This window comes from Erinaceus europaeus, chromosome 5 (assembly GCF_950295315.1).
Source record: "Erinaceus europaeus chromosome 5, mEriEur2.1, whole genome shotgun sequence".
NCBI classification, from domain to species: domain Eukaryota; kingdom Metazoa; phylum Chordata; class Mammalia; order Eulipotyphla; family Erinaceidae; genus Erinaceus; species Erinaceus europaeus.
In genome coordinates this window covers 14,652,510-14,722,933 of record NC_080166.1, presented here as the reverse complement: position 1 = coordinate 14,722,933, position 70,424 = coordinate 14,652,510, and the positions used below count along the sequence as shown (strand labels likewise).

Below are 70,424 nucleotides of genomic sequence, written 5' to 3'. Positions count from 1 at the left end.
CTCTTCTTACTGGCTTAATTTATTTAATTTTTTATTAGTGATTTAATCTTGATTTATAAAATTGTAAGGTAACAGGCATAATTCCACACTGTTCCCACCACCAGAGTTCTGTGTCCCCATTCCCTGCACTGGAAACTGCACTAGTTCTCCCAAGATTACAGGTATGGGTTGACTAATATATATATATATATATATGCATACGTCTTTTCTATGGTCCTGCTTTTTCCTTTCTAAGTCACACCTACTACTTCTGAGTGTCCTTCCCTTGGTTTTCTACTTCTCTCTCTGGGTCCTGATGGCATTGGAGTTCAGAGTCCTCTAGTCATCTTTTCCTAACACTTACCCCTCTGGGAGTATGGACCAAAATTATTTATAGGGAGCAGAAGGTGGAAGGTCTGGCTTCTGTAATTTCTTCTCTGCTGGACATGGATGGTAGCAGGTCAATCCATACTCCCAGCCCGCCTCTCTCTTTCCCCGGTGTTCTTACTTCCTTAAAGAGGGCAAGGCTAGCAGGATTTGATTCCCTAGAACTACCCTCTGTCCCCAGACTCAGTTTGAGCATACTGACTGCCTGGCTTAGCCTCAACCCAATTTGTCCTTCTCTGACTTTCCCTTCCCCCAAGGCCATGTCAGACACTCCAAACACTGTCATTTTAGAGTCCAGTTTTAGTAGATGCCACATAAATGGAATGCAAACCCAGGAAATGGGGATTTCATCCCCAAAACTATAAGAAACTTGATTTTGCCAACATCCCAAGTGAGCTTAGAAATAGAATCTTAGAGAGCAGATTCTAGAGAAGAGACTTCTAGGGGGGGCTGGAGGGGAGAGGCAGTGGTGCATCAGGCAAAGTGCACACATTATTTCCTGCTAGGACATGGGTTCAAGTCCAAAGTCCCCACCTGCAGGGGGGAAGCTTCATGAATGATCAATCAATGCTACAATTCTCTCTCTCTCTCTCTCTCTCTCTCTCTCTCTCTCTCTTCCTCCCCTCTCCCTCTCTTCCCCTACCTCCTGTATCTCTCTTATCTCTGTCTCTATATTTAAAAAAAAGGCCACTAGGAATGGTGGATTCATCTTGCAGGCACAGAGGCCCTGTGATAACCCTGGTGGCAATACATAAGTTAATTAATTTAAAAAACACCACATAGTCCTGCCATGAAGCTGACCTTAATACCAGCCTTCTGTGTTGCTAGAGTAGGAACTCAGCCAAGTCTCCCCAGACTTCTGTGAATTAATACACTGGATTAACAAATGGGTGTTGTTTTTACGCCACTAAGTTTGCATTAATTTGTTGCACTAGCGGGAGGGGGTGACTCACCCACTTACACACAGTGTTCACAGTGTCTGTCATCAGGGTTGTTTCAGTTGGGTTCACCCGACTGAACCGCTTGTCACAGGATTCAAACTGCAGTGTTGTTTCCTCTTGTGTCACTGACCTTTTTTGTCTTTTGTGTGGCAGTGTTGTGCTGCTTGGGTTTTTGTCTTTACTTTCTATCTCTCTCTCTCTCTCTCTCTCTCCTTCTGCTGGTACAGCATCCATTAATTAGCAACAGACACTGACTTGGGGTCACTTTTCGTTGTGTTATCAGCTGCACTGTTTGCTGTGTTATCTCTGGAGGCCGGCCATTTCCCCTGTCTGGTTCCAGCTTCTCCCTGTCGTCTTGGCCTATGTTGAGAGTAACCATTTCAACCAAACCGCCATCTCTCAGATCAACCGAATCGCCGACAAATTCGTTTCCCTTCCCATTTGTTGACTGTCAAACTCTCTTTGGCTTTTCTGTTCCCTAGGCTGCAGCATCCACAACTGAAAGACTAACTTTCTTTGAACTTTGGATTCTGACAGTCGTTATGTCTATAGCACACACCTTGCTTCTGGATCACTGGTGGCAAATAGAAACATCGGGGCGAAGGCCAGGTGGTAGCATAGCTAGTAAACTGCACATATTACTATATGCAGGGACATGGACTCAAGCACCAGGTCCCCACCTGCAGGGGGAAGCTTCACATACAATGAAGCAGTGCTGCCGGTGTCTCTCTTTCTCTCTCTTTTTTGATCTCCCCTTCCCTCTTTTTCTATCTTCCCCTTATAACAGGTGTTCCACCACCTGGCCCCTTTCCCCTTCCCTCTCAAACTCTTTCTTTTTCTATAAAAAAAAAAAAAAAAAAGCCACCACGAGTAGTGGATTTGTTGTGCAGTCACTGAGTCCAAGAAACAACCCTGATAGCAATTTTAAAAAAGGGGGAGAGGAAGAAAAGAGAGAAGGAGAATGAGAAGGAGGAGGAGGAAGAAGGAGAAGAAGGAGGGAAAGGAAAGAAAAAGAAGGAAGAATGAGAAGGATAAGGAGGAGGAGGAGAGGAAGAAGGAGAATCGCACACCCCTTGCAGAAATTTCTACCTCAGCAGAAATCGGGCAACACCTTTTGTCTCTGGAAGTTGTCTCCATGGTTCTCTGCACCTAACTTTAGCCTCCCATCACCACTGTGTTAAGTAGAAGAGTCTCAAAGTGTGCCGGCAGTGTGGTCTCATTCTTCAGAATGACGGCACTTGACCAAGGACTGATGGATCCCTGGTAATCCAGCAGATATGCCTCTCCCAGGAATGAAGGATGAAGATGACACAGTTACTGGCTGAGAAGTTGTGTCTCTTCACTCCACAGAAGAATTTGCTCTGCCTCCACCCTCTGCCTCACTCAGCCTTCATCTATCCACCCCAGCAAGACTCTCAAAGAATCTAGAGGGATCTCGATGGGGACCCTGTTACAACTATGACATTCTGTGTGTCCTGCATTGAAACAGAACAGCCGACACTTTCTCAAAGGCACTATCCAGGAAAATCAATAGTGTTGAATTTGCTTTGTCAGTTTATCTCTCCCATCAAGCAGAGTCCACCCTTCTCTTGCCACTAGACTAGAAGTGCGAACGGTGATTATATCACACAGAAATCCGGGAGGGACTCAGAGTTGGCAGTGAATAAGCAGTTTAATGTGAACCTGTTCGAGCAGTTCACATTTGCTTGTTGGAGACTAGAACCAGGCAGGGGAGGAGGGAATACTTTTTCAAATTATGGCCAAGGGGCAGAGGGAGATAGCATAATGGATATGGAAACAGACTTTCATGCCTGAGGCTCTGAGGTCCCAGGTTCAATCCCCAGCACTACCATCAGCCAGAGCCGAGCAGGGCTCTGTTCTCTGTTTCTGTCTCTCTCATGAAAATGAAAATAAAAATTTTAGGTGGAGGAGATAGCATAATGGTGATGCAAACAGATTCTCATTCCTGAGGATCCAAGGTCCAATGTTCAAAAGCTGAGCAGTGCTCTGGGGGAAAAAAAAGAACAAAATATGACCAGCATTGAAGCTCTCGACAATGGGGAAAAGGTTTCTTATATAAGACAGATGAGCTGACAACCTGTTTTTGTAATCTACCTGAAATTTGACTATTTTGTTTGTTTGTTTACATACATATAACTACTAAATCTACCCAAACACTTAGAAGGGGAACAAGGTTTTCAGGAATAGACATTCTCCACCTTTCCACAAACACAGTGTGACGATGCGAGCAAGCCTTCTCATTTCTCTGGCTCAGTAGCCTTCCTCCTGTTTTGATGTTGCACAGTGACACCGGAGAGACACTCCCTGGAATTGTTGTCCCAATAACTCAATACTTCGGTCTGTCCAGGAACCCGGTTGAGGGGCCAGAGGGACAAGAAGGAAGGGGCTGTGACCACAAGGTGGCAGTAGCACACACAAGCTTGATCCCAGGGTGACTTTGCCAAGTTCCATGCAGAACAATGACAGGACATGATGAGACTGCAAAGATTACTGCACAGGGGTTAGGGAGTTGGCGGAGTGGGGGTTCCGGAAAGGGTCCAGGAAGAAGCAGAGAAGATCCTGTGATATCTACTCAGCTACTCATGCAGGGAGGCGGCAGGAGCTGAAGGGTGTGGACCTAGCTAGGGCCAACCTTCTTGCCACCCACCCCACCATCGGATCATCAGTCCTTGGGTCCAGCCCTGCATCAGGTCAGGTCAGGTCAGTCCGCCTGGTTACAAGCCAGATATCCCTTTGTTCTTCTGCCAGGGTCTGCAGCCTCTGCTATTCCAGGCTGGATTTGCAAATGCTTCCTTTCCTGTACTACAGCAGTCCAGGAAAAACCTTTCCCCTAGCAGTGTCTTCTTCCTTCAAAGTTATTGGTGCTCCCATAAAGAATTTCAGTCCATACTCCCAGGGGGGGAGGGGGGGTGTCAGAGGAAGGTAACGAGAGAGCTCTGAACTCCAATTCTATCAGGACCTGGAGAGAGAAGGAGGAGGAAAAGGAAGGACATTCAGAAATAGTAATAGGTGTAGGTGTGTTAGAAAGGAAAAGAGGGGGGCAATTAGCACAGCGGGTTAACTGCACATGGTGCAAAATGCAAGGACAGGCTAAGGATCCCGGTTTGAATCCCTGGTTCCTCACCCACCTGCAGGGGGTGGGGGTTGCTTCACAGGCAGTGAAGCAGGTCGGCAGGTGTTTGCCTTTCTCTCCTCCTCTCTGTCTTCCCCTCCTCTCTCGATTTCAAATCCAGCAGAAGCAAACAAACTGTAAGACTTGTGAGAACTTTGGTGGTTATGTTTGGGAGGTGGGAGAGTGGGATACAGAGCTTTGGTGGTGGGTGTGGTGTGGAAACATACATTGTAATCTTACAATCTTGTAGCAGTATTAATTTAAAAATTATATTAAAAAGTTTTGAACCTGTGTTCTTGATACTGCATTCTCATAAACTCTTTACCTTATTCAAGTAAAATGGGGGCTACATACACGATTTCAGGTTGATAGAACTTGAAATAGCCTCTTTTTTATTTATTTTTTTAAAAAGGAGACATTGGGGAGTCGGGCGGTAGCGCAGCGGGTTAAGCGCAGGTGGCGCAAAGCGCAAGGACCGGCATAAGGATCCCGGTTCGAACCCCGGCTCCCCACCTGCAGGGGAGTCGCTTCACAGGCGGTGAAGCAGGTCTGCAGGTGTCTGTCTTTCTCTCCTCCTCTCTGTCTTCCCCTCCTCTCTCCATTTCTCTCTGTCCTATCCAACAACGACAACAACAATAATAACTACAACAATAAAACAACAAGGGCAACAAAAGGAAATAAATAAATAAAATAAATATTTTTAAAAAAGGAGACATTGACAAAACCATAGGATAAGAGGGGTACAACTCCAGACAGTTCCCACCACCAGGACTCTGTAGCCCATCCCCTCCCCTGATAGCTTTCCTATTCTTTATCCCTCTGGGAGTATGGACCCAAGGTCATTGTGGGGTGCAGAAGGTGGAAGGTCTGGCTTCTGTAATTGCTTCCCCACTGAACACGGGCATTGACTGGTCGATCCGAATATAACCCACAATCCTCTAAGACTAGGGGCCTCAGATCAAAAAGAAGACTGGGTGTGTGCAGTGCTTCACATAACTTTGCTTTCTCTGCTGGGTGATTTCTGTCCCCCATGGGTAGAATCAATACATTCATTTATCTGTTCAGTTATTTATTCCTTTGTTGTTATTGCTGAAGTCTTTTGAAAGCATGTGCTAATAAAAATGGAAGAATACTTGGATGTTGGAAGACCAAACTAATGATTTCCTCTCTTTTCATTAAGGTCCCTTGTTCCTATCACACCCAGGAAGCCTGACCTCTTGCACTGCACTTTGCAGAAACCAGATACTTCTTTCGCACTGACCTAGCAGACCTCACAAAGAGAGGCCAGCCTCTGACTTCCTCCAGGCTCATTAAGCCAGTGGCTGCACCAGGGCCCCCCAAGCAGGATGCTGTCTGTATCTGCCGGGACGTCTCTGGGTGTCGAAGAAATCTATTCAAAGGCCCTTGATGGGCTTATTTCCCTGCACTCTCGCCGACCCAGGAAATGGCTCTTCTCTGAAGGGTCAGATCAGATATGCTCTGGCCTCTGATGTCTTTACCTTCTTCCGCCGTGAATAATTGATCAAAAGAGCAGTCTTAAATTCTCAACGATACAAATATGGGATGAATTATTAACAAGAGCTTCCCCAACTTAATCATCTTCCCCTTCCACTCTGACTCCAGCCTCTGAGCCCCTCTTAACATGACTCAGTAAGATGAAGTCTCTGTTCTGGGCTTTTCCACCCAAGGGTGTTTCTCTCCTTTCCGTATCTGTAAAGGGAAAAAGTCGAGTTGAATGACTGTATGGCCTGTCAGCTCAGACCACCTCCCCTTTGTATGCCAAGATTCAGGAGAGGGCTGGGCAGTGGTACGACTGGCAAAGCACACAAGTTATTATGAACAAAGACCCAGGTTCAAGCCCACTGTCCCTACCTGCAGGAGGAGAAGCTTAGTGAATGACAGTGCAGTGATGTAGGTATCTATCTCTCTTTCCCCCACTCTCTTCCTATCTCTCACGCCATTTCTGTTTCTATCATAATTAAAAATAAATTAATTATAAAGGAGGAAAAAAAGGATGCCAGTAGCAGTGGATCAGTCATGTAGGTACTGAGCCCCAGGGATAACTAAGATGGAAAAAAAATAAAAGCCAGGGGCCAGGCGGTAGCACAACAGGTTAAGTCCACATGGCGCAAAGCACAAGGACGGGTGTCAGGACCCAGGTCCGAAACCCCGGCTCCCCACATGCAGGGGGGGTCGCTTCATAGGTGGTGAAGCAGGTCTGCAGGTGTCTGTCTTTCTCTCCCCCTCTCTGTCTTCCCCTCCTTTCTCCATTTCTCTCTGTCCTAGCCAACAACAACAGACATAACAACAATAACAAGGGTGTCAACAAGGGTAACAATTTTAGAAAATTCTGCATGATCCAGCAATTTCACTACTAGGCAGATACCCAAAAGATATAATAACCCTGATTTGAGGGGACATATGCACCCCCATGTTCATCACAGCTTTATTCACAATAGCAACAAAAACTGGAAACAACCAAAATGTCCTTCAAGAGATGACTGGATAAAAAGTTTTAGGACATCTACTCAACAAAGTATTATGCAGCAATAAAAAGGAATTATGTTGTGCCCTTTGATATAAAGTGGATGGAATTGGAGATTATTCTTACTAAAGTAAGTAAGGAGATGAAGGACACTTACAAAATGATCTCACTCCTATGCAGATATAGACAACTGAATATACAAATGTGAAAAAAAAAAACAAAATGTCAGCCTATTTGCAACACGTGGGAGGGAGGGGGCCAGCAGTGGCGCACCAGGTTAAGCCCACAAAGCACCAAGTGCAAGGACCTGTGCTAGGGCCTGTTTCGATCCTCACCTCCATCCCCACCTTGGCGGGAGTGGTCGCTTCACAGGCGGTGAAGCAGGTCTACAGGTGTCTGTCTTTCTCTCCCCCTCTCTATCTTCCCCTCCTCTCTCTATTTTTCTTTGTCTTACTAATAAAATGAGGGTGAGGGGGATTCAGTGGATTCATAGTGCAGGCACTGAGCCCCAGCAATAACCCCAAGGCAAAAATAAAGATCGTGGGAGAATTACAGTGGTTATCTATGGGGGTGGGGGTGGGGGTGGGGATGGGGATGGGGACGCAGACATTTGATGACAGGAGTGGTGAAAATAAAATGAAGTAAAATAAAAATTTTCTTAAAGAAACTATTTTCGGGAGTCGGGCGGTAGCACAGCGGGATAAGTGCATGTGGCGCAAAGTGCAAGGACCAAGGATCCCAGTTCAAGACCATGGCTTCCCACCTGCAGGGGTGTCACTTCACAAGCAGTGAAGGAGGAGGGGAGAGGAGAGGGAGTGAGAAGAAGGCAGAGAGCAGAGTCAAGCGATGACCTATGTCTGGTAGAAGCAGACAAGGTCAGTGAAGCTCAGGAAGGGACAGTCATGCATTTCCTTTCTCCACTTCCCCTGCCCCCTGGCCCAAACTGGCTCCCCTGACACACTGTGCGCCATGGGTCCTGTGTGCCCACAGTCAGCCCTGCTGCTGCTGAGTGTCTGACTGGCATCCTCTGAGGGCTGTGCAGTCTCATAGGACACAGCGCCTTAGGGGCGGGCTGGTGTCTGGGACCTTTCAGCCATGGCTCTGAAGCTTGGAATCTGTCAAAGAGAGTAGAGGAACAGGGACAGGGGGATGGATGGAGGAGGTGGTGCAGAGAGCAAGAAAGAACCAAGCACTTGGCTCCTGACAGAGGACCTAGTGGGGGTTGTATTGTTATATGGAAAACTGAGAAATGTTATGCATGTACAAACTATTGTATTTACTATTGAATGTAAAACATTAATTCCCCAATAAAGAAATTAGAAAGAAGAAGAAAAAGAAGAAGAAGAAAAAGAAGAAGAAGAAGAAGAAGAAGGAGGAGGAGGAGGAGGAAGAGGAGGAGGAGGAGGAGGAGGAGGAGAACCAAGCACTTGGCTCCTATTGCATCTGCATCTAACTCAGTCCCTGTCTCCCCGGGAAATCCAGACTTGGACCTGGAGGAGGCAGTGACGTCAGACTTGAGGAATTTTTTTTTTCCAGAGGATGAAGAGCAGTCCACAAACATTATGCTGACAGGCTAATTAATTTCTCCCGTTTGCCAGGATAGCATCTTGTAAAACAGAAGATGTATTAGATGCCTTTGGAAAAATACTACCTCTGCTATAGACAAGTTCCCACAAAGGGTGTCTTATGGGAGGGAAGTGAGTGACTACGAGGTTGTGGATTTGACACTGACCTGTGAGACTGGTCAGCAGCAGGGCCCAGGGCAATAAAGGAAGAAGACATGGTTAGTGCCCTTGAAGTCTTGCTGGAGGAGAGGGATATTAGTCTGCTTGGCTACAAACAAGCAACTCTGGCTGTCACTAACAGAAACAAAAACAAAAACAAAATTTTCAAAGAAGCTTACTGTGCAGGACTCGGGCGGTAGCACAGCAGGTTAAGCGCACATGGCGCGAAGTGCAAGGACCGGAGTAAGGATCCCAGTTCAAGCCTCCAGCTCCCCACCTGCAGGGGAGTCACTTCAAGGCAGTGAAGCAGGTCTGCAGGTGTCTGTCTTTCTCTCCTCCTCTCTGTCTTCCCCTCCTCTCTCCATTTCTCTCTGTCCTGTCCAACAACAACAACAATAATAACTACAACAATAAAACAATAAAAGGGAATAAATAAATAACTATTTTTAAAAGAAGTTTAATATATATATATATCCAGGGGCTGGCAAGATAGTATAATGGTTATGTAAAGAGAATCTCATGCCCAAGGTACCAAAGGCCCTAGGTTCAATCTCTGACACCACCAAGCTGAGCAGTGCTTTGGTTAAAAAAAATAATAAATCACCAGGATAGCTGGAGACTCAGTGAAATTAAGAGCTGATGCCCATTACCCAGTGTTAGGTGGAGAATCAAGCTGGTCAGACTGGTGTTGAGGCAGGATGCCACTGGCCACAGTCGCTAGCACCCCTTACTGGCCACTGGTTGATTCTCACCGTTGCTTTTTGTCTCCTAAAAGTCAAAGTCCCCAATTTAATCTATGGAGTAGATACTGGGATTTCATCAGATTAACACAGTGGGGAGGGGGGAGGTATCCATTCAGTAGAGAGAAAATAGGTGCTTCCAGATGAAATACTTTTAAAAGGATACATTTACAAAATAATTGGGTGGTTGTCCTCCTCTTACTGTACTAAGCAAGTAAGGCTGAGGTTCCAGATTTAGTCTCCATATTATCATAAGCCAGAGCTGAGAAGATATTTCTCCATCTCCCTCTCTCTCTCTTTCTCCCTCCCTCCCTCTCTCTCTCATTAAAATAAATAGAGGACTTCCAGAGTAGGAGCCATTTAAGACCACTCCCCTCATAAACTAGAAAAAGCAATAAAATAATCACCTGAAAACTCAACAAAATACAACTGGGATTTCTTCATAAACTCATCAAGCCACAGGTGAATGAAATGGGAGGAAAAAAAGGGGGGGTAAAGGAAAGATTCTCAGAACTCTTTTTTGTTTTGTTTTGCTTTTAATTTTTTTAAATATTTATTTATTCCCTTTTTGTTGCCCTTGTTTTACTGTTGTAGTTATTAATGTTGTCGCTGTTGGATAGGACAGAGAGTAATAGAGAGAGGAGGGGGAAGACAATAGGGGTAGAGAAAGACAGACACCTGCAGACCTGCTTCACTGCTCCTGAAGTGGACTTGTGCACCCCAAAGTCTGTGCTGCTGGGGCTCGGGCTGCAGGTGTGAGGTCTCCATTGAGAGGCTGTTCCTACCCACTTCTGAGAATGCTGACTGGTGCCACACCTGTGGAAAACACCGTGGAGATTCCTTCCAAAAATAAAAATGGAAACTCCTTATGATCTTACATCACACCTAGGCATATGTCCAAAGGATATGAAAACACAAATTCAGAAGGATATTAACATCTTTGTGTGCATAACTGCATTATGTTAACTCTTTACTTTAAAATCAAATTTGGGGCCAGCCTGCACCCAGTAGAGTGCAGTCATTACCATGCTTGAGGACCTGAGTTCAAACCCCTATCCCCACCTGCAGGAGGGAAGCTTCACAAGTAGCGAAGCACGGCTGCGGATGTCTCTCTTTCTCTCTCCCACTCGTCTCCTCCTCCCCTCTTGATTTCTTTGTCTCTATAAAAAAGAAGAAGGAGAAGGGGAAGGAGAAGGGGAAGGGGAAGGGGAAGGAGAAGGGGAAGGGGAAGGGGAAAGGGGAAGGGGAAAGGGGAAGGGGAAGGGGAAGGAGAAGGGGAAAGAGAAGGGGAAGGAGAAGGGGAAATGGAAGGGGAAGGAGAAGGGGAAGGAGAAGGGGAAGGAGAAGGGGAAGGAGAAGGGGAAGGAGAAGGGGAAAGGGAAGGGGAAGGGGAAAGAGAAGGGGAAAGGGAAGGGGAAGGGGAAGGAGAAGGGGAAGGAGAAGGGGAAAGGGAAGGGGAAGGGGAAGGAGAAGGGGAAAGGGAAGGGGAAGGGGAAGGGGAAGGAGAAGGGGAAGGAGAAGGGGAAAGGGAAGGGGAAGGGGAAGGAGAAGGGGAAAGGGAAGGGGAAGGGGAAGGGGAAGGAGAAGGGGAAGGAGAAGGGGAAAGGGAAGGGGAAGGGGAAGGAGAAGGGGAAGGAGAAGGGGAAAGGGAAGGGGAAGGGGAAGGAGAAGGGGAAGGAGAAGGGGAAAGGGAAGGGGAAGGGGAAGGGGAAGGGGAGAGGGGAAGGGGAAAGGAGAAGGGGAAGGGGAAGGAGAAGGGGAAGGGGAAGGGGAAGGGGAAGGAGAAGGGGAAGGAGAAGGGGAAGGAGAAGGGGAAAGGGAAGGGGAAGGGGAAGGGGAAGGGGAGAGGGGAAGGGGAAAGGAGAAGGGGAAGGGGAAGGAGAAAGGAAAAGGGAAAGGGAAGGAGAAGGAGAAGGAGAAAAAGAAGGAAGGTCACTGGAAGAGGTGGATTCGTCATGAAGGTACCAAGTCCCAGCAATAACCCTAACAGCAAATAATAAGTAAACAGATAACAGGATTGGGAGGCTGCACACTCAGGAAAGCTCACACAGTACAAAGCACAAGGACCTGAATTCTAGTCCCCAATCCTGACCTGCTCATGAAGCAAGTCTGCAGATGTCTAGCTTCCTCCCTGTCGCTCCACCTCCCCCTTCTCTCTCAGTTTCTCTCTGTCCTAGCCAATAAAATGGAAATAAATAAAAAAAAAAAAAGGACACCAGGAGCAATGGATTCATCATGCCAGCACCAAACCCCAGTGATAACCCTGGGGGCAAAAAACAAAACATATAATGATTAATTAAAGATAAGTAAAAGGGAGTCAGTCGGGCAGTAGCCCAGTGGGTTAAGTGCACATGGCATGAAGTGCAAGGACTGGTGTAAGGATCCCAGTTCGAGCCCCCGGCTCCCCACCTGCAGGGGAGTCGCTTCACAGGCGGTGAAGCAGGTCTGCAGGTGTCTGTCTTTCTCTCCCCTCTCTCTGTCTTCCCCTCCTCTCTCCATTTCTCTCTGTCCTATCCAACAACAAGGGCATCAATAACAACAATAATAACTACAACAATAAAAAATTAAAAAACTACAAGGGCAACAAAAGGGAAACTAAGTAAAAAATAAATAAAAAGATAAGTAAAAAAAACATGAACGTATCAGTTTGTAATCAGTTTGTAGAACTGCTGGAGCTCAGCTTCACACATCAGGATGTGTATACGCCTCCACCACACCCACCACCCAAGTTCAGCGCAGGCACATTCTCAATGGAGCCTCGCCCCCCTTCGTCCCCCATGAGGAAGACTTTTTTCTGATTGATTGAGATCAGTGCCCATCACCGTCCTGGCCACACGTTGATGCCTTGTAGATGTATCTGGTTAATTAATATACATCTCTCATGCCAATTACAGTCACTTCTATATGGCAAGATCTATGTTAGAGATCTAGAAAATAGCTTTCCCTTTCTTATTTGATAAGACAGAAAGAAATGGAGAGGGGAGAGGAGACAGAGGGAGAAAGAGACACACCTGCAACAATGCTTCACGAGGTAACATGTATGTTCAACTGTGTGCACCCCCACCTGGCCCTACACCATCCAATTCAAAAGAGAGAAATCAAGACTCCGTGAGATAGCACAGTGCTAGTTACACAGGACTTGCCTGCCAGAGGTCCTTGTCCTCAAACCCTAGTTATTAATCGGTTCATTAATTAATTTATTTATTAAAAGAAACTATACAGCTCACAATTTTGGATTCAAGATCACAGGTATGGGTCCAGTGGTGGCTCACCTGGTTGAGCACACGTTACCGTGTTCAAGGATCCTGAGTTCCAAGTCCCTAGTCCCCACCTGCAGGGGAAATTTTTCATGGCCACTGGGGTTATGCTGTACATCTCTCTCTTGTCTCTTTCTCCTTCTTGCTGTTATTATGTCTTTCTCTCTCTATGTCTCTCTGTACCATAAAAATGATAGAAAAAGTGGGGCCAGGCAGTGAAGCATCTTGTTAAGTGCTCTCATTACAGTGCACAAGGACCCAGGTTCAAGCCCCTGGTACCTACCTGCGGGGGGTGGGGGGGCTTCATGAGTGGTGAAGCAGTACTGCAGGCGTCTCTCTGTCTCTCTCTCTCTCTAGCTCCCCCTCCCTCCTCAATTTCTCTCTGTCTCTAATAAAAAGAAATAAATAAATACAAAAAGAAATAGAGTAAGGAAGGAAAGAAGGGGGAAAAGAAAGAGAAAAAGATTTTTAAAAATGAAGGAAGGAAAGAAGGGGGAAAAGAAAGAGAGAGAGAGAGATTTAAAAAAAAAGGAAGGAAGGAAGGAAGGAAGGAAGGAAGGAAGGGAAAAAAAAACATGGCCTGACCATCAAGATCTGTGGAATTTTGTATAGCACCAAGCCCTAGCAATAACCCTGGTGGTAGAAAATTAAAATAAAATAAATAAATCACAAGAACCTACTTATAAAAGCATAAACTATTACTCATGCAGTCTCTATTTCCAAGACATGAAAGTCAAAGGCAGGAAAACTCTGCCAAGTGTTTAATTCGCTGATTCCCTCAAGTGAACGTGTAACACAAAGGTTAGGGGAGCATTACTGCAGCCAACGAGTGGAAGCAGCCTAAATGCCCATCAACTGGTGACTGGCTAAAGAAGTTATGGCATATATACTCCTTGGAATATTACTCTGTGATAAAAAAGATGATGTTGTGTCCTTAGGGACAAAATGGATGGAACTGGAGGTGATTATGCTTAGTGAAATAGATGATGCGAAGAGCAAGGACCGGCGTAAGGATCCCGGTTCGAGCCCCCCGACTCCTCACCTGCAGGGGAGTTGCTTCACAGGTGGTGAAGCAGGTCTGCAGGTGTCTGTCTTTCTCTCCCACTTTCTGTCTTCCCTCCTCTCTCCATTTCTCTCTGTCCTATCTAACAATGACATCATCAACAACAACAATAACTACAACAATAAAAACAACAAGAGCAACAAAAGGAAATAAATATTTTTTAAAAAGAAAGAAAAGAGAAAGGGGGAAGAGAGAGTTGCAACACTCCTTCGCCACTCATGAAGTTCCCTCCCCCCCCTGCAGGTGGGGAGCAGGGGCTTGAACCTGGGTCCTTATACGTGGTAACATGTGCCACATGCATTTAACCAGATGTACCACCACCCAATCCTCAATAATAAGATCTTGATTTTTTTTAGTTTTTTTTTTAATATTTATTTTATTTATGTATTCCCTTTTGTTGCCCTTGTTGTTTTTTATTGCTGTAGTTATTATTGTTGTTGTCGTTGTTGGATAGGACAGAGAGAAATGGAGAGAGGAGGGGAAGACAGAGAGGAGGAGAGAAAGATAGACACCGGCAGACCTGCTTCACCACCTGTGAAGCGACTCCCCTGCAGGTGGGGAGCCGGGGTTCGAACTGGGATCCTTATGCCGGTCCTTGTATTTTGCGCCACCTGCGCTTCACCCGCTGCGCTACAGCCCGACTCCCCGGATCTTGATTTTTTTTAAAAATATTTTTGTCTATTTATTTTTGGACAGAGACAGAAGGAAATTGAGAAGAGGGGGGAGGTAGAGAGGGAGAGAGACAGAGAGACACCTGCAGCCCTGCTTCACCACTTATGAAGCTTTCCCCCTGCAGGTGGGGACCAGGGCCTTGAATCCGGGTGCTTGCACAATGTAATGTGAGCACTTAATCAGGTGCACCATTGCCTGGCCCCTGGATTTTGATTTTGTTTATTATTTAGGAAGCAACATTGGTTTGCAAGACTTACATTGGTTTAAAAGTACGTTTTAACACCTTTTCAGAAATATGTTCCCACATCAAATGTAATATCAATATCCCAACTACTAAGTCCAAGAATCTTTTAAAAATCTTTTTATATTGCCATCAGGTTTATAGCTGGGTCTCAGTGCCTATGTGACGGAATCCACTGCTCTTAGCAGCCATTTTTCTTCTTTCCTTTTCTTTTTTATTTGCTAGGGCAGAGAGAAATTGAGAGAAGAGGGGGAGATTGAAAGAGAACGAGAGACACCTGCAACACTGCTTAGCTGTATGTGAAGCTTCCTCAGGTAGGTGAAGACTGGGAGTATTTATTTATTTATTTTATTTATACAATGAAAACACTGACAAGACCATAGGATAAGAGAGGTACAATTTCTACCACCAGAATCTGTATCCCATCCCCTCCCCTGATAGCTTTCCTATTCTTTAACCCCCTAGGAGTATGAACCCCAGGTCAACAACATGGGGTGCATAAAGTGGGAGGTCTGGCTTCTGTAATTGCTTCCCTGCTGAACATGGGCGTTGACAGGTAGATCCATACTCCCAAAGACTGGGAGTTTGAACTGGATTCTTGCACGTGGAAATGTGTGAGTTCAACTGGCTGCCTAACCACCCAGCCCCGAATGTGTATTTTTTTAATAGCTTTCCTTTCATCTTGCACCACAGTCATCCTGGGAGTGACTAGGAAGGACAGGAGTTGAACAGTTTGTTACCCAGGAATATTCTGGATTGCACAGTTGGGTTTTGTATACAATCACTCATTGAGAGCTGATGGCAAATTTGTGGGTAGCATGGCAGAGAAGACAGAGCTTCCTTGCCAAGATGTTAACTGAGCTTACCCCTGTCAGACTCATCGTCCTATGAACATAGACATACAACTCAAACCATAAAGCCATCACTGCAAAGTAAATAATGCCTGACTCATGCCCATATAGAGAATGAAATTGATGATTTTCACTCAATTGATTAGATTAGCTGGTATGAACTTTACAATTCATGAAGTCGGTTGTGTTATGAAGTGTATTGCTAATGTGTTTTAGAAAAATGAAGGAGTTAGCTGGCAGTGTAGTACAGATATTGCTACTCTGTCTTTTTCTTGCGTCTGTCTTGCAAGATAAGTAGTTGGAGGCCCACCATCCCTTAGTATTACAATTTCTATTTACATCCTCCAAGTCTACCATTCACTATCCCAGATCACCCTGTGTTAGCAGTGAAGAAGTGTTACGTCCTAATCAGGAGTAATTTTATGAACTGCGGTGAAGCACTGAGCCAGCAATCTCTGAATGAGAATACAAATGCAAAGTAGCCAAGTAAGGTGTCTGTCTCCTGATAGGGAGAGAGGGAGACGTCCTTATTATTTCTGCTCAGTGATGGACATTGCTATTACCCAGATGCATACCAAGGAACAGCCAGGAAAGTGGACTTGCTTTGCTAGAAATTAATGTCCATGGTGACCTGGAGTGTTAATTTGCTACCAGTGCAGCTGTCTGAACGTTATCATATCATTTCATAGACAAGTGATTCATTCTAGAAGAGAAAGAAAGGGAAGGGGTGTGTGTGTGTGGGGGGGAGAAACAAAGCCTCTGCGGTTAGCTATCACACATCTGCAATCTGTTTCCTTCTCCCCCACTCCATCTGCAGGCATCCCAGCCTGTCTTGATAACACTACGGGGACACAAAAGCCCAGCTCTTATTTACTGAGACGCTTTCTCTTGTGCAAGCACAACAAGGTCTGCTATCACTTAGAGCGAGTGCCTCCAATGTGCCGATAACTTGTGTCTTCTAAAGATCTTGAAATGAAACAAGCAGACAGGAGGCCAGGGTGAATCGGAAGGCACCAAGCCCTAGTGATAACCCTGGAAGCAATATCTATATTTATTTATTTATTTGTTTGTTTATTTATTGGATAGAGACAGCCAGAAATCAAGAGGGAAAGGGGTGATAGAGATGGAAAGACACCTGCAGCCCTGCTTCACCATGCACAATGCTTCTCCCCACTGGGTGGGGGCTTGAACTTAGGTCCTTGGGCATTGTAACATGTGCACTCAACCAGGTACGCCACCACCTGGCCCCATAATAGTGTTTCTTAAAAGAACAATACTTTCAGTGCACAGACCATGGAAATTTTTCTAAAGAGCAGCAGGTGATCTACCCCACACTAGAGAAACCATGTCACACAAATATGTTATTCTTACTATTTGACAAACCATCACAGAAAAAAAAAATCACAGATACAGCCAAATAGAAAAGCATTGGGAACACACTTCAATTACTGTGTGCAAAGGGATTATGAGCCATGAACATGATTTGTATATGGCTGACATCAAGAGTATCCAGGCAGGCTCAAGCTCACAAGGAATTGTGGGTATAGAAGGTTACATCAACGAGTGTCTGGCAGAAGTTGTTCTCGCTTGCCCCTCACAGGCTGTCTTCACCTTCTTCTCTCCTGTTTTTTTTTCCTGGGTAGATGAAGCCATTTCCCTAGGGCCTGCACAATCCTTCAGGATCGTGGTCCACACCACATAGCTAGCTGCTCTTCCCCTCTTTACCCATTTTGCTGCCATGATGTTTAGGGACCAACATAAACACACATTATAATAAACTTCTCATTTAATAACCCCACAGCAAAAGCTGCCAATAGTTTTTATTTAATTACTATAAAAAGGAAAAGGTTTATTAGTGAAAAGGTAAACTACAGGTTGGGAGACAGATATAGAGCACAGGCTATAGGTTTCATTAAAGAAGAAATAAGATGTGGTTTTACAACAAGTAGAGGTAGGGTGATACAATAGTCTATACACATTGAGGAGTTTTCTGGGGAAAAAAAATACGGACATTTGTGGGGAGGGAGGCAGTGTGTATAAGAAAGAAACTTATAGTTGAACCTGAAGTCCCTGTGCAGAAAGTAGTGAAGAACCCTCTGCAGGGGGATATTATAGCTTTGGGAGGACCCATGCACTGAACACTTCCGCTCAGCAGTTTTTATCAGTAAGATTCTGACTTGAACTCATCAAAACCAAAAGAACTAAGCAGGATGCTATCTCTAGAAAAGGTAGTCACGTTCTACATTCTTGATCTTAGATCAATTCGATTTTTTCTTATCAAAATAGTTTATCTCAGCTTTACTGAAAAAAAAAAAGAGGTATAAAATTGCCAAAAGTCTTGATGATTTGATTACAGAGGAATAGAAAAAAGTAAAAGGTGGTCAATCATTCAAGACAAAGAGAAGAAAAGGATTTGTATCAAATTATGTTCTTAGATAACCCAAGTATGTACAGTAGGGAAAATGAATTTAGACTTTGTAGTGCTGTCCTTTCTAATTTATTTATTTATTATTGGATAGAGACAGAGAGAATTTGAGAAGAGAGGGGAAGAGAGAGAGAAACAGAGACCTGAAGCTGTACTTCACCATTCATGAAGATTTCAGCCTGTGGGTGGGGCCAGGGGCTTGAACCCAAGTCCTTGTGCACTGTAATGTGTGTGTCTAACCAGGTGTGCCACTACCTGGCGCCCAGTGCTGTCCTTTCTGAGGCAGAGAACAGATATTCAGGGGTAGAATCAGACCCTTTAAAGTTCTTGCTGAGTCATTCCTTACTTGGCTACAGGTGTAAGTAAAAATAAAGCAAATGGAAACATCAAGTCCAAGAACTTGCTGCATCCTAAACCAATTATCCAAATGACTGAGAGAGCTGCAGCATTTCTAACCTTGTTTTAGCATCAGATTTGCCCCACCACCAATCTGATGATTCAGGGGCATGTGACCTAATCCATAATCTAATAGCAGTGTAGTCACTGGGTGGACGTGAACATAGAGGTCAGACATCACTTCACTGGTGCAGCAGTATAACCTCAAAAACATTTGGAACATTTGAATGAGATGAATTCAAATATGAACCAGTCCAAATAAAACAAGCCTAACCCAAAGCTCACCAAAGCACATAATAATTACAATATCAAGGGTTGGAGACCAGGCGGTAGCACAGTGGGTTAAGCACAAATGGCATGAAGCGCAAGGGCCGTTGTAAGGATCCCGGTTCGAGCCCCCAGCTCCCCACCTGCAGGGGGGTTGCTTCACAAGCAGTGAGGCAGGTCTGCAGGTGTCTGTCTTTCTCTCCCCCTCTCTGCCTTTCCCTCTTCTTTCCATTTCTCTCTGTCCTATCCAACAACAATGACAGCAGTAACAACAACAAGGACAACAAAAATGGGGAAAATGGCCTCCATGAGCAGTGGATTCATAGTGCAGATGGTGCAGGCACTGAGCCCCAGCGATAACCCTAGAGACAAAAAAAAAAAAAAAAAAAAGGATCAGAAGAAAATAAAGAATTTTAAAAGCAGCTAGAGAAAAATCGGAGAATCACTACAAAAGTATTTGCATGACTATTATCAGTTTTCTCAACAGAAACTCTAATAGTCAAAAACAACTGACATGACATATTCACTTTCTAGCTGAAAAGACTTAAATCCACTATTATCCTAACAAGTCTGGGTACCATTCAGGTTTGAAGGAGTGGCCATCCATGAGCTTCTCAGACAGACAACAGTTAAGGTGGTGGTGCACCCGGTTGAGTTTACATGTTACCATGAACTGGGTTCAAGCCCCTGCTCCCCACCTGCAGGGGGGACACTTCATGATTGGTGAAGCAGGTATGAAGGTGTCTTTCTCTCTCCCTCTCTCCCTCTCCCTCTCTTCTCAATTTCTCTCTGTCTTTATCTAATAAAAATAGAGAGAAGGGAAGGGAAAAGAAGGGAAGGGGAGGGGAGGGGAGGGGAGGGGACAGAAAGGGAGGGGAGGGGGAGGGGAGGAAAAAATAATGGCCATAGGGAGTAGTGAATTCATAGTGCCAGCACAGAGCCCCAGCGATGACCCTGATAGAAAGAAAGAAAGAAAGAAAGGAAGGAAGGAAGAAAGGAAGGAAGGAAGGAAGCAGGCAGGCAGGCAGAAAGGGGGTAGGCAGAAAGAGAGAGAGAGAGAGAGGCAGGCAGAAACAGAGAAAGAAAAAGAAAGGCAGAAAGAGAAAGAAAGGAAGCAAGGAAGGAAGGAAGGGAGGGAGGGAGGGAGGGAGGGAGGGAGGAAGGAAGGAAGGAAGGAAGGAAAGAAGGATGGATGAGGGAGGAGGGAGGAGGGAGGAGGGAGGAAGGGAGAATGGAAAGCTCCCACTCAGTCACCATTGTAATGAGCACTGTGGAGATGTCAGGACCTGGTGCTGGAAGGTCGGAAGGGGAGGCAGCCCTGCCAAGGACTCTTACGGAAGCAGCTATTGGCTCTCATGCCTGAGGCTCCCAGTTTTAATCTCCCACACCACCATAAACCAGAGCTGAGCAGTGCCTCTTTAAAAAAAAAAAAATAGGGAGTCAGGCAGTAGCACAGCAGGTTAAGCCACATGGTGCAAAGCACAAGGACCAGCGTAAGGATCCCAGTTCGAGCCCCCGTTCCCCACCTGCAGGGGGGTCGCTTCACAGGCGGTGAAGCAGGTCTGCAGGTGTCTATCTTTCTCTCCCCCCTCTCTGTCTTCCCCTCCTCTCTCAATAGCTCTCTGTCCTATCCAACAGCAAATAGCAATAATAATAACAACAGCACAATAAGGGTAACAAAATAGAATCTAGGAGTAGATTCACAGTGCAGGCACTGAGCCCCAGAGATAACCCTGGAGGCAAATATATATATATATGCGATAAAAATAAAAATGTGTGTCTCTCTATTTGTGTCTGCCCTGTCAATTTCTCTTTGTCATATCAAAGAAAACAAAAGGAAAATTTGAAGGAAGAGAAGGGCAGACCTTCGTTTCTGATCACTAAGACATGCTGATTTACATATTAAATGCTGATTTAATTGTTCGATGATGGCTTGCATATTGCATGATGATGTACACACACACACACACACACACACACACACACAGACCTTTCAAGGGCAATTTGTCATTCAGAGTGAGGAGAACCGGCCAAAGCAGTCAAGTTTCCACAGTGTGACATTTCAAAATTAAATTTAAATTAAAAAAAATAAACATAATAAAATGAAATTAAGAATTCATTTATATATTATATATAATTTAGGATAGACAGAAATTGAGAGGGAGAGAGACAGAGAGATACCTGCAGCATTGCTTCACCACTCATGAAACTTCCCCCCTGCTGGTGGGGACCAGGGGCTTGAACCCAGGTCCTTATGCCTTGTAATATGTCCGCTCTACCAAATGCACCACCTCCCAGTCCCCAATAATTCTCTTTTAAAATATGATACTTAAATGAAAACAATCCTGGAAGAAAGAAAGAGAGAGAGGAAGGAAGGAAGGAAGGAAGGAAGGAGGGAGGGAGGGAGGGAGGGAGGGAGGGAGGGAGGGAGGGAGGGAGGAGGGAGGGAGGAAGGAAGGGTTGTGCTTATCACCTTCTTTTAAATCCCAAATGCCACCCTGAATTCCACCAGTCTGACAAGAGGAAGTGCAGACTCTCAAGGCAATCAAAACACCACAGAAAAAACCCAGACAGCATCCTAAGCTAGAAGGCTCTGGTTTTGAAAGAGTTACATGACAGCCCCATCTTTGACACGTCCAGCTGAATCCTTGGGTGAATCAAGCACCAAACAGTTTCGCTTTCTGATCAATACACCATTTTCAATGAGCGTCCACACCAAGAGTCCTGTTCCGTAGGGAGCCTGATTTATAAGCTTGTCAGAGGGAGATTTCATTGTACTTCCTGTATTTGTACAGTTCTGCTTTCAACTGTCAGCTCAGAACTTAGAGGCACTCCCAGGAGATCCAGGAAATGGGTGAGGAAGGGTCTTGCTGGGTCACCCTTGAAAGGACAAAGCACTCAGCTTGGACCCAGATGCTAGAAATCAATACAGTCAGAGGGAGGGGGGCAGATGGAAGACTGTGTTCATATTAATATGTTCCTTTATTATATGATTTGCATTAAGCCCTTTTAAAGGACAAGTGAATTCAAGTGACCATGAGAGATAATAAATAAATAAAATTAAAAAAATGATGAATCACAGTCCTGGTGGATTGTAATCCGCATGACAGAATTTGTGCCAAGAGGCTGACTTTTCATTTTTGGGTTTTTATAAATGTTTTATTATCTTTATTTATTTATTGATTGATAGAGACAGAAATCGAGAGAGGAGGGATAGTGAGGGAGAGAGACAGAGAGATACTAGCAACCCTGCTTCACCACTTTCAAAGCTTTCCTCCTGCAGATGGGGACCAGGGGCTTGAACCTGGGTCCTTGTGCTCAAGCAGGTGTGTCACCACCCAGCCCCAAGGCTGATTTTCCTATCAGTGAGGTTCTAGGTCATTTCTCTCTGTTATGTGGGAGAGGCCTAACCACAAGGAAACACTCTGGGGCAACTGCTTATTTAGCCTCTCATTCAGACTGCGTGAGGCAGACTTATTATTTGTTGGTTATGACATTGTTTGGGAGGTCATTTATTTTTTTGGAAAATAGTGGGCCAGGGAAATAGCTCAGTCTGTTAGACAAAGAACTGGGATGCCTGAGGCCTCAGAGGGCCCAGGTTCAACCCTCAGTACCATGCTATGCCAGAGCTGAGCAGTACTCTGATCTCTGTATATCTATACTCTCTCATCCCCTTGCTCATTAAAAAGCAACACCTGGGCAGAGGGTCGATAACATAATGGAAATGAGAACAGACTCTCATGACTGAGGCTTTGTAGTGCCAGGTTCAATCCCCCACACTACCATAAGCCAGAGCTGAGCAGTGCTTTGGTGAAAAAAAAATTAAAAAACAGGGAGTTGGGCGGTAGCACAGCGGGTTAAGAGCAGGTGGTTTATGTTTTCATTTTATTTATTTTTAACTTATTTAGCCCCTTTCGTTGCCCTTGTTTTATTGTTGTTATTGATGTCGTTGTTGTTGGATAGGACAGAGAAAAATGGAGAGAGGAAGGGAAGACAGAGAAAGATATAGACACCTGCAGACCTGCTTCATGACCTGTGAAACGACGTCCCTGCAGGTGGGGAGCCGGGGCTCAAATCGGGATCTTTACGCCGTCCTTACGCTTCGCGCCACGTGTGCTTAACCCACTGCGCTACTGCCCAATTCCTGCTTCCCTAGTCTTTATCCCTCTGGGAGTATGGACCCAGAGTCAATGTGGGGTGCAGAAGGTAGAAGGTCTGGCTTCTGTCATTGCTTCCCCACTGAACACGGATGTTGGCAGGTCAATCCATACTCCCAACCTCTCTCTTTCCCTAGTGGGGCAGGGCTCTATTTTTAAATGCTTCAGAAACATTTATCCACACAGTGAATTAGAACTTGATTGAAAAATAAATTGAAGCACCAAAAACTCACTGATTGTGTGGAGATGACTTTCTGTAGAAATAAAGCCCTGGGTGTCAGGCGGTAGCACAGTGGGTTAAGCGCACTTGATGCAAAACACACAGACCGGCATCAGAATCCCAGTTCGAGCCCCCAGCTCCCCACCTGCGGGGGGGGGGGGGGGATCATTTCACAAAGCGGTGAAGCAGGTCTGTGTCCCGTCCCGCGGGACCCTCATCAACGGGACCTTCATCAACGTGGGTTAACCTAGGAGAGGGAGTGAGGACAAGGACAGGAGGGAAAATGGGGACAAGACACACGAGAGAAATGAGACAAGTCAAGATTCTGATCAAGTCTGTTTATTAGCACCAAAGATGCTGTTTTTAAGGCCAGGGCAAGCGGGGAGTTAGCAGCTGGGGACTGTTGATTGAAGTGGTGTGTTATCATGGTGATCAACCTTTATCTGGAAGGTCCTGGGTGATTCATGGGGAAGTGGAATTGGGAGACAGGAACTTATTTTGTCTATGAACAAAGACGCTAAGGTGTAAAGAAGCAGGAACTTAACTTTTAAGCAAGGCCGTCTGTGAACAGAGACTCTGTGGTCATGCCAATAGCAACCTTGAGGGCACATGTGGCTCCCCACAGGTCTTCAGGTGTCTTGTCTTTCCTCCTGTCTTCCCCTCCTCTCTCCATTTCTCTTTGTCCTATCCAACAATGACGACATCAATAACAACAATAATAAATAACTACAACAAGGGCAACAACAGGGGCAACAAAATGGGAAAAAATAGCTTCCAGGAGCAGTGGATTCATAGTGCAGGCACCGAGCCCCAGCAATAACTCTGGAGGGGAAAAAAAAAAAAAGAAAGAAAAGAAAGCCCTGTCCAGTGAAAATGTCTCCTGTTGAATGAAACTACTGAATGTTTTAATTTCCACTTTATGAGGGAAAAATTATTTACTCTTAACCATTGTTTTGTTTCTGACCCCAGAAGCACAACAATGGGACAGATGGAGGCACTCAGCAGGTGCTGAAACTGAAGCTGATATTTAGGTCACGTTCCCTGGAACCCCAGATTCTGACAAGGAAGGTCACATGTAAGGGTGTTGCTGGGCAGTGCTCTCAGAAGCGCACACCAGAGACTGGCAGTGGTGAGAACACACATCACCACGTTCTAGGATCCAGGTTCAAGCCCCCAGTCTCCACCTGCAGAGGGGAAGCGATAAAGGAGGTGGGAGGATGGAAGGAAGGAAGGAAGGAAGGAAGGAAGGAAGGAGAGGGAGGGAGAAAGAGAGAAAGAGAGAAAGAGAGAAAGAGAGAAAGAAAGAAAGAAAGGAAGGGGATTTCCAGGAGGCCTGACCATGGAATAAGGGCAGACAGTCCAGACTCCCTGAACACAACAAGATATCTACAATCATCAATATTTTTAAGTTTTTCATTATTTTTATTTATTTACTAGATAGACAACCAGAAATTGAGAGGGAGACTGGCAGAGACAGCTGCAGCCCTGCTTCACCACTCAGGACACTTTGCCCTTTGAGGCAGGGACCAGGAGCTTGAACCCGGGTGCTTGTGCATGGTAACGTGTGCTCTCAACCAGGTGCGCCACCTCCTGACCCAGCTACCAATCTTGACCGGCCTCACCAACTACAGCTGAGACCTCTGCGGAAGCACTGGAGCCTCAGCCCCAAAGTCGCAGATGCTGCTGATGCCATCCTGACCTCCCTGAGCGGACGACCTCACCAGCGTGTCCTGAAACCTCACCTCCCCAGAACCCTGCCCCACTAGGGAAAGCTGGGAGTGTGGTTCAATTTGTCAACGTCCATGTCCAGAGGAGAAGCAGATACAGAAGCCAGAACTCCCACCTTCTGCATCCCCCCCCAGAAATTTAATTCATACTCCCTAGTGGCAGGGAAATGTTAGGGGAAGCCTGTATCAGACTTGTCCCCGTTTCTAGTGAGTCCATCAAATTCTCTGTTCACTCTGCAGCCGGCCTCACCCCAAAGATGTCTGCATAGTTCAGGGATACCAGGTAAGGCTCCTTTTCCCTGCGGGGCCCTTTGACCTGCTGTGTGTTTATCCTGCCAGACATCCTGGAGGCTGGAAACAGGAATAGCAAGAGAAGACAAAGAAGACAAAGTTGACTAGTCAGGCATTCTGAGTTCTAATGCACAGCTCTTAAGAGAAACGGGTCAGCAGAAAAGGCTGGGAGTATGGGTCTACCTGCCAACGCCCATGTTCAGCGGGGAAGCAACTACAGAAGCCAGACCTTCCACCTTCGGCACCCCACAATGACCCTGGGTCCACACTCCCAGAGGGGGAAATGCCTGTCTCTCTTACAGTTTATCGATCTTTTAATTCACTCTTCTGAAAACTACACTAAATTTAAAGCTGTCACTCAAGTTTATTCTGACAGCAACAGAGCCACCAGCCCAACCCCAGGTGGGTCCTGAGGCCAGGAGACATGCCAGCCACTTAACAAGAACACAATGTTGGCTGGGTGGTGGCATAGCTGGTTAAGTGCACACATTACAGTACATAGGGAGCCAGGTTCAAGCCCCTGATCCCCACCTGTTGAGGGAAAGCTTCACAAGTGGTGATGCGGTGCTATGGGCCCCTATTTCTCTATCACCATTGTCTCTAAATTTCTCTGTCCTATCAATTAAAGTAAAGTTTTTACAAAAAAAAAAAAAAGACCTTAAAAAGTTTCAAAAACACAATCTTTATTTTTATTTAGTGGATAGAGACAGAGAACTGAGAGGGGCAGGGGAGACAGAGGAGAGACAAGAGACACCTGCAGCACTGCTTCACCACTCATGAAGCTTTCCTCCTGCAGGCGGGGACCTGGGTTCTTGAGCACTGTAATGTGGGTACTCAGCCAGGTGTGCCACCACCTGGCCCCAGAAACAATCTTTAAACCCTATTGTTCCAGAACAACACGAGGAAGTCCATATGGTTCTGACTTTTTATTATGAAGTCAGAGCACAGGAAGTAGAGGGAGAGGTAGCAGCAGAAAGGACCGACAATATAACCCGGCTCCCAGCGGTTCTCGGACAAGGAGGATGGGGGGAGGGCAGCCCCAAGCAGAGCCTCAGAATCGCACTTGGGCCCGAAAGTGCATCTGCTTGGTGGCATTGTTCTGCATCCCCGTCTTCAGCATCCACCGGGCCTTCATCCTCTGGACGTATTGCATGTCCCGCTCCCGCGCGAGGGCTGCTCCTGCGGCTGGAAGGGGGGAGAGACGAGGCAAAGGTCTGTCAACTGTGCCCAGAGAAAACCTGGTCTTTCAGAGGATGTCCCAGTCAGCCTGGGGCAATGACCTTTAAAAAAAGATCGGGGGGGGGGGGGGGGGGGGTCATATAGCCGGGGGCTTCCTGTGCACCTGTTTAACTGTGTCAGAATGGAAATACATAGATACATGCTGCTCTTTAAAGCTCATCATCTGGAAAAGGTAGATAAACCCCAAAAGGTTTAGATGAGCAAGATGCACACTGCTGCTGAGTCAGGGAGGACTCCCGGCAAGACTAAGATGTCGGCAGGTTGAAGTGGCCTCCTAGTTACATCGAAGGAAGGAAGCCACCTTTACACAAACGTGGACATTTATAATGACTGAGGCGCTGGGGAGATAGCATAGTGGTTACACAAAAAAAGACTTTCATGCCCAAAGCATCAGAGGTTCAGGTTCAATCCCCAGCAACTGCGAGCCAAACCTGAGCTCTCCAGAGTTTCCCCAGCTCAGAAGGAGCCTCTCTTCTCAGCCTCTCGACAGACCTGATTTCCTGGAGGGCCAAGAGTAGAGCTCCATACAACAGACACATCAGAACAGCCCGAAGAGTCTAACTAGACAGGGATGACTGTAACCTGGTGAGGTTTCAAAGCCTGGCACCTTCAGGGGCTGCTTTATTTCTGCCTGCGGGGGGCTCCAGCAGGCACGCCCGGTCCGGTGCCATTCACATATCACAGCTGTTTTACGGTCACTGTGTAAGAACCAGCCAAAGGTCCCTCTACAAGGGAGGCCTCAGTCTCGGCCACCACAGGCAGCACCAAGGACAGAAACTAGTGGGGTGGGGGGCCGGGTGGTGGTGCACCCAGCTGAGCGCACATGTTACAATGTGCAAGGACCCGGGTTCAAGCTCCTGGTCCCTACCTACAGGGGGAAGCTTCATGAGTGGTGAAGCAGGGCTGCGGGTGTCTCAGTCTCTCTCCCTCTGTATCTCCCCTTCCTCTCAATTTCTGGCCGTCTGTATCTAATAAATAAGTAAAGGTAATGATATATATATAAATAGTAGAGCGGCACTTTGGTGCTTTGCCCTGACTCTAAAAACACAGCATAAGTGGTCGGGGAGGAGGCACAGTGGATTTAGCTGCAGACTTCAGAATGAGTGGGCCCAAGTTTGATGTTCAGGTGTGCGCTCTCTCTCATAAACAGATTAGAGCTTAAAAAAAAAAAAGGTTCAGGGAAGAGTCAAGTCAGTGGCACTCAACATGCAGAAGGTCTGGGTTCATTCCCTCCCACTCCCTCTCACACGCGGAAACCACTTCCCAGCTCGAGCTACCTGCCACAGGAATACAACTCCACTCCTCTGGAAACTCCCAGTATCATTTCAGCCCTTGATAACCACTAATTACTTTCCTAACTATTCGCGTCTGAAAACACTGATGGTGCATATGCAATCGTAGAGCACTACTACGGCAGGAACACAGAGCTTCTAAGCTGTGACCCTTTGGGTAATGGAGCAAGGCAAGCAGCGTCCCCAGAGGATGCGTGAGGGCAGCACAGGTGGAAATGACGTCAGCCAGGCCCCTTCTGTGACAGAGGAGCCTCCACGTACCTGTGCTGCCCGTCCAGCCCAGGGCTCTGTACTGCTGGAGGACCCGGCCCACGGCCTTCTGGTTCCTGGTGACGGTGACGGCTCGGGACAGGCCGAAGCGCTGCTTGTAGTATCTCATCAGGGAGCGGTGGCCCACTCTGGCCCCTGGTTGTCAAGAGAGCAATACTGAGCCGTGAGTCAGGGAGGCCTTGCAGGCAAAGCCATGAAGCAAGAGCTTTCCAATTCAGACTGGTAGGGACAGATCCATGACGTACGAGCACGTTCCAACCAGACACCTGATGACTGCAGACTTGATGTCTACGTAACACCTAGCCCAGCACCGGAGGACTCTGGACCCAGTCAAGGCATCTGCACACACGGATGTCTGTTGGCAAAAGCCCTTGGGGGAAGCCAGTGCCTTGCTGAGGCAGTGCTGCCTCAGTCTACGTTTGGATGTTGGAGACTGGATTACCACTTCCTGTACCCTAAAGCTGTTAGTCCTGCTTCTTGCGGAACCAGCCCCTTTGTTACCTGGAGCTCTTGATGTTGTTAGGGGTCTGGCCCTTACGTTACGGGGGTGCTCTGTTACAGGGGTGCTGTTACGGGGGTGCTCTACTGCTCGCTTTCCCTTCCTTGGGGGTTCAGTTCAGGCCTCTCAGCAGAACACATAACTTACATCTCTCTGAGTCAATCCTTGAAATCTGAGCCATCTGCCAGGCAAAGGCAACACTAGGAGACTAGATACGCGGGAGAAAGGAAGCACCTTCCCTGCTGGACAAAGATAGCAGCTTGAAAACTGAACGCCACTCCAGAGTAAAGACATTAAAGGGGGTGGGGGGTGGGGGCAGGTGGTGGTGCACCTGGTTGAGCGCAAAAGGACCCCCAGTCCTCACTGGCAGGGGGGAAGCCTCATGAGTGGTGAAGCAGGGCTGCAGGTGTCTCTCTTCCTCTCTATCTCCCCCTTCCCTCTCAATTTCTGGCCATCTCTATCCAATAAATAAAGGTGATTTTTAAAAAATGAAATAAAAAGAGAAAGGAAAGAGGGCAAATCACCGCCACATGGAAAACTCTGCATTTAGACTTATAATACGCCATCCTAAATGTCCACATAGCAACATTGCCCTACAAGGGCGGAGACACAGGGCCTTGGGAGGCTAAGAGGTCTGACTGCTCTTCTCAGTAACAAGACTGCTGGTGTCTGGGGAGGTGACTCGGTGGCTAAGTACAGGACTAGGGGACACGAGGTAGCACACACCTCATCTACAGGACGATACTCTGATATGCTCCCTCCCACTACATGAACTCAGGAGTCCAGGAGGTAGCTCGGTGAGTACAGCACTGAGCCTGGAAGCATACGGGCCCAAGTTCCACCCCCAGCATCCCATGCGCTGGACTAATGTTCTGGTATTATCTCTCTCTGGTAAATCAATTAAACTTTTATGTATTTATTCATTTATTTATTAATAAATAGGGCTGGAGAGAACTCACCAGAGCTGTCTTTCCCCTTCCGTCTCCCTCTGTCTTAATGAAAAAGTGGCCTGGGAACGGTAAAGTCATGCAGTAGGCAGCACGAGGCCGTGGCTCCCACAGAGCAAAAGTAAAGACAGCTTTAGAAGAGAAGATCTGCAGAAGACAGCCCCGACGTCTGGGTCCAGAACACACAGTCCTGCCGCACAACAGACACCAGCCTTTGCCTCTGTCCACCCCGAGCTGCCATGGCCCTCAAGCAGCTGGCGGCAGATGAAGACAGCTCCAGCCCCCGTGAGCAGAGGCCAGAATAGACCTGCAGTCACAGACAGATGGCCCACCCAACCCTCAACAAGGGGTGACCTGCCCTGACATGCTGACAGTGCCGAGGCCGAGCAAACAGCCTGCGTCCTGATGTTCTGAAAAGTGCCTGGCGTGCTGTGAGGCGATGGTGATGCCACCTACTTTCTCTCTGCAGTTCCTGCTTGGCTAGGGGGTGTGTCAAAACCACATGATCCATCACAATTCAGAAAATAATTTTCACAACCACCGATCCTTTACAGGGGAGCGTGCCAGCCCCCGTTGCCTTAGCTTCCCAGCAGGCGGGGCTGAAGGGGCATGGGCCTCGGTGGAGACCAACTCCAGGCTCTGCCACAGAAGTGACACTAACGGGTGACATGGGCAGGGGCACAGGTACCAGTGCCGAGCTGAGTACAAGCCACGCCCACCCAAGGGTCTCCACCACTGGGTGGAAGCAATCAAAACAGGCAGACGCTGAGCGGAGGCACACGCATGAGACAGGAACATGAGGGAGGGGAATATGGACAAATGCTGTTGCTCGCTGTGTTTTTACATCCAGACCTGGGGTGGGGGCTGGGCTAGGCTAGGAGCCGAAGACAGCAGGACTCCAAACCCAACAGATCTAGGAGCGCCCTTCACAGCATCATTAAGTGCTCACTGCTAGGATTTTATTTCTCTATTTTTTGTAGAGACAGAGAAGGCAGAGAAAACCAGAGACCATAGCACTGACGCTTCCTTCAGGGTGGCAGGACTCAGCCAGGCTCGAATCTGGGTCGAGCACTCGGCAAAGCAGCACACTATCTGAGCGAGCCATCTCACCAGCTCGAAATGCTCATTTCTGAAGTCGAGGCCCACGAAGGATGTTATAAATATCCAAATGGCCCCACCCCTTCTCTAGACCTTTCACTGTCGTGGAAAGATCCTCTCCGTTGGTTCTACACCTCTATACCTGGGAGTCCAGCTGCTTGCCACCGCAGATATGGAAAAGCAGTTGTTGCCAGTTGTCTGTTTTGTAATCAGGCAGAAGAGATAATGTCCCACTCAAAGACGACAGACGTGGCTGGGGACGTGTCTCCCTGCAGCTGGCTGTGCTGGGGATGCAGGAGTCAGCAAGGTTCCGTGGCCACGGAGACAGAGTGGGCAGTGCTGAGGATAAAGGCTCGGGCAGGACCCCCAGCTGAGCTCACTGCGCTTTTTCTATTTATAGCGTCAGGTCAGGATGCTCCAGGTCTGCAACGACCAAGAGCTCAAACTCATGAAATGACAGTGCCTGTTAGTTGCACAGAAATCGATCCATTTGCCAAGCACGCTTTAGGAATGCAGATTGAAAAGCTGGCTTTCAAACGCATCCCTGAAAAGGCTTCATTCCCTGATGGCAAGGTTACTGAGAAGTAGCAGGAATAAAGGGTGGAGACACCCAGCGCTTTCAGGACTAGCCTGACCCGCCTCCCTGTTCCTTGCCTGAGGCCCCCCGGCATGAGATGCTAAGTGAGACGGACAAACAGCAGCTTGGTTCCCAAGGTCTCAGCAAAGAAATTACCTTCAGAGCCCGGGGTGACTGCCCGGTAAATCACGGACTGGTCATGTCTGAGCCAGGCCAGAGCTACTGCCTGTCCACCTCACAGGAGAACGAACGAGCACAGACAGAACTCCCGCTCCTACTCCCCAGCCCCCGGATGGTGGCCAAAGAAAAATCATGATGTTTCTTAAAAAAAAAAAAAAAAAAAGGTTAACAACACCTCTTTTGTGACTCCAGCACCAGTTCCACCTGGTTAGTCAGCAGCTACGTAGCCATCTTTCATACCAATTTGCTCCACAGGAACTAGAGACAGACCAGTCAAACTGAAGGAGCCTGAGCCGAACAAGTCACCAAAACACGTGCTCACAGCGCCACCTACTGGCTCCCTCTGACACTGCCTCTGGAATCAGCTCCCCCATGGGAGTTTCTAGGTTAAGATTTAAAGCAATTTCCAGTTGACCCCACTAAGTGCAGTTGGTTAGCTACCAATAGGCTCTCACAGGGAGAAGCCTTGCCAGAAAGGAAGGACCAACAAGATGGGAAACCTGCGTTTACTCCTCTGAGGCGATCACAACAAGCTGCACCAGAGCGAGGATGAGTCTGCAGGAAAGCAGAGCCCAAGTCAGACAGGTGCAGCCTGGCCACAACAGTGTGACTGGGACGCCATCTTTAACTCGCTGAACTTCCCTTTAACTCGCTGAACTTCCCTTTCCCAGTTCAAGTCACGGCGTCATGTGTATGAGAGCAGCTCTGGCTCATAGGAATTAAAATCTCTGTGGTACACCCACAAACTGAGTGCACAGCTTACCATGTACAAGGACTCAGGTTCAAGCCCCCGCTCCCCACCTGCAGGGGGAAGTTCACAAGTGATGCAGCAGTACTGCAGGTGTCTAAGTTCTCTCTCTCTCTTTCTCAAATAAAATGTCTCTCCTCTGTCCTGTCAAATTATATCGAAAGGAGAGAGAGAAAAAAAGAAGGAAAACATGGCCGCCAAGAACAGTGGATTTGTATTGCTGGCACTGAAAACCATCAATAACACTGGTGGCTAGATAAATAAATAAATAAATAAATAAATATAATAATAAATCTTCCTTTAAAATTTCAGTCAGTTAGACTAAGAACTCTTTAGACAGTTAGAAAGGAATTCACTGCCACTGAACTGGCCCTACCAAAAAAATATATTAAAGGGACTCTTACAAACAAGTCATACTGAATAATCTCACTCATATGTGGTACAACCCAGGTTCGCGCCTGGCCCCAGGGAAGCTTTGGTGCTGTGGCCTCTTTCACTCTCTCTGGGATCACCAGAGGAGCAGGAAGTTGCTACGACTGGAGGGATACGGGTCCTCTGAGGGTGGGTATGTAGTAACCCCACTGTTTTGATCAAGTGTCAAGTTGCTGTTCTAAAGCACAAGGGAGAAATAGTCCTTCTCAAACCAGATTCACGCTAACGCTCTTGCTAGCCCAGTCCGACGCAGAACACAATCAAAAAGGTACCGAATGGCATTCTTGTCCAAAGAGATAAGCAGGTGATCAAATGCACTGCAGCTCTCTCTCTCCGTGCTTCTGTACTATGCAGTCAGACTTTCCGTTTTCCTGGTTCGTTAAAGAGCGCAGCGCGGCCAATCAACCGACTATCTAAAAAGACGTGACTATCAACAAACTGATAAAGGGTAACTGGTTTTCAAAATGAGACGGTAAGAGAATGGGTGACAGTAACAGCATTTTGTCAGTCAAGGTGGGAGAATTTTCAGAATACTGGTAGTTCTTGGTTCAATAAAAAGGTAAATGTTGGTGCTATTTCAACAAGTTCTGTTGTCGAGTCTGACAACTCAGCCATCTGCAAAGACCCACAGAGGCCGGGAATGATGTTTCAAACATGTTTATTCTATTTGTGACTCTGTGTCTTCTCCAAGTCAAAAATGCTTCGGAGAAACTGCAGCCTTTCCCTAGAGATAACACCTTGACCACACAGCACACCCCACCCCCCAACTCCAGTGATTTGCCCAAACAGGTGACTTTCTTGTTTCGGCACTTCCCATGAGAGTTTTACTCAAAGATCAATACACATGGAGCTAGTCCAGTTTTACAAAATATAACGAGGAACTTCCAGAACTGGAAACTGTTTCCAGATGAGCTGGAAACAACCTCTCAGTTACACACTGAGAGAAATTTTGTGCTGTCAGCTTTGCATCTGAATCATGAGGACAGTGAGCAGATAGGTGACTTTCAAGGGGAAACAAAGTAAAACTGGGACAGGAGGACTCCAGGGAAGGAGGACAAGAAGAGGGCTAAGGGGGAGGGTGGGCATTTCAGACCTAACCTGGGGGTGACAATGTTTTGTGGACACCTATCCTGGTGAGATGAGGACGTGCACCTGCATGCCAACAATTGTTCTGGAACACACTGAGGACCCCAGAAAAAGGAACAAACTATGGTGTGCGATGTGGCATATGGCCTGAGATACAATACATATAGTGAAAAATAAAGCGGGGTCGGGCTGTAGCGCAGTGGGTTAAGGGCAGATGGCGCAAAGCGCAAGGACCGGCGTAAGGATCCTAGTTCCAACCCCCAGCTCCCCACCTGCAAGGAAGTAGCTTCACAGGCGGTGAAGCAGGTCTGCAGGTGTCTATCTTTCTCTCCCCTCTCCATTTCTCTGGCCTATCCAACAATAACGGCATCAATAACAACAACAACAATAACAACAACAATAACCATAAAACAAGGGCAACAAAAAAGGAAAAAAGCAAAGAAAGAAAAAAAGAAAAAGAAAATGATGTGAAGTATTTCTAGAAAAAAAAAAGGAGACGAGAAGTGAGTGGCGAAGGCTAACTTCTCAGGGCTCTGTAGCATGGAAGGGAACAGCCAAGTTCGTGTCTCGGCATTAAACTAAGTCTGAAGAATGCTCTTACCAGACGGCAGAATCAGTTCCATGGTCTCGTCATCGTATTCCAAGGTTTTTTCTGAAGACAATTCCTCTTTCTCGTCAGTGTCCTCATCATCCTTGTGATCGGGATAACTACTCCTGTAACAGCAAAGCGAAACGCGAAGCTCGTGAATCATCCCCACTCTAGGTGGGGGCAGGTGCTAGAACCCGGGTCCTTGCGCGGTCCTTGTGCGTGGTGCTATGTGCGCTGAAGCAGGCACGCCACTGCCCACGCCCAGGAGCTCAATCTCTCATCACCCGTGACTAGAAGCGACCAAAGTGAGCACCAGTAGGTGAATGAACAAACTGCGGCACATCCAGACAATTGGACAGTTTTCTGACGGAAAACTAAGAAACCCTCACAGCAAGAAAGGACAGAGGAACCCTGAATGCATACAGCTGAGTCAAAGGAGTCAGACTGGAACGGAAAGGCTTCCTCCTGCAAGGCTCCTTAGTGTATTTCGGTATTTCGGGGAAGGCAGAAGCAGAGAGACAGGGAGAAAGTAAGTGTTGGCGGTGACAGAGTGGAGAAGGCAGTGGTGACTCACACTCTGACATGCACGCTTGCTTTGGGTGGTCACGGAGTCTCCACGCAGGCTCGCCTCCTGCAAGAGACGCACCACTGGGAGGGGCTTCTCATACGGACCTGATTTGAGGGTGAGAGTGTTTTGCAGACACCCATCTTGGTGAGAGGAGAAACTGCCCATGTGCCAACAACTGTACTGTCTTTAACCTCCCAAATAAAAAGAGATTTAAAACAGGCTATGCATTGTGGGCCAGGGGAGGCATACTAGAAATTGGTGCCTTTTGTTTGATCTTGCTATAAACAAGAAACTGTTTAAAAGACGGGGGTGGGGGTGGGGGAGGCAAGGATGCCAACCATCTACAACTGAGTTCTTGCACCTACTTGGTTTTCTGAAGGAGGCTGGCAAACGGAGAGAAAGAGAGAAAGAGGAGACTGTAGAGGTGGTGATGCAGTTCTGGTTTGCTGAAGTCGCTACAAAAACAAATTGTAAGAGGCCGGGTGGTGGTGCACCAGGTTAGGTGCACATAATTACAAGCAAAAGGACCTGGGTTCCAGATCCCACTCCCCATTTGCAGGGGGTCCACTTCACAAGAGGTGAAGTAGGTATGGAGGTGTCTTTCTCTCTCCCCTGCCCCCTCCCCCCTTTTCAATTTCTCTCTGTCCTGTCCAATAAAATGGAAAAGGAGACTTCCAGGAGACGTGGTTTATGGAGTAGCTGCAATCAGACCTCGTTCTCCCCGATACAACTATTGTGCACAGCAAGAGGTCGAATTGGACACAGAATCTACAGCTGAAAACAATCCAGTCTCAGGTCATGCCACCTTCCAGACACCAAGCTACGGATGCTACCGTGACTCCACCCCGACTTCTCTGGGCAGACGACCTCACCAGTGTGTCCTGGACCCTTACATCTCCAGAGCTCTGGTGCACTAGGGAAAGATAGAAACAGGATGGGGGTATGGATCGACCTGTCAACACCCATGCGCAACGGAGAAGCAGCTACATAAGCCAGAACTCCCACCTTCTGCTCCCCATAAACAACCCTGATCCACACTCCCAGCGGAGTGTGGATCCAGAAGTGACAGGATGAAGGTAAGAAGGACTCTGCACTCCAGCTCCATCAGCACCCGGATAGAGAGAAGGAAAAGGAGAGGGACATATGGAGGTAGCTATGATGGCATGAGTGGCCTAGAGGGAGAAGACAATCAGGAAAAGAGGGGACAACTGTGTATAAATGTGGACAGATAGCTGTAGAGATGATGGTCGGCCCATGTCTAAAACTTTAGGGGAACTGTGGTGGATTACAGTGAAGAGAGTGAAGACTCAGAACTCTGGTGGTGGGAATGCTGTGGATTCAAACCCATTGACATGAAATTTTGGAATATAAAAATGTAATAAATAAGTAAATAAATAAATAAGGAAAAGCCAAAAACAAAAACCCCCACTATCTTGGTAATATGTGGGGAAATGGTGGTGCGCGTGTGTCTTGAGTAGAAGGTGCAGTGACTCACACATACACGAATGGTTGTGAAACTATCTACCTGAAACCTTATAACTTCACAAACTACTGTAAAGCCACTAATAAAACGAGAACAAAAATAGATAAATAAAACAGGAAAGTAAATAAAATTAGCCCAGTAGAACTATGATGACAGAAGTTCTCAGTCTGCACACCCAGTACGGGAGCAGCCTGCCACGTGCACCGCGAGCACTGAGCTGCGAAACCGAAATCTTTCTCTTATTTATTTCTGAGGGACGTAAACAGCCACACGTCCATGGAGAGGCTACCACATCCAGCAGTACCATTCCAGAAGAAGCTGTGCTCCTAGGTGTTCGCAAATACACACAGGAAACAACTGGAGGAGCCCAGAGTGGTTCTCTGGGTAAAGCACACACATCACCATGCGCAAGTACCCAGGTTCAAGGCCCAGGTCCCCACCTGCAAGGGTGGGAAGCTTCACAAGCAGTGGATCAGTGCTGTGGGTGCCTATTTATTTCTCTCTGTCTCTCACCATCTATCAAAAAAAAAAAAAAAGTCAAGTCAAATTTCCGTTAGGGCCTGAGATGCCTTCTTCAATCAGATCTCCTGGCTGGACGTGTTCACCTCCGTTGCACTGGGTTTCTTATACAGGAAATGAGACAGAGCTCCTCACGGAGAAACGCTGTGAGTTACTGAGAAAGGGCCACACAGCACCGGCCCTCGTGCAGCGCCAGCAAGCACGCCACGTCGGCGCCACTGCATGGCGTCCCACCACAAGCCCGCTCACCTAAAGTCATAGAAGTCTGCAAACTCCAGCGCGGCGTCCCCGTCTGTGAAGAGCTTGCAGTGGCTCTTGTCGTTCATGTGCGCCTGCACTGCCTCCGTGGAGTAGAAGGACTTGCCCTTCTCATTGCACCACAAGCAGATCTTCCCCACGCCGACTTTCTCTCCTGGGGAAAGAATTCAGGGGTGAGGGCGGTGGGGTAGAGATTTCTGCAGTCCGAGCAAATCTCACTATTTATCTCCACGGCTCCGAACACAACCTCTGTGTCTGCATCAATGGCAGCGGGTGAGGCAGAAGGGAGACACAAGACTGAGGTTCCCTAACAACCTGCCACCCGGTGCGACGTGCAGCTCCTCATTCGAAGCACGACTACCGGACTTACCCAAGTACCGGATCAGTCCCTTGAGGTCCGAAAGGTACTCGATATCAGGGATAAAGAAGCTGTGGACTTTAGTCATATGGGCCACATTTTTCACGAGGGAGCTTGAATGGTGGGAACAAAATAAGCAGTCCGTCACTGGGATGGCTCCAGGCGGGGGGCCTGCCCTGGCCTCTCCCTCCTCCTCGACCTCCTCCAGGCCTTCAGTGTCCTCGCATTCCAGCTCTTCATCAGTGTCCACGTCTTCCCAATCTGAAAGGCAGCAAGACGCAGAGAGAGAGAGATAGGTGAAGGGGAGTGGTACCCCCACCAAAGCCAGCAGCAAGATTCACAGCCCTGTATTCTCAGAGCAGCCAGCGCCTAAGGAATCCCTCGTCTCTGCACCCAGGCACCAGAAGGAAGTCCTCTGCTTCTTTCTGATACCTGCGTGACTACAGGCGACATCAGTGCTTATAGGACGCGAGGCCAGGGAAAGGAGGTATGAGCTTCCCATACGGTCAGAGAGGTCAGATGACAGGTTCCAGTGCCAACGTTTTTCAGTTCATTTGAGTAGAGTCTGCTTGTTTGCTTTTATGCAAGTATTCCTGCAGTAGATCACTACCTAGGTTTCAGGGCTGCTTCACTGAAAGTAAGCATGTGTGCCCCCCTTGCCCTGATGTAGACCCCCTCGCTAATCCCCAGGTCTCCTTCCCTTCTGCTAGTCACTGCTGGGTCTGTCCACAAGTTTACTGGTGTCTGATTTAGGTCATCTACTTCTTTACTCCCTATACTGCGTATTAAAGGGAGTGCCCATTCCCGTTCTCAGCCAGTTCATTTGGACCACCACATTTCATTGCTTTGAACAGCCAAATTCAAGACATCACCTTTAAAAGAAGCCCAGTGCCCAGTAGGGCTGCAAATTGTGCAGCCGATGGTCTGACAACACGGTAGCTACGTGCGCTCCCAGGAAAACATGGCAAAGTCCTCAGGGCAGAGCACTCACCGCACAAACCTTGCACCTGCACTGCACCGAAGCCGGGAACTCTGGGGGAGGAAGGCAGCAGGAAGGGGGCGGAGGGGGCCGGGGCCGGGATACTATCTGTAACCTGCTCTGTGAGTGCAGACGCTTCATGAAAATGAGAAATGGTACCCACGTGTCAACGATGATAAACCATTAATCTCCCAAGAAGCAAATAAATAAAGGGGGATTAAGAAAAGAGGAGAATTCATCACTTGGGTGAGACCTTTCCTTTCATAGGATTCTCTAATTCCATTCCAGGTGGTTCACTTCCTAACAAAGTCCCAAAACCTAGATACAGACCAGGTCCCTTGAGATAGAGCCAATGTTCACACGTGTCCATAAACTAGGGCAGAATATATACCCGAAAGCAGAAGTACATAGTAGTCTGCAGTGAGGACCCTCCAACACTTCATCTGCACTATTCCAGCCTTCAGGTCCATAAAGGCTCAACAGTTTGTTTGCCTTTGTATGTTAACTCTCTTTTCAGCCACCAGGTTTCAGATGCCATCAGGATGCCGACCAGACTTCCCTGTGTGTCCTGGAGCTCCGCTTGCCCTGAGCCCTGCCCCACTAGGGAAAGAGAGACAGGCTGGGAGTATGGATCCACAACGCCCATGTTCAGCGGGGAAGCAATGACAGAAGCCAGACCTTCCACCTTCTGCATCCCACAATGACCCTGGGTCCATGCTCCCAGAGGGATAGAGAATAGGGAAGCTATCCGAGGAGGGGATGGGATGCCGAGAGCTGGTGGTGGGAGCTGGTGGTGGGAACTGTGTGGAGTTGTACCCCTCCTAACCTACGGTTTTGTTAGTGTCTTCTTTAAGTAAATAAATAAATTACAAAAGCAAAAAGAAAAGAGGAGGAGGAGCAGCAGCTCTGCCCCACCCGATGACTTCAGGTTCTGAATCATCAACGCGGCAGCGAACTAAAGCAACTTCCTGCGCGGTTCTGACAGATCCGGAAAAGCATCTAAAGGGGCCGGGCGGGTGGTGGAGCACCTGGCGGAGCAGACAGCTTACAGTGAGCAAGGACCCGGGTTTGAGCCCTCGGTCCCCACGTGCGGGGTGTGTGTGGGGGAAGCGGGGCTGCAGGAGTCTCTCTCTCACCCCCCCCTTCCCCCTACACTGCTGGCTGTCTCTATCCAAGAAATAAAGAAAAGCAGTGTTAAACTATAAAGTCGTTTAAAATGAAGCTTGAAATAAAGAAAAGCAGGGAAAGCACCCTCCACCCATCATTTTCACCTAAAAAGCGGACACCTTCCCCTCTCCCGTGCCCGAGGGCAAACCCGGGAGCTCAGAGTCTTGTTTATTTAAGAGAGAAAGAGGGGGCAGGGAGGAGATAGAGAGGCGCCCCGGTGCACTGGGGTGAGGCTGGGGGTGACGACCGGCCCGAGGCCCCCCGCCCCCGCCCCCGCCCCCCGATGGAGATGGGAGACCCCGAGTGGCCCGAGCGCTCACCATCCAGGTCCTCGTCCTCGTCCCCGTCGTCGTCCTCGTCCTGGAGCCGGGCCAGCTTCCGGGCCTGCTGCTCAAACCACTGGAGCCGGGGGGGCTTGTCGGCCGCGTCGCCATCGGGGGTCCCCGGTCCCCGCTCGGCCGCCGGCGCCTTCTTGGGAGACGGCTGGGCCTTGATGGCCTGCTGGATGGCGGCGTTCACCGCGTCCTTGTCCAGGCCGTCGGCGGCCAGCCCCTTCTCCAGGTTCTTGGCGTTGAGCATCTGCACCCGGCGGCTGGCCGCCTGCACCGCCTTCTTCTCCAGCTCCAGGTGGCGCCGCGAGCGCAGGTGGTTCTCGAAGGCGTTGAGCGACGCGAAGCGCTTGCCGCACACGGTGCAGTAGGTGGCCGTGGCCCGGCCCTCCTGCTCGGCCTGCGCCCGCTGCGCCCACACGCGCTCCTGGAAGCCCTCGGCCGACACCGGCGCCATGGCCGCCACCTTCCGCCGCAGGTTGTAGCGGTGCCAGTCCGTCTTGTAGTGCGCGCGCTGCAGCTCCGCGTCGCGGAACGCCACCCGGCAGGTGATGCAGGTGTACGTCGCCATCGCCCGGCTGAGACGCGGTCCCCTGACGCCGCCGGACCCAGCAGACGCCTCGCGCGACTGGCACGTAGTGACAGCGCCCCGCCTCCACTTCCGGGCAGGCTGTCGGAAGTTCCGGGTCACAAGGGAAGTTAACGTCTCTGGGGCCGGAAGTACCGCCTCCCAACCTCTGTAGACACGCCCCTCGGAGGGAAAAGGAGACCCGGAAGAGGAGGGGAAAGTACTGCTAACTAGGCCCCGCCCAGTTTCTCTGAGACGGCTGTTCATTGGTTAGACGGGCCTGAAGCGACCTAGGGTCGCTGGCCAATGGGAGTGCTGGCAGGGTTTCTGGGGGCGTGCCCAGAGAGGCTGTAAACAGAGCCGCACCTCCTCTAAGAGGCTTCCGGGACCTCTTCTGGGAACCTCTGAGAGTTTGATGCCTGGACACCTGGGCCACAGCTGTTGGCTGTGAGAGGCCACAGGAGCAATTATCTTAGCAGATCCTAAAGGGAAGGTGTGTATGGGGACAGGTTAATCCTCTATTTTGTGTCAGCTTTTCCATCACTCCAGCAAACACAGCACTGCTTGGGTGCTTGGTAGGAGTTGTCCCCAATGGGCTAAGTATCTCTTGCTCTGTTTCCTCACTTTCTTCTGTTTTGCTTCTTTTCTTTCATTTTATCGTAGCACTGCTCAGTGCTGGATGAGGGAAGCAGGCGACCGAACCTGGGTCTGTGGTGACTCAGACACGAGTGTCTCTTTGCATGTCTATTCCTGCCTTGCCAGAGTCTGGGCTTCCTGGCTAGCTCCTGGCCACCTGGAGGTGTCTGTAGAGGCATCACAGAGATGGTCAGTCTCCTATATTGTACATTTTAGTGTAAAATTTACCCTTTCTCAAAGAAAAAATAACTATGGCATTCTTGATAAATATGCATGGCCACGGATTGCCCATGTTTTTTGCCCTAGCATTGATCAATGCAGGGCCAACATCTCTCTCTGTGTGTGTATCTACCTCCCCCAGCCCCTCTCTTTGTTTTTCTTAATTGCTAGCGGGGATATTACTGAAGGTCAGTATTTCCATGATGAACTCAGTCGTATAGGTGTTGCCATTTTGAAAACGTTTTGAAGTCACTATTTTTAATAGCTGAGTAGTATTCCATTGTGTATCTAGACCACAACTTGCTCAGCCACTCATCTGTTGTTGGACACCTGGGTTGCTTCCAGGTTTTGGCTATTACAAATTGTGCTGCTAAGAACATCTGTGCACACAGATCTTTTGGGATGGGTGTGTTGGGTTCCTTAGGATCTGTCCCCAGGAGAGGAATTGGACATGAGCAGAGGAATTCAGATGCTCCCAATGGAGACTTCCCAGATCACTGGAGAAAGACTTTCCACTTGGAAAGCCCAATGTGAGTCACCACACATGAGAGGAACGAGCAGAGGGTTTGGGACTCCTATGGGCAATTCAAACCTTGACGTCCAGGGGCCACAGGGCCTGAGCTCTCCTCTCTCCACAAAATCTCTACACACTATTGGGTTTGCTGCCGTCTTGTGGGCACACAGCACAGTGCATCTCAGCTCCCAGAGAGCCACTCCCAATGGAGTCTTTCTTGAAAATGACAGAAAGCATCAGGATGGCAAGAGCCAAATGGAGGAACGCCTTGGGAAAAGAGCAGCAGTTTCCTGAGTCCGATGTACCATTCATTCAGGTGAAACCACTTGTGCAGAGTGAACTTGCTTTGGGGTGGCACAACCCAGATTCAAGCCCTGTCCCTCAGAAACCGATGCCGGCTTTTCTGACTCAGTCCCTCTCACTCTCAGTCTGTCGGTCTCTCTCCTTGCACTCACATTTCTTCCTTGGCACATGAGTGTGTATGCATGATTGTAATCTGTCACCATATTTGTTACTGGATAGAGACAGACAGGAACTGAGAGGCCACAGTGAGAGAGACAGAGCTGCTCCAGCACCTGTGAAGACTTAGCCAGATGTTCTACCCCCTGGCAACTTATAGGTATAATCTAACAAAACATTCAGCCTCCAAAAAGAAACACTAGTGATAATGAACACACCCACACCACCACCACCACCACCAACAACAACAATAACAACAATTTCCAGAAGCTGCTTGAATTGGAATTTGTGTATTGCACCCATATGAAAGGTCTAAAACACTGGGCTGGAACGGGGAGTGTCCACATCCTAGAACATAAGGCAGAGGTGGGCCTAGTGGGGTTATAGTTACATGGAAACCTGAGGGGGCCTGGGTGGACACGCCCCTGTTTGAGCACCCAGGCAACAGTGGGCAAGGACCACATTTTGAGCCCCTTGTCAACACTTTCCCTAGAAAAGCCTAGGGGCCACACAGTGCTGCAGATGCCTCTCTCTCTCCCTTTATATCCCTCTTTCCCTCTCAAGACCTGACTGTCTCTACCCTGTAAATAAAGGAAATTAAAAATGTCAAATAAAAATAAAAACTGAGAAATGTTACCCAGGTGCCAACTACTGGGTTTAAGTGTCGACTGTAAACCATTAATCACCCCAATAAAGAAAAATAAATTATTGAGGTGAAAAGCACTTTAAAACCTAGAATTAGAGATGAAGCTTTAGGACCTTGGACTCATAAGTTCTAAGTTCAAGCCCCAGCACCACCATAAGCCAAAGCTGAACAGTGCTCAGAGGGAGGAAAAAAATCATTTTCACAAATTTGTTTGGATTTTGTATTCATAAAAAAAAATAAAGAATAGTGGTCCGGGAGGTGGCGCAGTAGATAAAGCATCAGACTCTCAAGCATGAGGTCCTGAGTTCAATCCCCAGCAGTACATGTACCAGAGTGATGTTTGGTTCTTTCTCTCCATCTTCCTATCTTTCTAAAAAATAAATAATTTCTTTAAAAAAATAAAGAATAACAAAATGAGATAATGTAGTGTATTGAGCAAAATGTCGACTTCAGGGACAGAGCATGTGTCACCTTGGGAAGGGCTCTGGCCTCAGACAGTCTTGCACATGGCTCAGAATTCAGCCTGAAACCCAGATGTTCCTGTAAAGTAATTTCACCACACTGTCACTGTGACAAGTACAATCACACACTCAGTTCTATGTATCTGATTTCAGGTAATTTTTTTAGGGAGATGATACCTGTTTAGAAAATGGACACCAGAGTCCTACAGAAAAAGGATCCTGAGGGGGTTGGGCAGTAGAGCAGCAGGTTAAGCACACGTGGCACGAAGAAAAAGGATCCCTCCAGGACCTCAGGAGCCTGTGCGGGGACCAGCACCCGGTCCACGGTCACCACTGTCACCTTTGAATGTCAGAAGCAGAGCCAGGGAGGGGCCCTCAGCCTGTAAATGTGTCTCCCAGTTTAGCCCCCAGCCCCTCAGTGCTGCTTCCTGCTCTATATCTGAGACACCTCTTTTTTTTAATGCTTTAAAAAAATTATTTATTTATTCCCTCTCATTGCCCTTATTGTTTTATTATTGTAGTTATTCTTGTTGTTGTTGGATAGGACAGAGAGAAATGGAAAGAGGAGGGCAAGACAGGGGGAGAGAAAGACAGACACCTGCAGACCTGCTTCACCAGCTGTGAAGCGACTCCCCTGCAGGTGGGGAGCCGGGGCTCAAACCGGGATCCTTACACCAGTCCTTGCGCTTTGTGCCACATGCGCTTAACCCGCTGCGCTACCACCCAACTCCCCAGATCCCTCTTCTTACTGAACATGCTGCTCCTCGCTGCAAAGAGACAGAGAAGCCAGAGCAGGTTGGCTCACCTGTGTGTGGGGTAAGTGGGTGTGAGCACAGAGCCTCAGGCACGCAGGCCCTGCTCTCTGCAGGTGCAGCGGTCCCTCCTGCCATTCTCTTGAATTTTCTTGAAACGAATACAGGCTTAAAAAAAAAATGTTGGAGTCAGCTGGCTCCAAACATCCTAGAAAAGAGATGAAGCCATGGGGGCCTATGGCCAGAAGCCTCGGAGAGGGTTTGTGGTGCTGTGCTGCCACCGTGTGGCCACAGAGGAGAATGCACGTCAAGAGGCGTGACTTCAAAAACGCAGAGGTTGGGGCCAGGTGGTGGCGCACCTGGCTGAGAGCACACAATACAATGCACAAGGACCGGGGTTCCAGCCCCTGGCTCCCACCTGCAGGGGGAAAGCTTCACGAGCAGTGGAGCAGGGATGCAGGTGTCTCTCGGTCTCTCTCTCTCTCTGTTTCTATCCAATAATAAATAAATAAATAATAAAAATGGTGTGTTTCAGTGGTACTAGCCTGGAGAGCTTCTGGATCCTGCAGACAGAACTACTTGGCATCTAAGATGCTCCCATGACATCTTCTGGGAATCTCTCAGAGTGTGAGGTGTTAACAGCGGGACACTGTCTGTCTGCTGTAAGAGGCCACAGGGGCAATTTCCTTAGCAAAGCCCACAAGACAGATAGGTGTGTGTACAGGGGCAGGTTCATTCTCTACTCTCTGGCCAGGGTTGCCATGAATACAACAAACAGAGTTCTTCTCGGGTGCTTGGTGGTCTTGTCATCTGGAGTCCTGCCTGAGCAGTGGACTGGATGTCTGGAGTCAGCAGGCAGCGAAAAATGAGTGGCCAGGCTCGTGGCCCTGGATTTGGAGGGAGGGAGGGTTGCCCAAGATGCCCAGGGGTCAGTGTCTGGAGAGCTGCACCTGGGCTCTCCTAAGCCAGCACCGTGTGGAGATGCCATCTGGGTGGGACTCCACAGCCCGGGTGAGAGGCTGGGATGTGAGCATTCCTCAGCTACCTTCCTGTTCTCCTCTGACCTCTCGGTGCTCTGCAGACAGACTCATGGCACCTTCACTGAGAATCCGAGCCTGGGCAGTCTGACAGCACAGCACACAGACCTCGGCCACGGGAGTTGTCGTCCCAAATGGACTAAGTATCTCCTGCTCTGTTTTGTTCCTTTTCTTTTGTCTGGCTTTTGTGTTCGTTTCTTTCATTTTATCAGAGCAGTGCTTAGTGCTGCATGAGTTAGGCAGGGCGCTGAACCTGGGGGTCTGGAGACTTGGACGTGTCTCTGCATATCCATTGGGGCTTCGCCAGAGTCTGGGCTTCCTGACTAGCTCCTGACCACCTGGGGGTGTCTGTGGGTAGGTGACTGTGTCTACCTAGCAGCTGTCCTGTGCGATTAGAGGTGAGAGCCGGGCATCCTGCTGGTCGTTCGGGGAGCAAATGCTGGGGTAGATCTTGGGGGCTGTGAGGACCAGAGCAACTGATTTACTGTCTCTAAAGCCCAGGAGGGAACCAGTTACTAATTCCATCTTTGCAGCAGGTTTTGGTGCTGTGGTCTCTTCCAGCCTGTTTGATTCTCTCTGTGTGTGTCTCTCCGTGTCTCTCACACTCTCAAGATTTTATGTATAGACTGATTTTCCTGACAGACTCAGTAACATCTTGTGCTGTCAGTTGCACCTGGGTTTCTGGAGCCTGGACCTTGTAAGACATTGACACAACAATTATGCTGTCTCCCCAGATAGAATCCTTAATCTCTTTCAGAATTTTTAATGAAGATTATGTATATATATATATATATATATATATATATACATATATATATATATATGTATACACACACACATTTATATTAAAAGGGGGAAAAAGAGCACCCAGAGCAGCATTATGTTTCTAGAGCGACTGGCAATCAGACCTGTAACTTCACAAATTATATTTTTGCTGATGGTCACCGAGCTTTTCAATGAATATATACGGCAGCTGAAGGTCTGTTGAGCAATGTATTTAATCTCAATTCAGAATGACCACATATTCCCCGGACTCCCTTTTCCTAAGCACTTGACCATGCACCTGGACAAGGATTCACTACATTTGCAACAAAAGGAACTTTTTTTTTCTGGATTCAGGTTTTCCATGATCATCATGATTGTATCCATCACCGCACAGAACTTGCCTTTTCCTTTGCTAGTCTAACGTGCTAGAGATATGCATTTGCTTTCATGCTCTAGAAATCCTTACTTCCATGAACATTCTAGGGACTGGGAATTTTTGAAGGAGTCTTGACTTTATAGGCAGTCTAGATGATTCTGCCATAATTTTTTCCATCCTTTCTAGAGCCTGAGTACTTTTTTTTTTATTGTCCTGGGTACTTTTTTTTTTTTTTTTTTTTGTCAGACATCCCATCTGCTGGGATGATTTTGATTTTAATTGACCTTGTCTTCGGGTCACAACATATTTCATATTAGGAATACTGAACATTGTCTTAGATTGTTCATGATACTGACATCCACTGCACAATGTATTGAATTCCAAGGTCCTAAAGCATGTGTAATTAATTCTAGGTTCTTTAAAGTGTTTTTCACTTCAATAATTTTTCTCTATGGGGTGATTAATGGTTTACAGTGAACAGTTAAATCCAGTAGTTGGTACACTTGTACGTGGGTAGTATCTCTTAGTTCTCCATTTTACCTGACATTATTTGAATTTTCTCTATTTACAGGGTAGAGACAGTCAGGCCTTGAGAAGAAAATGGGACATAGAGGGGAGAGAGGAGGAGGCACCTGCAGCACTGCTTGACCCCTAGGCAAGCTTTTCCCAGCAAAGTGTTGAAAAACACCCCCCCTTTCCCCATAAAACACTCAAACACAAAGACAAATTCCAGCTTCTGTTGGATCTGGACATAGCCAGGAGCTAAGGGTTAACTTAACCTATAGACTGAAGAGCCCACAGGCCTGAGTGTGCAGCTCACAGGCTGAGCTCTCCTCTGTCCCTAGTTAACTTTCAGATGATGTTTGAGAGATCTGGAGAATCACTCTGGCGTGTGGTATTGAGGATTGACCTCTGTACCTCATGTACCTAGTCCTGAATTCTGCCCATTGTACCACCTCCTGGCTGCTTGGGGTTTGTTATGGAGTGGAAAAAAAAAAAAAAAAACCAAGACCAAGTATCTGGGGCTCAGTGAAAACACCTCTCCTACACCCACCCCTCACTGACACCAGGGAAACAAATGCGGTCCTCGGGGGTGCCCCTGCTCCCTGGGCTTAGGACTCTCTCCCAGGACCCCAGCAGATTCCTTGAGGGTCAGTGGAATTGGGGCCAGTGTCCAGTCCCAGCCAGATGACCCAGAGGGCAGCAACCCCCCAGGTGGGAGAACCCAGTTCTCTGGAAGGCTGGGCTGCTGCTTCTCTAACCCGGACCCTTCGGGGGGTGGGGGGGTGGGTGCAGAGGCTAGTGCACAGTCCCTCGAGGCTCCTGGCTAGCTCCCATGGTGCTGGGAATTGCACCTGGCACCTGGGGCCCGAGGGAGCAAGTCCTGTACAGCGGTTATGCTCTCTCCCGGGTTCCTGGTTCCTGGAAGTAGGCGCTGTCATGAAACAGACAGCAGGTCACCTGCCCGGTTGAAAATGTTGGTTCACTGGCGGAGCTCTGCAGGCCACTTCCTCGGCCTCCTGCGGGACACAGTGCGCCCATGCGGAGAGGACACAGGCTGACACTGCGCTAAGACCTGCCACCTGAGCCCAGCAGATGCGAGTCTCCGGCCAGGGAGGGGCTCGGTGCCCGGCTGGCTCTAGTGTCACAGTGACCCTCTGGTTCTAGCTCAGAAACATGCACCTTTCTGTTTTAGTCTACTTTTCACTTTTCCCTCCAGGGTTATTGCCGGGTAGGGTGGTGCCAGCCCTTTGAATTCACTGCTCCTGGCGGCCATCCTTCCGTTTTATTGGGTAGGACAGAGCCCTGAGAGGAGGGGAGGGAGAGAAGCAGACCTGCCGCACCACTGATGAATCGTCCCCCTTGGAGGCGGGGAGTGGGGACTTGAACCTTGTGCTTAGTACAATGTGGGCTTAGCGGGCGCACCACCACCCGCCCCCCCAAATGTGCATCTGAATGGGGTCTGACTGGCCTTCCTACAAGCCGCCCTCCCTCCTTCCCTCCCTCCCTCCCCAGTGGCGGGGGGGGGGGCAGTGCTGTGGCCAGAGGAATGAGGACCTAGGCCCACCCACCACCGAGGGCAACCTGGGGACCTGTCCCTTCTCCCCACATTCCCCTTGCACCCACCCTGGGTTCTGACCCCCCCCCCCCAACTGGGGCAGGACAGTGTCCACCGCCCTGGTCCCCGAGAGGCCACACCAGACTGGTGCTAATCCCGGGGACGCGCAGTCCAGTCCTGGGGGGGGGGGGGCATCATCACATTCTGTAGGATCAAGCCCCGGCTCCCGAGCGTTCGAATAAAGGGACAAGCAGCTCGCTGTCTCATCGGCCAGAACAGCTGCCCTTGCTCATCGCCCTGCTCAAACGGCTTCGGCGAGGGCGCTGGCTGCCTTGCTTTGAAACGTAGCGGGGACGAGTGACCACAGGGGCGCAAAGCGAGGGCGCGCCTACGGCCACGCGCAGGCGCAGAGCCAGACGCCGGGACTTATTCTGCGCCCCGGGACTTATTGAACGAGCGCCCGACCCGCACCTTCCGGAAGCCACCGCCTACGGCCACACGCAGGCGCAGAGCCGGACGCCGGGACTTATTCTGCGCCCCGGGACTTATTGAACGAGCGGCCGACACGCACCTTCCGGAAGCCGCCGCCTACGGACACGTCTATGGTCCCTGCGACCTCGGGGGGCGCTTTTCGAAAGGATGGAAACGTTTCTAAGAAACCCTCGAGACATAAATAAGGTTTAGCTATTTCACGATGCCGCATGGCTGTGCGTTTCTGAGGAGCTGGGCAAAAGTGTGCATTCAGAGCATTATTTTTCCCTCTCCCAGCCCGGCTCTAGGGAGATGGTAGAGTCCACTTCCGGTGTGACGACGGAAGTCTCGCGATGGCGGGAGCGGGAGCGGGAGGTGAGCAGAGCCGGCATGGCGGCGCCCCGGCGCGGTCTGTGCGCTTAGAAAGGGCGGCGGGCGGGGGCCACCGACTGCGACTGGGATCCGGGGTCGGGCTTCGGGGGTACGGCTGCCCTCGCCCCTCAGGGCCACCCGGTGTCCCGGGATCGGGGTGTCCTGGCCCGCGAGGGCGTGTGACCTGCGGCTGCTGCCTGGGCGGGTGGGCACCGCGTGGCCACCTTCGGGCTCCTTGGGCTCCCCGTGTGCGACTTTCCCTGACAGCCCCCATTTGACTTCCCGGCCTCAGAGCCCCCCCAGAATGGGGTGTTTATGCTGCTGGGAGGGGAAGACCTCCTGCATTCTTCCACAAGTTAGATAATAACTTCTCTGCGTTATTATTATTACTATTATTGCTGTTGTTGTTTACCAGGAGTTGAACTCAGGGCGTAAAGGATCCCGGTTCGAGCCCCCGGCTCCCCACCTGCAGGGGAGTCACTTCACAGGCGGTGAAGCAGGTCTGCAGGTGTCTTGTCTTTCTCTCCCCCTCTCTGTCTTCCCCTCCTCTCTCCATTTCTCTCTGTCCTATCCAACAATAATGGCAGCAATAACAACAGTAATAATACCTACAACAACAATATAAAAGGGCAACAGAATGGAAAATAAATATAAAAGTAATAATAATAAAAAAAGAAACCCTGTAAGGAAAGTCAGGATAATCACCCAGTCACAAAGTCATGACTTTTTTTTTTCCCAATTTTAAAAATTATGATAGAAAAAAAGAGAAGTAGGGAGAGGGGAGAGAGAGACACCGGCAGCACTGCTGGTCTAACAGTGAGCCAGAAGCAGGTTCAGGCCCCGGCCCCCACCTGCAGAGGAGAAGCGTCACACGTGGTGAAGCAGGGCTGCAGGTGTTTCTCTTTATCTCTCCCCTCTCAATTTTTCTGCTTCTATCCAAAATAATTAATTAAAAAAAATTGAACTCAGGAGGTCTCTTCAGGAATATATGGTTATTACTTGGTTGCATAGACAGTGGTTCAGGCGTGTAGGGACAGCCAGAGGGACGTGGTGCTCCTGCCCCGCCCCGCCCCTCCTGACTAGGCTCTGAGCTCATTCTTTCCGGGAGAGGGTGCCATGGGGGGTTCACCGGAGAATTTCCCTGGCACACGTGATGCCAGGGATTAAGTTCAGGAACGCATGCTTGAGAGTCCAAGGCCTTCTCCACTGCTCCACCTCCTGGGATTCCTAATGTGGGGTTCTACTTCTGAATTCTTAAGGAAAAAAAATGTATTTTAAATAACCAGAGCACTACTCAGCCCTGGCTTATTAGGTGGTACTGAGGATTGAACTTGAGACTTTAGAACCCCAGGCATGAGAATCTCTTTGCATAACCGTTATGCCCTTATTATTTATTTATTTACTGTGTTGGGGGTTAATGGCTTACAGTATAGGTGTTGACATGGGGGTATTCTCAGTTTTTATGAAAAGAAAAAAAAAAGATTTATTTTCTCTTAAGATTTCATCAGGCTGCTGGGGGATGGATCTACCTGCTAATGTCCATGTCCAACGGAGAAGCAATTACAGAAGGCAGAACTCCCACCTGCACCCCCCAAATAATTTTGATTCATACTCCCAGTGGGGGAGAAATGATAGGGTGAAGGTGACCAGAAAGGAGCTCTGAACTCCATCTCCATCAGGAACCAGTGAGAGAGAGAAGGCAAAAGGGAGGGACATTTGGATGTATTGATAAGTGCAGGTGTGACTTAAAAGGAAGAGAAGAGGGGACCTTAAAAAAAAAAAGGGCCACTTGCTACTATAATTACTTCTCAGGTCCAGGCAGTGGTGCACCTGGTTGATCACACATGCTGTAATGCAGCAGAAAGAGGCAGGTTCAAGCCCCTGGCCCGTCACCTACAGAAGGGAAAGCGTAACAAGAGATAAAGCAGGGCTGCAGGTAGCTCTCTGTCTCTTCCTATCCCCCCATCCCTCTTGATTTCTGTCTCTATCCAAGAAAATTAAAAATAAAACTACTTCTCAAAAAAAAAAAAAAGGCCAAGTATACACAAATATAGACAGGTGGTTGTGGAAATAATAGTCAACTCTTATCTGCAACCTTGGGAGAACTGGTGTAGCTTCCAGTGGAGGGACTGGGGACACGGAACCCTGGTGGTGGGAACAGTGCAGAGTCGCCCCCCTGTTAATCTTGTAATTTTGTAAATCAATGTTACATCACTAATGAAAAGTAAAAAATATGCATAGATGTAGATAGATATTTATAGAATCAGCCCAAATCTGTGACCTTGGGAGGACCACTGCAGTTTCTAGTGGAGGGAATGGGGACACAGAACTCTGGGGCTGGGAACTGTGTGGAATTATACCCCTGCTACCTCGTAACTTTCTAAATCAATATTAAATCACTAACAAAACATTTTCGCGAAAAACACAAATCAGGTTTCATTTACGTATATGTGGATGAGATTGTGGAGAAGAAAGAGCCAGGCGTTACTCAGGCACACGTAATGCCAGGCTTGCACTTGGGACTTCCTACTTGACATCCAACTCTGTCCACTGCCCTTTCTCTTGAGCCACAAGTCTGATCTATTTAATGGGAGAGGAGAGAGAGAGAATGAGACAGAAGCTGAGCATCACCCTGGTGTAGCCGTGCAGGAACCTGAGCTTATGAACTTGGGGTCTCTCTCTCTCTGTACTGGGGTGGGGGGCGGGGATTGATGGTTTATAGTCAACAGTTCTTCTAGCGTTTGCCCTTCTTCCGTAGCCAGTCAACAGCATCAGGTTGAGCCTGATGGAAAGTTTCGAGACCTCCTTTGAATCTGGAGAGGTGGCAGTCATTGACTATGTGGGTCATAGTCTGTCTGGAGTCGCAGGGGCAGTTCGGGTCGTCTCTGGCTCCCCAGCGATGGGACATAGCGGCGCACCGGCCATGGCCTGTTTGATAGCGATTGAGGAGGGCCCAGTCATAACGTGCTAGGTCAAAGCCGGGTTGATGCTTGCAGGGGTCTGTGATGAGGTGTTTGTTCTTGACCTCAGCTGACTGCCAGCTCTGTTTCCAAGAGTCTGGAACAGAGAAGTTCAGTGTAGGCATAGGGGACCAGATTGGGTGACGAGACGTCAAGTGTTGGACAGGGTGGGCGAAGATATCCGCGTATATTGGCAGGTCCGGTCGAGCGTAGACGTGGGAAATGAACTTAGATGATGCCGCATCCCGATGAATATCTGGCGGGGCGATGTTGCTAAGAACTGGCAGCCATGGAACCGGGGTGGAACGGATGGTTCCAGAAATTATCCTCATGGAGGAATATAATTTGGAATCGACCAAGTGGACATGGGGGCTACGGAACCATCCTGGGGCACAGTATTCTGCAATGGAATAGCATAATGCCAGAGATGATGATCGTAGTGTGGAAGCGCTCGCGCCCCATGAGAAGCTGGCCAGTAAAATACCGGAATTGGGACGTGCTTAACATTTCTCAGTTTGCCACATTTCACTCCCGCTAAGTCCTCCTCTGCCATCATGCTCCAGCACCAGAACCGTCCCCCCACCAGAGTCCTTCCCTTTGGGCAGTGCACCCACTCCAGTCCAGGTCCTGCCTTTGTTTTGTTTCCCTTCCATTTTGATTTCCCCACTTGGGTCTGTGAGCAAGGGCCTCCCACGTGAAATCACTGGGCATCTGTCTCACTGCCCTGCTCCCCCCCAGGGTCCAGCACAGAGCCACCCCCGAGGCACCCCTGGGGGCTGCTGGGTGCAGCCGTGCTGGGGGCGGCGCTGGCGGGGCTGCACGCCGTGGCCGTGCCCTTCCTGGCGCCCGCCCTGCGCCGGGTCTGCCTGCCCTTCGTGCCTGCCACGCCGCGCCAGCTGGACAACGTGCTGCGCCTGCTGCCCAAGCGCCCCGGGCCCCTGGTGGACATCGGCAGCGGCGACGGGCGAGTCGTGAGTGGGGACCTACCCGGGTGGGGGGGACTCACTGGGCTCCCGCGCTCGAACCCGAGACCTATCCACTGGCCAGAACACCCACCGGAGTTCTGCTCTGTCCTTCCTTCCCTTTTCTCATGCACTTCCTTCCCTCCTCTCCCCCCTGCCCCCTATCACCTTTGCTCCTCTCCTTTTTACTTTATTTATTGGATAGAGACAGAACTTGAGAGGGGAGGGAGAGATAGAGAGGAAGACAGAAACATCTGCAATCACGCTTCACCTCTGGTGAAGCCTCCCCCCTGCAAGTGGGGAGCAGGGCTTTGAACCCACGTCGTCCTTGTGCATGGTAACAGGTGAGCTCCACCAGGTCTGCCTTAGGTAGCCTCTGTTTTTCCTTTTCCCTCCCCTCCCTTCTTCTCCTTTCCCTTTTCCTTTCTTTCTCTTCTACTCCACGTCCTCCTCCTGCCTTTTTTGTATTTTATCTGTTGGATGGACAGAAGTTGAGGGGGGAGGGGGAGCCAGAGAGGCACCTGCAGCCCTGCTTCACTGCTCCCTCCCCTTTGCAGCGGGCCGCTGGGGGCTTGAACCCAAGCCCTTTCTCACCCTCTGGGCTGGGGGGTGCGGTGGGTGGGGGGACGGGAGCGAGTGTGGGGGACCCCAGCAGGTATCCCCGGCCTTCCTGCCGCCCCAGTGGCACCTTCTCTTTTTTGTAGGTGATCGCTGCCGCCAAGGCGGGCTTCCCGGCGGTGGGGTACGAGCTGAACCCCTGGCTGGTGTGGTTCTCCCGCTACCGCGCCTGGCGGGCCGGGGTGCGGGGCTGCGCCACCTTCTACATCTGCGACCTCTGGAAGGTGGGGCGCCGATGGGGCTGCGGGGGCACTCGGGCGGGTCTGGGGGCTCCCGCCCTGCACCCTGAGCTGGGAAACCGCCGCACACAGGGGCGGGCCTTCGGCACAGGGAGCAGCACCCCCTCTTCAGGCCCCAGTTTATGAAGAAAACACCTGGGGGTGGGGGGAGATGGAGGGAGAGAATCTGGAAGCCCAGAGGTCATGTGAATTCCAAGGGTGAGTTCACTCAGCTGTGAGTAAAGAAGCCGGAAAACAGTCCTAATGCAAATTTATGACCAAGTGGTGAGCTTTTTTTTTTTTTTTTTTTTTGCCTCCAGGGTTATCTCTGGGGCTCTGTGCCTGCACCACAATCCACTGCCCCTGGGGCCATTTTTCCATTTTTAATGTTTGTTGAATAGGACAGAGAAATGGAGAGAGGAAGGGGGCATAGAGAGGGAAAGAGAAAGACAGACACCCGCAGACCTGCTTCACCGCTTGCAGAGTGACCGACCCCCTGCAGGTGGGGAGTCCATGGCTCAAACCCGGGAACTTGCGCTTTGCACCCTGTGCGCTTAACCCGCGGCGCTAACCCCGACCCCCTGAGTTTCATTTTTAAGTTGTTCTGCTCTAGTTTTCTCTGTTCCACATATGAATAGAACCATTGGCCGTAACCTTTCACCCACCCCCAGCTTACCTCCCCTCCTGATGTCCGACTCCCCAGAGCTGACCTCGGCCCCTCCTTCCCCTGTAGGTGACCTTCTCGCAGTTTTCCAACGTGGTAATTTTCGGCGTCCCCCAGATGGTGAGTCCTCGCTGCCCTGTCTGGCTGGGAATGTGGGGTCTGCAGAGAGGAGGGGAAGGCAGAGAGGGGGAGAGAAAGATAGACACCTGCAGCCCTGCTTCACCGCCTGTGAAGCGACTCCCCTGCAGGTGGGGATTGGGGTGCTCCCGCTGCACTACTGACTGGCCTCCCTTTCTACATATTTTAAAAATCTTTATTCACTTACTGGATAGAGACAGGAATCGAGAGAAAAGGGGGAGATAGGGAGAGAGACAGACACCTGCAGCCCTGCTTCACCATTCGCAAAGCTTTCCCCCTGCAGGTGGGGACCGGGGGCTTGAACCTGGGTCCTTGCCACTGTAACAATGGCCGCGCCACCGCAGGGCCTCCACTTTCCTCTCTTTTCCATCCCTGCTTTGTCATGCTAAATGTACCTCTCTGAGAAAATAAAAAGGTAAATCACTAGCTAGTGGTGTCCTGCTCTGTGAGAAAGGACTCACATGCCTCTCCTGCTCGGAAGGCAGATGTCTGTGTTCTGTCCACGCCTGAGGCCATCTGCTGGGTCCTTCCTGCAGGGTATCTTCAGGGAGGGGACAGCCAGGGTGGGGGTGCTGCCCCTGACAGTGACCGTGGCCTCTGTCCTCCCCCTGCCCCGCAGATGCCGCAGCTGGAGAAGAAGCTGGAGCGGGAGCTGGGGGCGGGCGCCAGGGTCATCGCCTGCCGCTTCCCCTTCCCCGGCTGGACCCCGGCCCAGGTGGCCGGCCAGGGTGACGACACCGCCTGGGCCTATGACGCGGGCGCCTTCCACAGCGTGCCCAGCAGGTCCTGAGCACCCCTGGGTGGCGGTGGCCACTCTGGGTGCTGCGTCCAGGGGGCTCAGAGGCCCGGGTAGCATGGAGGTTCCCACTTCCCTGTGGTCGGGAACTGGACCTGCACCGGCTGCCTGGCCTGTGGGGTGGAGCCACAGGTGTGTTCGGGGGCTCCTGGTGTGTCCTTAAAATGGGCTCTGGGCTTCCTTCACTTGACTGTGACCCTGGGGGAGGAGGAAGGGGAGGCCTGACCTGCGTGACCTTGGGTGCAGGGGCTGGGATGTCAGCATTAGAGGGTGTGACTGGGCCCTTCAGATGACAAGAAGCCTTCTTACATACCATCTTCAGCAGTTTCAATAAAAAGATTTGTTTTAAAACCTCAAGCCACACTGGTCCACGGTGCGATAGGTGTTTCTGGATGGTTCTCCCTTCAAAGGTGAGTGAGTGGTCCAGATACTGTTTCTGGACAGAGTTCAAGCCCTAGTGGATTATGCATCTCAAACTAGAATATTTCATGCAGGACTTATATTTTTTTCTTTGATGATAACTTTTTAACTACTGTTACTGGGAGAAAAACCTAGTGGCGTTTAGAAATTCTAGTTTTTTTAATATTTATTTATTCCTTTTTGTTGCCCTTTATTGTAGTTATTGTTATTGATGTCGTCATTGTTGGATAGGACAGAGAGAAAGGGAAAGAGAAGGGGGAGAGAAAGACAGACACCTGCAGACCTGCTTCACCTCCTGTGAAGTGACTCCCCTGCAGGTGGGGAGCCTGGGGCTCGAACCCGGATCCTTACACTGGTCCCTGGCACTTTGCACCACATACGCTTTACCTGCTGCGCTACTGCCTGACTCCCTTCCCCCCAGTTTTTAAAGGTCCTGCCTTCACTTCTACGTCACTCTTACACCTGTCACTACTTCTGAGTGTCCCTCCTGTTTCCCACTTCTCTCTCAGATGAGAGAAACAGCGCCCGGCTTCCTGTGGTGTTTTCCAGATTCGCTTCCCTCTCAGTGATGGGATAAAACAAGAGTCCTGCTAATAAACACTTCCGGTCCTGGTGGAACTGGGGGTACAGAGCCTTCTGGTCATCTTCCCCTATCACTGACGCCTCTGGGTGTATGGACCAAAAATTGGGGGTCGGGGGATGCAGAAGGTGGGAGGTTTGGCTTCTGTAATGGCCTCTCTGCTGATGTGGGCATTGGCAGGTGAATCCATACTTCCAGCCTACTGATAATACATTCTTTTTTGGTTTTTTGTCTGAAATATGTTCTTATCCTCAAGGCCTGATAGATTCAAGTACACCCAGATGTGGGGCTGGGAGACGACACGGCAGTTAGACCACAGGACATGCAGGCCTGAAGCCCCAAAGGCCTCAGATTCAGCCCCTAGCACCGCCACAAGTTTCAGCCGAGAGACACTCTCGTCCTCCTCACCCCCCCCCCCGTCGTATGCTTTACATTGGCTTGTTCTAGCCCTCCCCCTCCAAGAGAATTGGATGAGTCCTGTTAATTTCGCGGGCCTGCTTGGCCCCGCCCCAAGGGACCCTGGGAGAGGGTTCCGGAGTCCGAGAGTTCCTGAGTTCCCCAGTGACAGAGTTCCTGAGTTCCGGAGTTCGAGAGTGCGAGGGTGGGAGAGTGTCTGAGTTCGAGAGTAAGGGAGAGGGTTCCTGAGTTCCAGAAAAAGAGAGAGTGCTTGCGCCGCCGCAAAGAGACAGCAGAGTTCTGTTTGGTGATTAGTTTGTCTTAGTTTGTGAATCGTTGTTCCTGAATAAAGAAATACAGCTGCCCTGCCCAGCCGTGTGTCTGGTCGTCTCTGTTACCCGCCCATGAAGCTAGCCAGCCCGGCCAGCTGGAGCCTCCGAAAAATTTTAACAACAAATGGCGCCCAACGTGGGGCTGACCTGCGCATCTCTCAGATAAGTAAAGACAATTTGGCTACCTATGTACTATGGCCTTCTCTTCTGCTTGTGAAGAGATCTCCAAAGGCCTCTGCTCTTTCTTCACGAGACTGTTTTGCTGTTTCTGGAACATTTATCTCTGGACCACTCTGTGGTTTCCACTCGCTCTGGCGAACTCACAACAGCCAGCGGGAAGAGCCAGCGGGCGGGAGGCAAGGCGCGGAGCTGCTGTTTCCACCTGGTCAAACAGCCAGCCAGCCGGCTGCGCCCAGACAACCCCGCTCACCGCGCCAGCAACCCCGCAGCCCCGCAGCCCGCAGGAGGCCTACGCCACCATGCAAGAGCCCGATGCCAGCACGCTAGAGCCCAATGCCAACATGCTGGAGCCCGATGCCAACATGCTGGAGCCTGAGGCCAACATGCTGGAGCCCGATGCCAACATGCTGGAGCCTGAGGTCAGCCCACAGGAGCCGGCTCTCCACCGCGTGGTGCAGGGCACTGGACGCTTGATCCCTCCACGCTGCTCGGCCACTGCAAACAGGGCAGCAGACATGGCAGGGCCATGGGGCAGGGCCGCGGCGGCCTATCATGGCCGCCACCCCTGGGCACCTAGGCCCACGCCTTCTACAAAGATGGCCTGCCTGCCCTCTTTCTATGAATTCTGGAACCATCCCGGGCCTCCCGGACCCCCGGGCTCCCTGCCAAAACTGGGCACACGAGATCTCCAGCCGCCGGTCCGGTCTGAAGGCAGACAAGCTGGAGTATGCAGAGATTTGTGCAGAGATCGCAACCTGCAATTCCTAGAAGTGGAGCTGCTCGGAAATGGAGCTGCACGGGAAGCCACCTCCGGATGGTGAACCCCCCCCCCAACAACTAAGACAATATAGATTTAAATTCGTGTTTAAAATGACATGTCTTCGTAACAAAGGTTTCTCTCCTCGTGTATTAATGACTATGTTTATGTGTATGTTTAAAGTTTGGTAAACAGTAGCTTTAAGGCTAAATTCTTACTAGTCAAAGATAAATGAAAAAGGTTTTCAACGTAATTCTCATAAAGATAAAAATTAACTTACATTTAAAGTCTGAGGTAAAAATTAGTTAACAATCAATATATTTCAACTAAGTTGGTCTAAACAAAAGGTTAAATAGACTTGTTGATATGTAAAACACTACCTTCTCTATTAAAAATGGTAGATCGCACAATGGCTATGCTAATTATTCTCATGCCTGAGGTTTCCTCTCCGGCCCACACCTAGGGTGTGTCTCCATCTTGAATGGGTGTAACAAAAGGTTAAAAGACGTTGTTAATATGTAAAAGTCTCAAATTCCTTCTCTATTAGAAATGTTAGATCGTGCAGTAGATATGCTAATAACAAGTTTTGTTTCATAGTAAGTAAGTTGCAGCCAGCTGCCTTTGGGACCCTAGGCCGTTCCCCGCCCCCATACAAATGCCCGTTGAGGCAAGTAGCCCCCCAGAGGCAAGAAATGTTTTTTTTTTCAGATATGGCCCCCTCAGGCCTTCCCTTGGCAACATGCTGGTTTTGGTTATATATGTTTCTGTTCACCCCACACCCTTGATACTATAGTCATTTAGTTAAAAAGAAAAGGGGGAATTGTCGTATGCTTTACATTGGCTTGTTCTAGCCCTCCCCCTCCAAGAGAATTGGATGAGTCCTGTTAATTTCGCGGGCCTGCTTGGCCCCGCCCCAAGGGACCCTGGGAGAGGGTTCCGGAGTCCGAGAGTTCCTGAGTTCCCCAGTGACAGAGTTCCTGAGTTCCGGAGTTCGAGAGTGCGAGGGTGGGAGAGTGTCTGAGTTCGAGAGTAAGGGAGAGGGTTCCTGAGTTCCAGAAAAAGAGAGAGTGCTTGCACCGCCGCAAAGAGACAGCAGAGTTCTGTTTGGTGATTAGTTTGTCTTAGTTTGTGAATCGTTGTTCCTGAATAAAGAAATACAGCTGCCCTGCCCAGCCGTGTGTCTGGTCGTCTCTGTTACCCGCCCATGAAGCTAGCCAGCCCGGCCAGCTGGAGCCTCCGAAAAATTTTAACAACACCCCCCCATTCTCTTATGGCAAACTAGTCAGCCTCTAACAGATAACGTATTCTTGGATCCACATTAAGATTGCTATTTCCCTTTCAACTCCTCTCTGTGTCTATACAGCAAATAAAAATTAAAAAATAAAAACATAAAGGTTGGCTTAGTAACTGTATTTATTATAAAGCATTAACCTGAATAAAAATGTAAAAACAGTTCAACTACATATCATCAATACAGTTTAATTAGTAAAGCATGCTTTTTTTTTGCCTTGTCTTTTTTTTTTTTTTTTTTTAGTGATTTGATAATGATTTACAAAATTATGGGATGACAGTGGTCTAATTTCACACCTTTCCACCACTAAATTTCTGAATCCCCATTCCTACATTGGAAACTACAGTGGCTCTTCCAAGGTCACAGAGAGGGTCTATTATTTCTAGAACTATATTTATATATATTTGCCCATTTTTTCCTTTTTAAAAAATTTATTTAGTTATTCCCTTTTGTTGCCCTTGTTGTCTTATTGTTGTAGTTATTTTTTGTTGCCGTTGGATAGGACAGAGAGAAATGGAGAGAGGAGGGGAAGACAGGGGGAGAGCGACTCCCCTGCAGGTGGGGAACCTGAGGCTCGAACTGGGATCCTTACAGCAGTCCTTGCACTTTGCACCACGTGCACTTAACCCACTGGGCTACTGCCCTATCCCCATTGCTCATTTTTTCTATGGTCCTGCCTATTTCTTTCTAAGTCACACCTACTACTTCCAAGTTTCTTTCCTTCCTTCCTTCCTTCCTTCCTTCCTTCCTTCCTTCCTTCCTTCCTCCCCCTCCCCATCTTCTCTTTCTGAGTACTGATTGAATTGGAGTTCAGAGCCCTCTGGTCATCTTCCCCTGTACTTTCTCCCTTTTCTCTCCCTCGGAATCTGGACCCAAATCCTTTATGGGGAGTAGAAGGTGGGAGTTCTGGCTTCTGTCATTGCTTCTCCACTGGACATGGTGTTGGCAGGTGGATCCACACCCCCAACCTGTTTCTGTCTTTCCCTAGTGGGGCAGGGCTCTGGGGAGGGGAAGCTCCAGGACACATTGGCAAGGTTGTCTTCCAAGGGAAGTCAGGATGACATGGTAGCACCTGCAACTTTGTGGCTGAAAGGGTAAGATATAAAGCAGGACGAAAAAATGCTTAATAAACAGGAACCGCCAAGTAGGAACTGAGCAGATGAGGATGGGGATCAAAAAGAAGCTACGAAGTCTATTTTAGGCATATTCCTAGGGGCCCAAGACGGGTTATTCTGTATGGAAAGACACGCATTTTTATAGACTTAACAGTAAAAATGAAAAGAAAAAAAAGTCTATTCTGCTCCTACTTTGTGGTTCCTGTTTATTAAACATTTCGTCCCGCTTTATATCTTACTCTTTCAGCCACCAAGTTGCAGATGCTACTACCATGATGCCATCCTGACTTCCCTGGGCAAACCTCGCCAATATGTCCTAGAAAAAAATGCCAACCTTCGCCCTCCGAACAGTGCGTTAGGCCAGATGGCCACTAGGTGGCGCCATTGCCACAGATATCCGCACGGCCCGCTGTGAGGGGCGCTGGGCTGACAGTGCTGATGCTGAGTCCTCCCTTCTTAGCAGCACCGCTGCTCCCGCCTGCCTCCCTCTGTGGCCAGACTGGAGGTCGGCCGGCTCAGAGGACAGCAGGGCTCAGCGCCCCCCACAAGCAGGGAGGGATGCTGGCCATTTCTGCCCTGGCCTTGCAGAGCAACCTTGAGGACTGCGGGTGGTGGTGGGGGCTCAGGGAGGCAGAGGGACTCCAGAACTCTAGTGGGTGCGTGTAAGGAGATAGCACACTGGTCAGTGGACCTTCCTGCCAGAGGCCCCAGAGGCCTCAGGTTCAGTCTCCTACACCACCTTATCCCAGCGCTAAGCAGTGCTCTCTGATGATATGGAAATCAATGATTCTATTTCATTTTTCTTATTATAGGTCCAGGGAGATAGCACATTCTGTTAGAGCATAGGGCTTGCAGGTTTGAGACTCCAGAGACCCCCGACACTACCTTATACCAGAGCCAAGCAGTTATCTGGTCTTTTTAAAAAATAAACTAATGCATAATCCTATCTAAAATATTTATTATAGGTCTGGGCAGTGGTGCACCAGACTGAGCACACACATTAGCATGTACAAGGACCTGGTTCAAACCCCTGGTCCCCATCTGCAGAGGGGAAGCTTCACGGTAGTGAGGCAGGGCTGCAGGTCTCTCTCTGTCTCTCTCCCTCTCTGTCCCCCCCCACCTCTGAATTTCTCTGTCACTATCAAAAAAGGAAAAAAATAGGAAAATTATTATAATTCACTCATTAGAGCACAGACTTTATCATGCACGAGGACTCGGGTTCGAGCCTCCAGCCACCACGTGGGAGCACCATACAAGGGGTGTAGTGTGTCTCTCTTTCTCTCTCTCTCTCTCTCTCTCTCGCTGTGTCCTCTAACCCTAGTTAAAGAGAGAGCTAGAGAGACAGAGTCTGCAGAAGTAGTGGGATTGTGCAGACACTAAGTCCCCTCAGAAACCCTGGTGGCAAAAGAGAAGATGTTTATTACAGCACCGCGGAGCTGCAACATCACTGGAGAGCACAGGACCTGCATCCCCAGGGGCCCAGAGGCCCCAGGTTCAATCCCTGGATCTGCCTCCTTATTCCAGAGACAAGGGAAGCTCTGGTCTGTCTGCTTCTCTCTGTCTCCCAGGGAAGTAAGCACACACACACTTTTTTTTTTTAATTTTCTTTATTGGGGAACTAATGTTTTTGTTTGTTTCTTTGTCTCCAGGGCTATTGCTGGAGCTCTGTGCCTGCACTATGAATCCACTGCTCCTGGAGGCCATTTTCCCCATTTTGTTGCCACTGTTGTTACTCTTGTTGTTGTTATTATTGTTGTTGTTGTCATTGGATAGGACAGAGAGAAATGGAGAGAGGAGGGGAAGACAGAGAGGGGGAGAGAAAGACAGACACCTGCAGACCTGCTTCACCGCCTGTGAAGCGACTCCCCTGCAGGTAGGGAGCCAGAGGCTTGAACCAGGATCCTTACAGTGGTCCTTGTGCTTTGCTTAACCTACTGCACTACCACCTGACTCCCGGGGAATTCATGTTTTACATTCAACGGTAAATATAATAGCTTGTAGATGCATAACATTTCCCAGTTTTCCATATAACAATACAACCCCCACTAGGTCCTCTGTCATCCTTCTTGGACCTGTATTTGGTACAATACTCCAATTCCAGTTCAGGTTCTACTTGTGTTTTCTCTTCTGATCTTGTTTTTCAACTTCTGCCTGAGAGTGAGATCATCTCATATTCATCCTTCTGTTTCTGACTTATTTCACTCAACATGAATTTTTCAAGGTCCATCCAAGATGAGCTGAAAACGGTGAAGTTACCATTTTTTATAGCTGAGTTGTATTCCATTGTGTATCTATACCACAACTTGCTCAGCCACTCATCTGTTGTTGGACACCTGGGTTGCTCCCAGGTGGTGGCTGTTACAGATTGAAGCACACACATCTTAAGGGAGAGCCAGGGAGGAGCAGAAGCTCAGAGCAGAGGGGCAGGGTCTGCACACGCCCCGGGATTTAGCTACAGAGCTGTGGCACTGTGGTCCCCGAGGGGGCGGGGGTTGGGGCTCTTCTCTGGCAGCCCATGGGTGGCTTCTTCAGCTGGTGTTCCTTCTCTTTCTCAGTGACACTGCCCCACCCACAGCCGTGTCCAGGGAGCAGATCAGGTAGGCCCACAGGCCACACAGCCCCTTCCAGTGGGTGGATGAGGGGAAGGAGCCCAGCGTGACGGTCAGTGCGGACCCTACGAGCTGTGCAGGGCTCAGCCTTAATCCGTGACACAGACGACAGACTGGATGAAGGGCCGGTGGGGGAGGGTTACTCAAAGGAATATTACTCTGTCAAGGTGCAAGTTAAGAAACAAAGTGGGCGTCGGGCTGTAGCCCAGCAGGTTAAGCCACGTGGCACAAAACTCGAGGACCAGCGTAAGGATCCTGGTTCGAGCCCCCGGCTCTCCACTTGCAGGGAGTCGCTTCACAGGCGGTGAAGCAGGTCTGCAGGTGTCTGTCTTTCTCTCCCCCTCCCCTCTCTGTCTTCCCCTTCTCTCTCCATTTCTCTCTGTCCTGTCCAACAATGATGACAACAATGACAACAATAATAACCACAACAATGATAAAAACAAGGGCAACAGAAAGGAAAATAAATACAATAAAATAACATAACATAAAATAAAATAAAGTAAGGGTGCCAGGTGGTGGAGCACCTGGCTGAGTGCACAGACTACATACAGTGTGCCAGGACCTGGGTTCAAGCCCCCATTCCCCAGCTGCAGCGGGGAAAGCTTCACGAGTGGTTAAACAGGGCTGGAGGTGTCTCTGTCTCTCTTTCTATCTCCCCCTTCCCTCTCAATTTCTCTTTCTCTGTAATAATAAATAAGTAAAATCATTTAAAAACTTTATTATTTTTCTTTAAAAGTACTTTATTTATTTAAATGAGAGAGAGAGGGGGGATAGGAAGTACAGAGAGAACAGAGCCTTGCTCAGAGCCCTGCTCAGCTCTGGTGGTGCTCGGGATTGAAACTGGGACTTCAGAGCCTCAGGCAGGAGAGTCATTTGCAGAACCATTATGCCGTCTTCCCAATCCTTGATAATTCTTTTTTTTTTTTTCATTCAATGATGGGATGAACTGATAACAAACTTTTCTTTCTTTTCTCAGGGAGACAGACATTTATTGAAACAAAGCAGATAGGGAAGAGGGGAAAATACATGCTTTAGAGGCATGCAGACTTGGCAGAAAGAGAGGAGAGAGAGGAGAAAGAGAGGGGAGAGATAGAGGAGAGAGAGAGAGAAGGAGCAACGAGGCCCCAACTAACCTCTTCTTTACTCATTCATCTTCCTCCCTCCTTCCTTCCTCCATGCATCTTGGGTTCTGGCGATGCTCTCCCCCCACCCCTTGACAGGGTCTCTGGAGACCTCCGCCCCCACATTCTATTTTTCCCCCACTCCCGTGTTTGATGGCAGAGCTCACGCCCTAATGAAGCCTCTTCTTTGTTCACATTTCATTCAATGTCATCTTTTTTTTTCCTTCCCCCACATTTTATTTTGCAGCCTGTCTGCTGATACAGCATCACTTTTGTTTCCAGTAAATGAAAGGAAAACATTTCTACCCACTTAGTCGTGAGGCAAAAGGGGAGGATAAAGCTGGTGCACCCAGCAATTCTGGACAGAGGTAAGGCCTTGAGGGACGGACAGACAGACAGAGTTTTCCTCTGCTCTGTCCTTGGCTCCCAGGCTGGCATGTCTGTAACTTTGGGAGTTTAGAGATTATCTGTTCAGATTTAAACTCAATGTTTTTTAAAGACCTGAATCCTGGTCTGATATATAAGGAGAAAGTCCATCAGAAAAGAAGTCACTGTCCCCCCCCCCCCCCCCCACCTTCCTCCAGGTATAAGGACCGGCTTTGCTGTGGAACACAGTGGATCACGTCGAGACTGATAAGAACAAACACATATTTCACACCAGCCACTGGACTGTTGATCAGCTTCTGCAAATGCGAGAAAGGTTCCCACGGATGTGGATGGGCTCTCTCCCAGAAGCCAGTGAACTCCAGCTGGGTCAGGTTAGCAGGGTGGGGTTTCCTGTTCGATGTATCTATGGAAGAGAATAAGGAATTCACATTTTCCCCCACAGTGGGAGAACATTTTGAAGTTTCAGAGTGGCTTTGATAGTTTTTGTTTTCCTCGCTTTTTCAATCCTTTGTTCAGAAAAAAAAAAAAAAAAAAAACAACAACAGATATTCTCTAAACAGAAATACCTTTTCCAAAGGTATGCTGGCAATGATGACATGTGAAAGTGTTGTGGAAATGTCTCAGTCCACTCTTGTGAGGTGTGAATTATAGGGTGGGAAAATAGACACTTTAAACTGATTATCTACCTTTACCTCTATCGATCTACCATCTACCTACCTCTATCTATATATCTTTATCTATCTACATATCTTTACCTATATCAATCATCTATCTACCTCTACCTATATATCTCTATCATCTGTCATCTATCTATCATCTAGCTATCTATCATCTAGCTATCTGTCTATCTTTTTTATAATATTTTATTTAGTTTATTATTTTAATGAGAAAGTGTAAATACAGAGGGAGAGAGAGAGAAAGATACCAGAACACTGTTCAGTTATGGCTTATGGTGGGGCAGGGGATTGAACCTGGGACCTCAGGCTTGATAGGCTTTTGCATAACCATTATGCTGTCTCCCCAGCCCCACCCATCTATCTATCTATCTATCTATCTATCTATCTATGCATATATCATTAATCAATCAATCATGTATCTGTCATCTACCTATCATCTGTCAATCTATCTATCTATCTATCTACCTCTACCTATATATCTTTATTTGCCATCTATCATTCATCTATCATCTATCTTCCATCTGTTTATCTCTCTGTCATCTATTTATTTTTTCTTTTATTGCCTTTATTGAGGGATTAACGTTTTACAGTCGACAGTGAATACAATAGTTTGCACATGCATAACATTTCTCAGTTTTCCACATGACAGTATAACTTCTGGGTGTCATACACACAATTTCAGTGCTGGTGGGTTGACTTTATCAAAGACAGAAGGTGAGAGACAGAGATCCAGAGAGATGGAGAGACACTATGGGAGAGTGGTAGGAGCGGTAGGAGGGCCTGAGCCTGGACGGGGCATGGCAAGATGAACAGCTTACCGGCTGAGCTGTCTCTCGACCCTTGAGCTGTACTTTACATGCAGAAAATGCTCGTCCTCTGAATTTACTCCTCAGAACTATGAATTTTGACTAGAATCCCCCCTGTGCCTCTTTGTGGTCAGCCTCTACCTTACTCCAGTTCTCAGGCACTCTAATCTCTTTCTCTTTTATTAAAATGCATATATATATAATTTATAAAATATATATATTTGCCTCCAGGGTTATTCCTGGGGCTCTGTGCCTGCACCATGAATCCACTGCTCCTGGAGGCCATTTTCCCCCTTTTGTTGACCTTGTTGTTGTAACCTTGTTGTGGTTATTATTGTTATTGTTGTTGATGTTGTCCGTTATTGGATAGGACAGAGAGAAATGGAGCGTGGAGGGGAAGACAGAGAGGAGGAGAGAAAGACAGACACCTGCAGACCTGCTTCACTACTTGTGAAGTGACTCCCCTGCATGTGGGGAGCTGGGGGCTCCAACCAGGATTCTTACCAGTCTTTGTGCTTTGTGTCCATATATTTTTTGAGAGAGGGAGAGGGAGAGGGAGAGGGAGAGGGAGAGGGAGAGGGAGAGGGAGAGGGAGAGGGAGAGGGAGAGGGAGAGGGAGAGGGAGAGAGAATCCCCAATCAGAGCAGCTCTGGCTGATGGTGCAGACATTTTCCTGGGACCTTGGGGCCTCAGGCATAAAGGTCTTTTTGCGTCCCCATCATGCTGTCTCCTCTGCCCTGTTCCTGTGGTTTCAACCTTTCCAATATGTCACATCCATAGATAGACTCACATGGATAGAACCCTTCTAGTCTTGTAGTCTCGTTTCTTTCTCTTAGTGTATGAGAATGAAAGAAGTGTATTCCTCTTAATACTTTTTAAAAGTACTTATTTATTTATCAGATAGAGACAGGAATTGAAAAAGGAGGGAGGGAAGGAGGGAGGGAGGGAGGGAGGGAGAGAGAGAGAGAGAGAGAGAGAGAGAGATATCTGCAACCTTGTCTCATCACTTGTGAAGATTCCAGCCTGGAAATGGGGGCCTGGGGCTTGAACCTGAGTGGTTGTGTACTGTAGCCAGGTGCACTCACCAGGTGCACCACCACCTGACCCCTCTTATTACTTACTGTTGAGTTTTGACGTTTATTTACTATTTATTTGTTACCATAGCACTACTTAGCACTACCCCAGCTTTGGTGCTGGGGATTGAACCTGGGGAGATTTAATGCCTTGTTCATGGACACCTTTTTATAATCCCCGTTATGCTATCTCCCTGTCCTAAAGGATGGTTCTTTATATATTTAGGAGGTGGATCCTTTGTCCTTCATGTATTTTGCCAGTGTTTTCTTCCACTCTGTAAATTCTCTTCTTTATTTGAGAGAGAGAAAGAGAGAGAGAGAGAGAGAGAGAGTGAGTTTCTTTGCCACCAGAGTTATCACTGGGGCTCAGTGTTGGCCAAGGAACCCATCACTCCCAACAGCTAACTTTTGCTTTTTTAGATTTACATTTTTAAAGCTGGATGGTCTCGAACCTGGTTAAGTGGACGTATTACCATGTACAAGGACCTGGGTTCAAGTCCCCACAACACTTCATGAGTGGTGAAGCAGGTCTCAGGTGTCTCTCTTTCTCTCTCCCTCTCTCCCTCCCCACCCCTTTCATTTTCTCTCTGTCTCTAATCAAAATAATAAATAAAAAAAGAGAGAACTCTACCACTTGTGATACCAGGGCTTGAACTGATGACCTCACACATGCAAACCTTGAGCTTTAAAACTGGCATACCTCCCAGCAACTTGGATGCTTAAGTTTACATTTAGTATATGATTCATTTTTGTGAAAAATTAAATTGATTAATTAATTTATTTATTGGGTCGAGACTGTCAGAAATTGAGAGAAAAGGGAAGACAGAGAGACACCTGCAGCACTACTTCACCACTTGTGAAGCTTTCCCCCTGCAGGTGGGGACTGGGGGACTGGGGGACTGGGGGCCTGAATCTGGGTCCTTGTGCACTGTGACATGTGTGCTCAACCAGGTGTACCACCACCTGGCCCTGTTTTTGTGAAATTTTAATGAGGGAGAGAGGAACCACATCAGTGCTATGTCATTTCATTTCATTTCATTTCATTTCTTTTCATTTCTTTTCTTTTCTCTTTTGTTTTCTTTTTTTTAAAAGAAAATTTTTTAAATTTTATTTATTTATTTATTTATTTATTCCTTTTGTTGCCCTTGTTTTATTGTTGTAGTTATTATTGATGTCATTGTTGTTGGATAGGACAGAGAGAAATGGAGAGATGAAGGGAAGACAGAGAGGGGGAGAGAAAGACAGATACCTGCAGACCTGCTTCACCGCCTGTGAAGTGACTCCCCTGCAGGTGGGGAGCCGGGGGCTCGAACCGGGACCCTTCCTCTGGTCCTTGTGCTTAGCGCCACCTGCGCTTAACCCGCTGCGCTACCGCCCGACTCCCTTTTGTTTTCTTTCTTTCCTTCTATCCTTCCTTTCTTCTTTCCTTCCTTCCTTCCTTCCTTCCTTCCTTTCTTTCTTTCTTTCTTTCTTTCTTTCTTTCTTTCTTTCTTTCTTTCTTTCTTTCTTTCTTTCTTTTTTCTTTCTTTTTGCCTGCAGGGTAATCACTGGGTCTCAGTGCCTGCATTATGAGTCCACTGCTCCTGTAGGCCATTTTTTCCCCATTGTTGTTGTTATGGCTGGTGTTGGATAGGACAGAGAGAAATGGAGAGAGGAGGGGAAGACCAAGAGGGGGAGAGAAAGATAGACACCTGCAGACCTGCTTCACTGCCTGTGAAGCATCCCCCCTGCAGATGGGGAGACAGGGGCTCGAATCGGGATCCTTGCACGGGCCCCGGTGATTAGTGCCATGTGCACTTAACCTGCTGTACCACTTCCTGGCCCCCGCTATGCCATTTATTAATGATGTGCTGTATCTTTTGCTTTTCTAGTTTGTGTGTGGCAGTGGGGACTGAACCCACTATGCTCTACTGCTTGACCACCTCCTCTTCTTGCTGTGATTCATTTCAGGTCAGGTTTGATGGGATAAGGCACAGATTAAGTCTTATTTCATTGCATGTGGCTATCCAATTATTCTAGCAGCATTTGTTGAAAGACTGTTCTTTCTCCATTGAATTGCCATCACACCTGTGTTGAAAATCAATCAACAAAATAGATGTGAGTCTATTTCTAGATTGTATATTTTGTTGGATCGAACTATGTACTTGTTCTTCCTTCACTGTCTACAGACTTAAAGACTATGGCTTTTGGGGAAACTCAAAATGAGGTGACAAGTTCTCAGAGTTTGTTATTTTCATAAATTGCTTTGGACATTACAGTTTTTTTTTTTTTTTTACTTTTCCATTTCAATTTTAAAAGCAGCTTGCCCATTTCTAGAAAAAAATATCAGGGGTTCTGAAAGGGTTTGAGTGAGTTATATAGGTTGTTGTTGTGTGTGTGTGTGTGTGTGAGAGAGAGAGAGTGAGAGAGAGAGAGAGAGAGAGAGAGAGAGAGATTTTTATTGAGGGCTTATATGTTAATTTTTTTTTTCAGCTACCAGGTTCCAGATGATACCATTATGCCAACTTGTCTTTTCTGGGCAGATGACCCCACCAATGTGTCCCGGAGCCCTGCTTCTCCAGAGCCCTCCCCCACTATGGAAAGAGAGAGACAGGCTGGGAGTATGGATCGACCTGTCAATGTCCATGTTCGGTGGGGAAGCAATTACAGAAGCCAGACCTTCTATTTTCTGCATCCCATAATGACCCTGGGTCCATATTCCCAGAGGGATAAATACTAGGAAATCTATCAGGGATACAAAGTTCTGGTGGTGGGAATTGTGTGGAAATGTACCTCTGTTATCTTATGGTTTTGTCAGTGTTTCCATTTTATAAATAAAAATAAATTTCTATTTGCTTGTGCTAGGTGGGGGTGCTCCTAGTTGAATGCCCACAGTGCCATGTGCAAGGGTTCCAGTCCGTGTTTTCCACCTGCAGGGGACATGTTTCCTGAGCAGTGAAGCAGGCCTGCAGGGGTTTATATTTCTCTCGTCTTCTCTATTTCCCTTCTCCTCTCAAATTCTCTCTGTCATCTAAATAAAATAGAAGCGAAAAGTATTTTAATTTTCAGTTTTTCATGACTAATATACAGGCACACAAGTGAGTATGGCATAGACTTAAGAAACTGAGCTTGTTCCACTCTTTTTAGTTCTTGTAACTCCTTTGTGGGTCCTTCGGAATCTCTAAGGTTTACTATCTTGTTTACAATTAAGAATAATTGTCTTCTTTCTTTCTTTCTTTCTTTTTTTTTTTTTCCTAATTGGTAAGCCATTTTGTCTTGTATTGCAGTGGTTATGCCCTCTACTATGAAGCTGAACAGAATGTGAGAAGACATCTTACCCTTTTAATGGATTAGAAGGTACGATAGAAAAAAGAGAAAGGGAGTCGGGCTGTAGCACAGTGGGCTAAGCGCAGGTGGCGCAAAGCACAAGGACCGG

General features: G+C 48.5%; 2 protein-coding genes across 3 annotated transcripts; one reads left to right on the top strand and one right to left on the bottom strand.

Annotated features, from left to right (window-relative positions):
* Positions 1-25,618: 25,618 nt before the first annotated feature.
* On the bottom strand, positions 25,619-40,249 carry ZNF622 (zinc finger protein 622). Its single transcript, XM_016187058.2, has 6 exons — positions 39,566-40,249; positions 37,112-37,360; positions 36,733-36,895; positions 33,926-34,038; positions 27,749-27,892; positions 25,619-26,141 (listed from the first exon to the last, which is right to left on the bottom strand). The coding sequence occupies exons 1-6, from the start codon at positions 40,143-40,145 to the stop codon at positions 26,008-26,010; spliced, it is 1,383 nt and encodes a 460-aa protein (XP_016042544.1). The 5' UTR covers positions 40,146-40,249; the 3' UTR covers positions 25,619-26,007.
* An 8,517-nt stretch (positions 40,250-48,766) lies between these two features.
* Positions 48,767-55,622, top strand: ATPSCKMT (ATP synthase c subunit lysine N-methyltransferase). 2 transcript variants are annotated; one of them, XM_016187046.2, is made up of 5 exons: positions 48,767-48,912; positions 52,608-52,840; positions 53,536-53,673; positions 54,401-54,451; positions 55,089-55,622. In XM_016187046.2, exons 1-5 carry the CDS (start codon positions 48,891-48,893, stop codon positions 55,257-55,259), a joined length of 615 nt encoding a protein of 204 aa, XP_016042532.1. In that variant the 5' UTR covers positions 48,767-48,890; the 3' UTR covers positions 55,260-55,622. The 2 variants fall into 2 exon arrangements, with proteins under 2 accessions (XP_016042532.1, XP_060047141.1); XM_060191158.1 differs by lacking the exon at positions 48,767-48,912 and adding an exon at positions 49,210-49,264.
* The last annotated feature ends 14,802 nt before the right edge of the window (positions 55,623-70,424 follow it).

Excerpts from the sequence above, each read along its gene's own strand:
- ATPSCKMT (XM_060191158.1), top strand. The coding sequence starts at position 49,225 with ATGCTGCTGGGAGGGGAAGACCTCCTGCATTCTTCCACAA. Across the intron at positions 53,674-54,400 it reads ACATCTGCGACCTCTGGAAG|GTGACCTTCTCGCAGTTTTC; the intron begins GTGGGGCGCCGA and ends CTTCCCCTGTAG. Across the intron at positions 54,452-55,088 it reads TTTTCGGCGTCCCCCAGATG|ATGCCGCAGCTGGAGAAGAA; the intron begins GTGAGTCCTCGC and ends CCTGCCCCGCAG.
- ZNF622 (XM_016187058.2), bottom strand. The coding sequence starts at position 40,145 with ATGGCGACGTACACCTGCATCACCTGCCGGGTGGCGTTCCGCGACGCG. Across the intron at positions 36,896-37,111 it reads GGGACTGATCCGGTACTTGG|GAGAGAAAGTCGGCGTGGGG; the intron begins GTAAGTCCGGTA and ends TTCTTTCCCCAG. Across the intron at positions 27,893-33,925 it reads GGAACTGATTCTGCCGTCTG|GGGCCAGAGTGGGCCACCGC; the intron begins GTAAGAGCATTC and ends CTTGACAACCAG.